At 36.6% G+C, this 72,089-nt stretch overlaps 2 pseudogenes; one reads left to right on the forward strand and one right to left on the reverse strand.

Moving 5' to 3' along the window:
- Positions 1-15,281: 15,281 nt before the first annotated feature.
- LOC140523780 (fructose-1,6-bisphosphatase 1 pseudogene) lies at positions 15,282-16,677 on the forward strand (annotated as a pseudogene).
- A 570-nt stretch (positions 16,678-17,247) lies between these two features.
- LOC140522905 (small ribosomal subunit protein eS17-like) lies at positions 17,248-37,849 on the reverse strand (annotated as a pseudogene).
- Between the last annotated feature and the right edge of the window lie 34,240 nt (positions 37,850-72,089).

A 72,089-nucleotide genomic window follows, 5' to 3' on the forward strand; every position in this document is an offset into this window, starting at 1 on the left:
GCATATATATGTATATATCTCAGATATACATAATAGACAGATATACAAAAAAGATAGCACTTTACTTGAAGTTTGCTTATGGGAGTGGACTTTGGAAAGATTACCACTTGTGAATTACTGTGAAGTAGTGAATGAAGGGTTATTTGGAACCAGAGGGAAATTTTTAACATCAGATGTGGTTAGTATAGCTCCTTGTCCCTCCCAGAAATGACTCATTAATAAAATGAAAATTTAAATTATGCCCAAATTATTCCTTAATATATCAATCAAATTGGAACAAATTTGCATTTTCAAAACAAGTGCTGTAACAGAATTGACAGGAGTAGGAGCCTAAATTTTTGTTGATTGGCTGATTGCAATTATCTATATTTCCCAACATCTGTGTCATGGTATGTCTGTGTCTACCATATTTAAGAGCAAATGCCAAACATTCCATTCCCCTAAAATTTTAATCTAATTATCAGTTCAGAATCAATTCTTTAGGTCAATTAATTTTGTTTTGACTATCCTCCTTGGGTCTATTTTATTGCTAATCAATAACATTGTGTAGGGAAAGGGAGCTAATTAAATAAGAATTTATTAAATATCAACTCCTGTGTGCCAGCCCCTGTGCTAGGTGCCAGAGATACAATGATTAAAAAAAAACACATCCTGTTTTCAAGGAGCTTACCTTCTCCTGAAGTCAGAATTCCAGACAATATCTCTAATAAAAGGCCAGTAGTTTGGCTACAGATTTTAGTTATCCAATCTAACCCTGTTCCACAGGGATAAGTGAGATTATAGTTTTTTTATGTTTGCTAATAGCCCTGCTTTTCATTAAGAGAAGGTGGAAGGGAAGTTATACAACATTTAGTGGAAGAGAATTAGTGATCTGTCAACTTGGCCAACGTCGTATTAAAAACAAGCTGACATTCATTCATCCAACACCCCTACCCTCTAATTTCTTCTCAATACCATGTGTGGAATGCAGCTTTTCATTCAAAACAGACTGTTAACAGGCAATCTTTGCTCTAATAGCTACCCTACTCCCTGTTAATTAAATGCCAATTTGGATTACATAATGTAAAGTACTGCAATTACCTGTGCTGCTACATCACACTGAGAGTATTTTTATGCTCGGAACAGCCTGGGTGGTGATTAAATGATAAGATGCATCACATTAATTTTCAATCAAAGCTTCTCCCCCTTCCACTTTTTTTTTTCAACTTTTCACTTAGCACCAATTCATAAAATAACAGCCTAGGCTGGTAGAAAGAGAACTGGACAAGATTCAGATCATGGATATGCAATTTAAGACCATAGGATTTAGATCTAGAAAGGGCTTTAGGGTTCACTTAGCTAAACAATCAAGTTTTACAGCTGAAGACAGTGAGGCCCAAAGAAAAGTGCTAAAAGATAACAATAGACACTAGTGTTTCCAAAGAACCTTGCATATATTATTTCATTCAATCCTCATCATTTCCTGTGAGAGAGTACTTCTATAGAAGTTAAAAAAAATCAATAGGCATTTCTGAATGACTACTGTGTACCAGGTACTGTAGCTACAAATCAGCATTTTACAGAAAAGGAAGCTAAAGTCCAAGGGTTAAGTAGTTCTATGGTAATACAAATAGTAAGTGTCTAAAGCAGGATTTGAACCCACATCTTCCTGGCTCAAGGCCATACTGCCTTTTGCAACAGAATCCAAATCTCCTAACTCCAAATCCTGTGATCTGTTACACACACACACACACAAAAAAAAAAAAAAAATTTGTGTCCTTATATAATTATTTCCTCCTTTGGAAACGATGATTTAATGCTTCTGCAAATTTATCAGTTTTAAGTTGCCCTTAATTATACAAATTAGGGGCAGTTAAGTGTTTCAGTTCACAGAGTACCAGGTCTGGAGTCAGGAACACTCATCTTCTTGAGTTCAAATCTAGCCTCAGACACTTACTAGCTGTGTGTCCCTGGGCAAGTCACTTAACTTTGTTTGTCTCAGTTTCCTCACCTGTAAAATGAGCTGGAGAAGGAAATGACAAGCCGCTATAATATCTTTGCCAAGAAAACCCCAAATGGGGTCATAAACAGTCAGACATGACTGAGAACAGCTGAACAAAACACAATTATAGAAATCAATCACCAAACATTTTTGAAGTATCTACTGTGTAGCAAGCACTGTATTAGACACTGTAGCTACAAAGACAAAAACAAAACAACCTTTTGCTTCAATTAACTTGCATTCCATCCATTGAGACGTGTAAATAAATAACAGTATACAAAATGAAAACAGTTTTTTCTTTATGAGGAATAGGGCACTAGCAGCTATGTGGGGGGGTCATGAAAGGATTTTTGTAGAAGTCAGGATTTAGGCAACATTTTGAAGCACAGAAGATATTTTAACAGGGATTGAGAATAGATTGCATTCCCAATATGATGGAAAGCCACTGAAAAGGCACTTAGATAAGAAATGGAATGTTCTGTGTGAGGCAGCAAGGTCAGTTTTACTGGAATGTAGAGCCTAAGGAGAAGAGAAAAGTATAATAAGCTTGGAAAGTTAGACTGATACCAAATTGGTACTTTCAAAAAGAGTGGAACTCATCTGTTATCCTAGAAGAAGCAGGCTGGTATTAGTTTATTGAATAGGTTAGTGGGATAATCAGACATGTATCTTAGGAAAATCTCTTTGTTAGCTTTATGGAACATAGGTTGGAGAAGAGAGAGAGACTGGTGGCAAAGAGATCAATTAGAAGGTTGTTGTCGTAATCCATAAGAAATATGAGGATTGCTTAATTCATGAAGAAGGGGTTATATAAGTAAAAATGACAAGATTTGGGATGGGAGTGTATAGAAGGAAGGGAATAAGGAACTGGTGGTGGGGTTAGGAAGTGGGATTTGGAAGATGACTTACAGGAGGTCAGAGTTACTGGGCTGAGGGAAATGACTGAGTGTGGGAATATTTGACATTGAGTGAAGGATACCACACTTCCCAGATGGGCTTAGAGATTAGGCAGGAGGTGAGTGCAATATAAAGTAGGAAGCATATGATTAGATAGGAGACCTGCCCAAGTCCTTTTCCCTTCAAAGGGTGGAAATTATGCAGGAAAATGGCACAGTTGGAGGTGGAACTCAAGCCTGAACATCAGGGGACCAGAATCACGTTGTCTTCTTTCTTCTTTCACTTCCCTCAAAGGACAGCTGCAGTAAGATGCAGTAGATGATAGAAGGCCTGAAGTCAGTGGGTAGGTTGTTCCTCTTTGCAATGGAAGTTTTTCACATCCCATTTGGGAGATTGGATTGTCAATAGGAGGTGGAAGTTGCCCTGTCCTGGCACAGATGGAAATTGTTGCTTTGGAAGACACCCAACCTGACCCCTTAGAGTCTTCTTTCTCAGAGGACATACTGAACTCAACAGGAAATGGGAGGCATAAGACCCTTGTGCAGTCTGGGGTCTTCTTGCCCAAGGAAGCTAGTTATAGGCAGCAGCAGGAAGTGGTAGACTGTTCAGGAAGTACTCCTTTCAGACAGATTGAAGATGCCTAGCCTGTCCCCTTACAGTCTTCCCTCAAAGGACAAAGCACCCAGCAAGAGGCAGAAGGCACAATGTGTACCTTAGTCATCTCCATCTCTTCTTCATCTCATCAGCTTCCATGGATTTAATTGCCATCTCTTTTTTCTGATGATTCTCAAATCTACCTATACTGCTCTAACCCCTCAGCTGACCTTCAGTCTCACATATCCAACTGCCTTTCAGACATCTCAAATGGAATATCAGGTTGACATCTTAAACTGAACATGTCCAAAACTTTACCCATCTTTCTCCTTAAACTTCATCCTCACTCCTTACTATCTCTCACTGCCCCTCTTCCTAAATCCAGTCTGTTGCCCAGGCCTAAGGAATTCACCTTTGTGACATCTCTATAATACACTCCTTTCTTTCCTTTGACACTGCCAGTCCTCTAATACAGAACCTTATCATCTCACATCTGGAAAATTGTAATACACCATTGGTGGGTCTGCATGATTCGTCTTTCCTCACTCCAATCCAGGCTTCATTCAACCACTAACATGATTTTCTTAAATCACAGGTCAAACCATGTTGTTCTTCCCCCTCAATAAACTCCAATGGCTTCCTACCTTAAGGAACAAATACAAAATGCTCTGTTTGGTGTTCGAGCCTTTCATAAGCTAGTTTTTTATCTTTTCCAGTCATCTTAAACCTTGATCTCTGCCATCTTCTCTGCATTCCTAACTGTAACATGAACAAAACATTCCATCTCCCAGCTCCCAGCATTCTCTTTAGCTATTCCCCATGACTAGAATTCTGTCTCTCCTCCTGACACAGGTTGACCTCCCTAAATTTCCTTTATGTCTCATCAAGAGTGATATAACATAGAGATGATGCTATTAATTTTTCATTTTTATTCTTATCTGCTCACTGTCTAATTTCTTTTGAATGTTTGTTGAAATGCCAGAAGTGGTGGTACAAAGTTGTAATCCCTGCTGTCAGGGAGGCTGGGGCTAGTGAATTACCCGAACTCAGAAATTATGAAATAAACAAGAGTTAAACCCAGCATCAATATGCTGAGTTCCCAGGCCTGGAAGACAACCAGGCTGCCCTTTAGGCTGTTCTCCAGGGGCCCAGGTTAGAAAAAGAGAATAAGTAGAAAAGTCCAAGCAGATAAGTATTGGGATCAGACTTATAAATAACTATTCAGCTTCCAACCTGGATTCAACAGTTAAAAAACAATAAAAAAGCAAAAAACACACCAAATGTCTATTGACTTGAATTGAATTGCAGTCTTTGCTAGGAGTTTGAATTTTAAAGGAAGGAAAAGAGAATAAGCGGATAGTAGCATATAATGCAAAGTTTATGCATCTACCCTTCCCCTAATAGAAGAGACTTGAATGTTTTGGAATTCAGATGGGAAGGAAATGGAGGGCTCAAGGCCCTTGTGCAGTCTGAAGTCTCCTCACTTTAGCAAAGATTGAAGATTGTAAGGGGTGGGATGGAGAAGAAAACAAAAGACAGAGCCGAGGGTTTGGCCATGCAACATGTCCACATCATCCCAACACTTGTGCTAAGTGATTATCAAAGATTGAGAATCCTGAAACATTAGAGAGAGGAAGAACCTTACAAATCAGTATGCCCAGCCCCCCCTCACTTTTTAAATATATCCTGGAGCTTAGGATGAAGAGTTTTGCTCAAGGTCCATTAATTAGATTTCCTCTTTCCATTCACATCCTAGTGCTTTTTGTATCATCCCGCACTGACTCTGTCTGATTTGTTATACAGATCTTTGTTAAAATTCACTGTTTAGTTATATGGATGACTGTATTAAAATAGACAACTATTAGCTAAAGAAAAAATTGCTATCAAAATAGTGTATCATGAAGAATACACTTTATTTCATCTCTTTATATCTTCTTTCTTCCCATGAAAAGAATCATACTTTTCCAGTGATATATCAGAAACATATTTTTTCATATTTGCATTTTTACGTGGGTGTATACATAGTGTAGTTTTCAGCACTATTGTTTTTATGCATATATCTAGAAGAGCAGCAATTTTGCCCTAGTACAGAAAATTTAAAAGCACTGACAGCACTTTCCTGGGGCATGTTTCCTTGCTCACTTTGACCCTGGTGGTAACAACCTCAATCTAGGACATGCTCCATTTCCTGACAACTATACCTCTTTCCTTTCCTTTCTCCTCAATCACTTTGTCCCAGGGGCAAAATATGTAATAATCATTTTTTTGAAAATTCATCTTTATGGATGGAAGCAGGAATATAATTATTTCAAATTAGATAAACTCTTCAGAATTTCAGTGTTACAAAGTATTGGGCCATATTAAGAAACATGGACTACCTAATTATTGTATGAGTACCTGTATAAACAGATGACTGGATAGTGAGGTTCAGTCCTTAGAACATGCTTGCATTTGTCCTTTCTGATGGGTTGTACAGAACATACACACTATTCTTTCTGTAGGTATAATGTAATAGATAAAAATTTGGTGAACCTACACATTTAGTGAATGACTAAGGGAGTGGGAGATGGTCAATGTTGGGTGAAAAGCTCGAAAAAGTGATATCTTAGGAAGTACTGAGCAGGAACTGAGTTTACATTCCAAAAGATCAACATACCAATTCCTTGCCATTTTTTTCTTCAATTTCTTCCTGGAAAATCCAATTCACATGCAAGTCAAGCTACTACCCATGGTGTAACTGGTCATCTTCAAAAGGGAAGAAAGAACAACAATAATTCCTAGATTGAAACAAGGTAAGAACTTGGATTTTTTTTTTTTATTAATGATATTAGGGACCACAATTCCATAAGATTATCCCTAAAAATCTGAGGAGTAAAGTTGTATTGTGTCCTATGTGAACTGAACTGTCAGTACAACGCAAGTTGGGAGAGTGAATCCAGAAGAAGGCTATGTCAGCTTAATAACAGGAGCCACTAAAGATATTTGAATATGCTTTGTGAATTTATCGGTTTCCTGCCAAATACTTATGGCACTTGTTCATTTGAATTATATCTAATCCAAATTAGCTCTTTTGATTTGTTGACTTTGACATTCTCATCTACTTATTTACTGTTTTGTCTAGTTTACATAATTATATCATGGCACTTTTTGTGTGTTGGTGAATTTATTCCTTTCAGGTTGTTACTATTATTTTTAATACTAATTGCAGCCCATATTTATATGTTTTGCAATGTTTTCCTTACATTCATTCATTCTTACTTCATTCTAGCAAGGTAGTGAAGATACAGAAGCAAAAATGAAACTCTCTTTGGACTCAAGAAACGTATACGCTATTAGAAAGGTAAGATGGTACATTTATAAGTAGATGCGAAACAAATAAAAGATGATTTGGGGTCAAAATTAGCAGCTTAGTGGGGTACTGAGTGAGGGAGTTTGTCAGGAAAACTTTCATGACGAAGCTTTCACTTAAGCATAGTTTTGAAGGAATGAGGAATTCTAATAGGGAAAGCCAAAGTGAGGTTGGAACATGTTCCAGGAATGTTGGACAACCACTGCAAAGATACAGGCATGCAGGATAATGAAGCCTGTGACCCAGAAAAATAAATAAGTAGCAGAAGAATCATAGTTTCACAGATTTAGAGTTATGAATTATAAATTTACATACGGTCAAATCCCTTCATTTTACAATGGAGAAAAGTGAGGCCATAGAAGTTGGATGATACATGCTTAGCGGTGGACTTGATTCTCCTAACTCAAGAATCAGTGCTCCTTTGAATATATTAGCATTATTTTTTTTTTCTGGTTTAAAGATGAGGAAACTGAGACTTAGGAGAGAATACATGACTTGCATTATCACACAGCTACCAATTAGCAGAGCAAGATTATCTAAGCAGATTTCCTTTTTTCATTCTATTCTCTAGGGTTCTTTCTCCTACAACCAGCTGCTTCAATAGGAAGTGATGTATACAAAGCACTTTTAAATCAAGAAGTACTACACAAATAGAAGCCGCTATTTTTGTTGTTGAAAGTAACCAAGCTAGTCATGTCCTTTCTGTCACATTTAATATTTTTATGAATATAATATTCACATTGACTATGCTAAACAGATAACTTTAGGTCAGAAATTGAAATCAACAGCATCCACTCAAACATCAGATCCCCCAGATTGGATGTGGCATAAGATCCTAAGAGGATATTCTTTCTGGGCTTGTCAATAGCCTTCGATAGCCTTCAAGGGGACAAAACAAACGATGTGGACCCAAACTAAGGAAATCAGAACTTGATTAGTCACAGTTGAGAAAATAAAACACGCTGATGATGAAAAAGAGCTTTCTCTTTCCTCTTCAAATTACCTTTTTGCCCTAAGGCTATATCTAGCCCAGCTACAGGCACTCGATCTCATTGTAAGTAATGCCCTCAAAAACTAGATAGAAGCTACTTTCCCTCTGAGGACTTCAACCTGCCTTTAAATCTGAATGAACAGATCAAAAGTGGATGATTTGACTCAGATAGTGTGAAAATGCACTTGTCATTAGCCCACCATGGTTGTCTTGTTTTTATTCCTAGTCAATGGACTGAGAAGGCAATCTGTACCTTAATGGTAACTGAATATAATGACTGCTGATTCTTTGATACTAGAGTAAAGTGGAATTATGGCTCTGAACAATAGGCCATCAGGTATTTTATTGCATGGTCACAAGTGTCACTTTCTATGAAGAGTAGAAGGATCATTCAATTCCTTAAATAGTCTCTTCTACAACACACCCCTGGCATGCTCTAGAAGAGCATTAAGAGAGATTGAGTGCATTTCCACCAAGTATGTGCATGCTCTGCCTTATTCATGCTTGGATTTGACTGAAACATGACTCAGTGATAGTTCAAGTGTAGGAAATGTAATTACAATTTGGGATGAATATAACATTTTTTAAAATGTCAGGATGTTTATTTCTATATCCAAGAAGTAAAATGGCAAATTTAAAGAGCCTATGATAAAGGAATCTCAGATTGTATCATAATTTTCATATTTCACAACTGGAAAGGTGAGTCAACCTAGGCAAAGTATATGCCTGGTGATTTTTTGTGCCCTTTTCCTCCCGATATAGAATAGACAAAAATAAAAATCTACAAATTTATTTCTGCAGGAAACTGAATATTGCAAAAAATGTAAAATAGAACATTGGTTTTGGAGAAAGGTTGTTGTTTGTCCTTCGTCCCCAAAGAGGACCAATGACATAAGGGAGATAATGTCTTGACTTGCAAGTGAATTGATTTAAGTGAGGCAGGGTTGTGCAAAGTTACCAGCCTCACTTTCTCCTAAGGAGTCATCTGGGTCCAGTGGTAAGATATAGATCTAGAAGACTGGACTGTGCATGGATGCAGTGTGGGACTCTGGCCTTTTAAAGCTAAGGTCTTTAACAGGTCTTAGTTTGTCTAATACCACAGCCCCTTCAGTGATTAAGATTAGGTAAGAAATGAAGCAAAAAATGATTTCTTTTACCTAGTCAAAAAAAAATCAGTCTTGGAAGGGAAGACCCTTGGGATTTCTGGACAAAAGAGAAACATTGCTATTATGCTTACTCTGAGCCATCAAACCCAAACAATAGCCAAGTGAGGTTCTCCCTTTGGCAGAAAGAATCTCTGCATCCCGAGGTTTTTCATAACACATTGGCCAGATATCTCTAGTCCAGTTCAGTCTATACCAACCCAATCAAACAAACAACTGTTACATAGCAATCACTTTGCTAGATTTTAGAAATACAAAAACTAAGCAAAGTAGCAAAATAATTTCTGACCTGGAAGAACTAACATTTCTGGGCTGTGGTGGGGTGAGATGCAATATACAAATAAATGAGTATATTCATAATAATTCTAATAACTAAAGTGTTAACGCAGGCCTGCACAATTTGAGACCCTCAGGCCACTTGCAGCATGCTGAAAGATTTCCTCAGCCTGATGACCATAAGTAGCCCACAGGTTGCAAGTTGTACCGGCCTGTGGTAAAGCGATCTTGTAGGAGATGATGGCATTTGAGCTTAACCTCAAAAGGAACTGGTGATTCTAAGAGGTGCAGGTGATGAGGGAGTGAATTTTAAACATCAAGAACAGCCTTCACAAAAAGGTATGGAAACAGGAGATGGAATTCGGAGCTCCAGAAACAGCTGGGATGCCAAAATTCAGTTAAGATGTAGAAGGCAGGAAACAGAATAGCATCCACTGAGTGGTTAAAGGTAGGTAAGACGCATGGTAGGAAAGACATCTCATTCTCCTTTGTAAACATTTTATTTGGGTCTATGTTTCTATAGTCATCAGACGGTAGGATCCCAGAGAGGACTGTACATATTTACACATACACGCAAACACACACACATATGCATAAATATATAGTTTATATATAAAACATACATATGTTTATATATACATATGTATGAGTATGGATATATAGACATATGTACATACACAGTTTTATGTATATGTGCAAATATGTATGCATCTGAGTATATAGATATGCACCTACATCTGTATCCCCAGTACCTTCTACAATGTGTTGTATATAATAGGTGCCTTATAAATGTTCTGTATAAACATTGCAAGTGTGAGCACTTCATAGATTGGAGGTTTCAGTGATGAATTATGTACAATATAGTGCCTGCCAAGGGCTCACTTAAGACATCTAGTATTTGAGAATGATTTAACAATTCAATTCACCAAACACTAATTAAACATCTACTATGTGCAAGGCATCTTGTTAGGTGCTTCAGGAGATAAAAAAGATTTTTTAAAAAAAGATTCAGCCTCTGTTCTCTAGGAGTTTGAGGTGTAATAGATGATAATATAATGGATACATTAACTACTCATTCTTCTGCATCTCTCTGGATCATTTCTGGTGCTAACTTAGATTAGCAGAAAGTAAAAAACTTGGACCTCACTCCCCTCAGGAATGCTTTCATAGAATTATAAATGAATAAAGTGCCTTTATGAGAAGGTGATTGTAAAAAGTCAAACACTTAATGGCTAGGCTGTCTATTGTAAAAACATACTTGAAGATGCTGTTCACTCTGCTTTCCAGTGAAATTGTACTGGTATGATTAATGTTTAAAGCAAATGAATTTTATGACAATTTCCTCCTTGAGTATAATTCTAGGCCAAAGGTTTGTTTCAACAGATGATTTCATTTGATAAGAACATGAATATCATTTAACTGGACTTGCTTCCCTTTCTGCAATAACTGTCAAGAAACTGGAATGAATTTCAGTATCTGACTTTAGTAATTACTTCTTCTCATGTATGGAATACCATCTCTGCCCTTTATTCCCTTCATATAGTCTTTATCTTTATCCCAAATTTCCTCTTTTCATAATACATTTGATCCAGTAAGGAATTTTAAATCTTTTAGGAAATAGGTAAATGGAGATCAAGGGTCATGACTAATCCACAAATATTCATTGATCACCTATTAGGTGCTTAATATTATTCAATGGGAGACTGAGAAGTTTATTTGGTTCATAAAAAAATACAAGGTAAGAATTTAACTGGAAAAAATATTAGTGAAATTTGAATAAACAACATAAAGCTTTATAAACTATGGTACTAAACTGTGATATACATCTGTGTGAGAGAGTTCTCACATAATAGCAATAGATGGCAATAAGATCACTTGATCTGCAAGAAATGCAACAATAGATTTTCAAGATATTCTTTCACTAATTCTTCCAAGCCATAAAAAAAATTGAACACGTAATTATATTTACCTCATATTGGCCAACTAAGCCTCATTTGTGAAAATGCTAGAAATTTCACTTTTCTTGTCTTGTTTGTCCTTCATTCTTGAAGGATATTGACATGAGGGAGGTGATGGCTTTCATGATTTAGACATAAAAGATGACACCATAAGCAAATAAAGAGAGCAAAGAATATATTTTTAATGTTTATTTATTTATTTTTAGTTTCAACATTCATTTCCATAAAATTTTGAGTTCCAAATTTTCTCCCCATCTCTCCCCTTCACCCACTCCAAAATACTGTGCATTCTGAATGCCCCTTCCCTCAATCTGCCCTCCTTTCTATCACACCCCTCCCTTCCCTTATTCCTGTCTTCTCTCTTTTCTTGTACGGCAAGATAGATTTCTATACCCCATTACCTGTATTTCTTATTTCCTAGTTGTGTACAAAAACAATTTTCAACATTCATTTCTAAAACTTTGAGTTCTAAATTCTCTCCCTTCCTCCCTCCTCATCCTCCCCACTGAGAAGGCAAGCAATTCAGTATAGGCTATATATGTGTAGTTTTGCAAAAGGCTTCCATAATAGTCATGTTGTGTAAGAGTAACTATATTTCCCTCCATCTTATCCTACCCCCATTTATTCTATTCTCTCTTTGGAACCTGTGCCTCCCCTAAAGTGTTTACTTCTAATTAGTCCCTCCTGCCATTTGCTTTCCTGCCATCATCCCCCCCACCCCACTTATCCCTTTCTTCCCTACTTTCCTGTAGTGCAAGACCGATTTTCATACCAAATTGAGTGAGCATGTTATTTCCTTCTTAAGCCAAATGTGATGAGAGTAAGCTTCATTTTTCCCTCTCACTTCCCCCCTTTTCCCTTCCTTGAAAAAGCTTTTTCTTACCTCTTTTATGAGGGATAATTGAGCAAGAATAGTTTACCTACCAAATCTGTAAAGGAAAGATTTTATGACCAAACAAGAGATAGAGAACATTAAAGAATGCAAGATGGATAATTTTAATTACATTAAATTAAAAAGGTTTTGTACAAGCAAAATCAAAGCAACAAAGATTAGAAGGAAAGCAGAAAGCTGAGGAACATTTTTATAGGCAGTGTTTCTGATAAGGGCCTCATTTATCAAAAATATAGAGAACCAAGTCAAATTTAGAAGAACACAAGTCATTCCCCAATTGGTAAATGACCAAAGGATATGAACAGGCAATTTTCAGAGGAAGAAATTAAAGCTATCTATAGTCATATGAAAAAAAAAAATTCTCTAAGTCACAACTGGTTAGAGAAATACAAATTAAAACAACTCTGAGGTACCACATCACATCTATCAGATTGACTAACACAACAAAACAGGGAAATGAAAATGTTGGAGAAGATAGGACAAAATTGGAACACTAATGCATGTTGAAGTTGTGAACTGATCCAACCATTTTAGAGAGCAATTTGGAACTATGCTCAAAGGGCTATAAAACTGTGCATACCCTTTGATCCAACAATACCACTATTAAGTCTGTATCCCAAAGAGATCTTAAAGAAGGGAAAAGAATGCACATGTACAAAAATATTTATTGTGGAGCTTTTTGTGGTGGCAAAGATTTGGAGATTGAGGGAATACACACTAATTAGGGAATGGTTAAACAAGTTGTGGTACAAAGGAATACTATTGTTCCATAAGACATGATGAGCAGGCAGATTCCAGAAAAATTTGAAAAGATTTACATGTACTAATGCTGAATGAAGTGAACAGAACCAGTAGAACATTGTACACAGTAATAGCAACTTTGTGCAATGATCAACCATGATAAACCAAGCTCTTCTCAGCAATACAATGATTCAAGACAATTCCAAAAAACTCATGATGGAAAATGCTATTCATATACAGAGAAAGAACTATGGACTCTGAATGCAGATCCAAGCATACTATTTTCATTTTTTTCTGTTGTTTATTTTTTTTATTTCTTGTGATTTTTCCCTTTTGTTCTAATTCTTCTTTCTCAACACGAATAATGTGGAAATATGTTTAGCATGATTGCACATGTACAATCTATATTAGATTGCATCCTGTCTTGGGAAGGGGGAGGGAAGGAGAACAATTTGGAACTCAAAATCTTATTTCAAATGAATGTTGAAAACTATCTTTACATGTAATTGGAAAAATAATGCTATTTACCAAAAAAAGAAAAGAAATTCATGATGAAATAATTATTTAATAAATGTAGTTGGGAAAACTGATTAGAAATATTAGAAACTGAATAGAAATTTACGGCAACCTCGCATTCCATGTGCCACACATAATTTAAACATGAATTATGAAACCATGTAAGATATAAAATAAAGATAATATATTTGTGTTAATTTCATCATATTGCTATCTGATGAGGAATGCTTTAGCCCATGTCATCTATGAAAGAAAATTACAAAATGTATCCTAGTTCTGTGTGCTTTTACTTCTGTATCTACAGTGGTGCTAAAGTGATGGGGTAAGGGGGCGCAAGAGAGGAAAGGTCAATGGATGTTTTGAACCAATCAGTATTTAGATAACCTATAAACTTTAACTTAGTTGCTGTCATCTTAAATTTGAAATGCTTGTCCAATGATATTCTACTGTAGCTACTGAATAGTACCCATCTTGAAATGACTGGTATGATAGAAGACTGAAGGAAACTACAGTTAAATGAAAGGATAGTTCATGGTGTCTTTCTAGAACTCCAAATAGAGTGATTGGTCTGTGCAATCTATCCAATGGCTAGTTATTCCAGAGTAATCTTTGTAATAATTAGTTTGACCACTGATTTAGTAAATAAAATTAATACAAAATTAGTAGGTAAAATAAAAGCAAGAACAAATTTCATGGCAGTATAGCAACTCTAATCTGACCTATTTAAAGAAATTATTATTATATTTATTATTATATCCTTATATAAATATATGTATATATACAACATATTCATATTACAGAAGTATGTATATATACATATATGTGTAGTATATATGTATACATTTCTGTAACATAAAAGCCAAAAAAGCTTAAAAAAGAACCTTAATCAGGAAACACTTGGTTTCTTTGATAAATGGAGAGAAATGGTATCAAAGGACAATACCAGTGTATACTGTAAACTTATTTTTAAAATATTATGCAGGACAGAATATTATGAACTGTATTTCTTCTTAAAACAGAGACATGAAGATAAATCTGGTTTAAAGAGAAATTACTGAGACCAATTAAGCAGTCAACACAAGTGCATTCACAAATAAAGCTGGCAAGAGGGCAACAAACAGATTAAAGATAGAAAAGATGTACAAAGACTTTTAATAACGAAGTATTTTTATCATGGAGGATAGAGTAACCATATTTGAACTATAACATCACAATCCCAGATATATCCATACGTTTCCTGTAACGGGACGAGTTAGAGCCGACCCCTGTCCATCGCAGGACGCCACACTGAGAGCCTGCCCAGATAACCTGGGGGCTTGTCAGTAGGGGTGGAACTAGATGGATTTCAGGAGGAAGGGTCTCATCTTTGTTGGCAACGTGGCAGTTCTTTTTCCAGTTCTGGATGTCCAGTGAAAAAGCTATCCATATAAGGAAATCAGTTATGTGTTAGGCTTGCAATGTATGCTTACGTATCCGAGGCTATAAAAGTGTGTGAACTAGCTGGAATAAACGGAGTTCTTACCACCTTGTCTCCTGCCTCATTTCATTACTCACTAGATCAAGGCCTCTTGCTGGACAAGAGCCTTGGGCCGGGGTTTAGGGATCTCCGAAATGGTCTAGGGAACCCCAACAATTGCCTTCAAAGTGAATGAAGACAGGTAAACCCTTGAATTAGACCACATGTACTCAAAAGAGGTCTGCACTGAGTTCATTACTACTATGAGGACACAGACATATTGATTCCTACGGTGTTTAAAGAAGAGAAAGATAAAGGTGTGGGTAAAAATATCTTGTTACTACAAAAAAAGGATGCTAGAGTATCGATAACTATGGACCTATATGCCCAATCCCTAGGAACATAAAATTTCATGAGAATAATTTACAGTTGACAAATATTTTAGAAGGGAATAGGCAGGAGGTAGAGACTGGAGGCTCTCGCGCATACACGCGCACCGAGGCCAGCTCCGACTCCCTTCTCCAGCCCCTCCGGCTGCCTGCTGCACTCAGGACTTTTCTTGCCCTAAAGACATCCACCCTTCTGACCCAATCATGACTGACAAGTCTTTCTTCGACACCGATGTCAACACCCTGACCCGATTCGTCATGGAGGAGGGGAGGAAAGCCAAAGGCACTGGAGAGATGACCCAGTTGCTTAACAGCCTCTGCACCGCTGTCAAAGCCATCTCCTCTGCGGTGTGGAAAGCAGGCATAGCCAATCTGTATGGAATTGCTGGCTCTACCAATGTCACTGGTGACCAAGTCAAGAAGCTGGATGTTCTCTCCAATGACTTGGTTGTTAACATGCTAAAGTCATCCTTTGCTACATGTGTTCTTGTATCAGAAGAAAACAAGAATGCCATAATAATAGAGCCGGAAAAAAGGGGTAAATATGTGGTCTGTTTTGATCCTCTAGATGGTTCTTCGAACATTGACTGCCTTGCATCCATTGGAACTATTTTTGGCATTTACAGAAGGAATTCAACTGGTGAGCCTTCTGAGAAGGATGCTTTGCAGCCTGGCAGGAATCTAGTGGCTGCTGGGTATTCTCTCTATGGCAGTGCCACAATGTTAGTGCTGGCTATGGAATGTGGAGTCAACTGCTTTATGCTGGACCCGGCTATTGGGGAGTTCATTTTGGTTGAAAAGGATGTGAAGATAAAAAAGAGAGGCAATATCTACAGTCTTAATGAGGGCTATGCCAGGGACTTTGATCCTGCAATCGCTGAATATATCCAGAAGAAGAAATTTCCCCAGGATAACACAGCTCCTTACGGTGCAAAATATGTGGGCTCCATGGTGGCAGATGTGCATAGAACACTGGTGTATGGAGGAATCTTTTTGTATCCAGCCAACAAAAAGAGCCCTAAAGGCAACCTGAGACTCCTGTACGAGTGTAACCCAATGGCCTTTGTCATGGAAAAAGCTGGAGGACTGGCTACCACAGGAGATAAAGCTGTGCTGGACGTCATTCCCACTGACATCCATGAGAGAGCACCCGTGATTCTGGGGTCCCTGGATGATGTGAATGAAGTCCTAGAGATTTACAAGAAGCATTCTTACAAGTGAAGATCTCATCTTCCCACATGGGCTGAGACATGAAAAAGAACAGGACCAAAGATCATAGTGAACTCTAACTTCCATGGCAGACCAACATCAAAGCAATTTTTTATTTCCCACAATCCTTTTGATATACCAAATACTGTATGGTGCTTTGGGCACCCTAACCAAAAGATAGTTTCCATAGGGTTACAAATGGTAAAGATATTTTGAGAGGTAGGGAAGCAAAAGATGAAATAAAATTGTTCTTCCTTAAAAAAAAAACCAAAAAAAAAAAAAAAGAAGGGAATAGGCAAAATTTCAAAGAAGTATTCCACAAGAGACCCCATTTTAACCGACACAATTGACTAGAAAATGTTAAGATATAGAATCTTGTTGTACTTATTGTATTGTGATTGACTTATTGTATTGTAATTGACTATTAGAAAACAAAGAGCAAGCACTGAGTAAGTACAACAAAACTTTACCTAAAAACCTTCCTGTAAGTAACTATTGTGGATTCATCAGACTTATGTTTGAATTTTTGGAAGATGATGCAAAAATTCAGGGAGGCATATGCTCATTGAAGATGGTCATTTACAAACTATGTGACTTTGGGCAAATCACTTAACCCTGATTGCCTTAAAAAACAAGGAAATAAAAAAAAAACATAGTCAGGAGATGGAATATCTTATTTGAGGGACAGTAAGGATCCTTGTCACTGCTGAATAAAAGAGAGTAAGTATAAAAAGATAAAAAAGTTAGGAGGGGTTCAGATAGTAAAGGGAAGAATTCTTTTTTCTTGTTGGTGAAGGCATTTCCACGTTTATTGGAAAGAAGGCAAAAATAAACGTTAAACAGCTCCTCTTGGTGTTTTGAAGTTCATCCCAACTGTGGGCTAGGTAACTTGCAGGTTGGACAAACTGCCAAAGTCCAGGAGTTTCAACATTTCCTTGGTATCAGGGTCCACTTCCTGATACAAAGCAGAGACCTCAGGGACATAGTTATCCCTCCTTTCTCTTTCTTCTTCCTGCAGTTTGATGGAGATACCTCTCACAGGGCCTCTCTGGATCTGCTTCATCAGATGAGTAACTTATCCTGCGATCTAGTTGTGGAGTTTCTTGCTAGGGATGATGGCAATCTCCTTGCACATGCCCTTGTTGGTGTGGAAGTCATTGCCCAGGCACGTGTAGTACTTTTCGATGATGACTCCTGCCGACTTCTTCATGGTCTTGGTGCCAACATGACCTATGTTGACTTCCAGAGGGTGAAGGGACCCATGGAGGAATTCTAAAAGAGTTCTGGCCAAAGAGGAATTTCTTAGAAGTGGTAAGGTCCTGAAGATGCTTCTGCTTATGGCTGATACAGTATTATATTTATCAAGTCCCCAGACAAGTCAGAATCTTCTAGATGATAGCCAAAGCCATTAAAAAGAGCTTGAACTAAATACATGGCAGAATGGATATTGTTCTAAGCATAGTCAGGAAGATCTGAGTTCAAGTCTGGTCTTAGACATTTACTTTTTTTATAACTCTGTGGAATACACTTAACCTCTTTTTGCCTCACTGTCTTCATCTGACAATGAAATGAAAAATAGTGCCTACCTCAAAAAGTTGTTGTGAGGATTAAATGAAATAATATTTGTAAAGTGCTTAGCATAGTACCTGATGCTACATAATGTTATTTACTATTACTATTGTTGTTATTATCCACAGGGTAAAGCAAATGGAAGAAGGTCTATCTTTCAGATTTATACAATGGGAGAATGACCTATTAATCTGCTAACATAGAAATTAATACGCCTATGTGTGGATGTATATATCAATCTATTCATATACATGTATGATTGCATAATTATATATAATTATATACAATGTATAATTATATACAATTATCTATATCTACCTACCTATTAAATGAAATAATATATGAATAACTTTCCAAATCATAAAATTCTACATATATGCTCATCATCATGATTTTCATCATTACATTATCTATATCTGATCTTTGGGATGTTAACAAGTTCTATCACTACTAGTATAAACTTATTCCCTACTCATTGACATTCTAGTCCTAGGTAGAGTTCTACTCCTCTGTAGCCCAGATCATTGTGATAGCTGCCTAGGTAGCTGGTCTTGCTGTTTCAAATTTTTCCTCTCCAAACTCTCCTATAAACTTCACTAAAATAAAATTTTGATAATTCATTTGTGTACTTATTGAATCCAAGTTCATTGGCAGATATATCTCAATAAATTCTTCATTTACTGAGAGGAAACTGATTAAAATAAAATCAAAACACTCTGGCTTTCTGTTTATTTTATATCTGTCCTTCCCACCAGTGTTTCCCCCATACACACTTCTGCTCAGAGTATAAACCAGGGAATATATTCCCCAAGGGAGATAAATCTACATCTGAAACATGACCTTTCTCTCTTCTAGCTTCCGCATGATATTCATTCTTCCCAGAATGCCCCATTCTTTCATCACAATGTGATGCATTTTATTTTCTGTTTCTACTATCTCCCCATTGGAGCATCAACTTCTAGCAAATAAGAACACAACTTCTACATCTCTCACAATGACCCTGTGGTAGAACTATTCAGAATATTCAATGACTCTTTCCTATTCTTTAACTTCAAATATGCTAGAAATTCAGGGGAAAAAAGTGATTTACATTTTAAAAAGTTGTCAGTAAAATAACATAGGAAGAGAAGTTTTGTTTCATTTTATTCAGTAAGTAAACATTTATTGAGTGCTTACTGTGTGTATAAAATATATATGAAAGGTAACTGGTACAAGGTTAAAAATAAGCTATATATAGGATAAATTAGAAATTATACAGTTGGGAAGGTTTTCTGGCCTCAAACAGAAATAGCCACTATTCTATAGATAAGGATCCATGTAAGCATGTGTTGATTTAGAAAAACCATATATTAACCTTATTTTCAATTGTATTTTATTTTGTTAAATATTTCCCAAGCATATTTTAATTTGGTGCTATCCACATTTCAGTTTTTGACACCATTGCTACAAAAGGTGAAATTTCAGCTGGGACTTGAAGAAATTCAGGGAGCCAGGAAGCAGAGATGAGGAAAGAGATCATATGAGGTTAGTTGTAAAATGAAAATCCAATAGTCAATTAGCACAGGTCTTAAACATTTTTCCACTCTCAATCCCTTTTTCTCGTTCAGCAGCAGTGTTTGTTTATAAGGCCTGAGGGCATGTACAGTGCAAAGTGTGCATGCTTTGTGTTCAGAACCAAAGTTGCAGTGAAATTGCACAATGGAACACAGACAAGCCCTGCTAGAAACACCTCACAGTCATTACACCTTTGACTTTTAATTAATTTTTGGTCAATTTCAGGTTCAGAAACCTTTTACGGTTGCCAAATTTTTCAGAACCTCATATGGGGTTGCAATCCACAGTTTAAGATGCACTGATTAGTCTAGCACACATGTATTAAGCATTATGTGCTAAGGCTTGTGCAATCTGCTGGGGACAAAAGAAAAGCAAAAAAACACTTTTCCTTCCTTTAAGAAGCTCATGTTCTGATGGGGTATGTCTCCTCCACTGAATAATTATGTACACAAAAAGGGTAGAAGAAAGGCAGTGGGGGTAGGGAAGGAGTAAGGCTAGAAAGGCCTCCTACAGAAAGTAGGATTTTGGAGGTTATGTAGTATAGTAATAATGCAGGATAAATTTGGGGCCTTTTTTTATTTGTTTGGTTTGTGTCAGTCATTGTACTAAGTGCTGGGGATTTAAGAGGCACAAGGCATTCCCTTCCCTGAAAGAGTTTACAGTCTAGTGATTTGAACAATATTGCTACAAGAACCAGATTAGGGTGTATTCAACCTTTTACATCACTTACTGACCTATTGACATTGAAAGAATGCAACTACTCCAACCTGCAGTGGTAGAGATGAAGGGCAACATTCCATGGCTAGTGAGACTTCTTGAGGGGAGCAACATATTCAGGTGAATTCAGATGATGTTTCCATTGTTATGCAATTAAGAAAGCCTACTGATACTGATTCTTGTAGAGGCAAGAAACCAATCAGTTTTGCTTAAGTAGTACTGCCCCTCATTGCAAAAACCAAACAAAAACAAGAAGGAAAATAAAACAAAACCTGATCCTTGTTAGCGACCTTAATGTTACCTAATTTATGGGATAATGATGTATCTAAGAGTCCCATATTTTGAACTAGCCATAGCTTGTAGTAATTACACGCCAGTTAATGGGAGTATTGGCCTGAAAACAATTTTATCCCCAATTGTCTAGAAATGTCCTTGTTACTTTCCCTTCTCTAATCTTTCCCCTGACCCTTTAGAGATGTGATCTGTTGCCTGAGTTCTGGGGGTTATATGTTATCTTAGTGCCCTTCCTTTGCACCCCATGACTCCTTTGTCATGCTTCTTTTAGTGTCTCCAATTAAACCACCAGTGGCTTAATTAAGAAGCCTTTTTTCAAATACACCAAATTAAAGGGAACATACATACTTAGCAAAGTCTAACATTTCAGTAGTGATCTGCCTCACTAGGGTAAGAAAAGGCATGACTCCCAAAATGGCAAGGTCTACTGGGCAGGTCATTATTTCCAAGTTTTTAAGGAAGACCTTTGATAGCAACAAACTCTGTGAAGTCTTTTGCCTTTTGTCTTTTGCTCCAGATCCATAAAATGGAGGCAGATGGCAGAATGGATTAAAAACCATAATCCAACAATATATTGTTTATAAGAAACATATTTGAAACAGGGGCATACACATAGGGTTAAGGTAAAAGGTTGGAGCAGAATATATAGTGCTTCAGCTGATGTAAGAGAAGCAGGAGTAGCAATCCTAATCTCAGACAAAGCAAAAGCAGAAATAGATCTAATTAAAAGACATAAGGAAGGAAACTATATCCTGCTAGAAGGCAACATAGACAATGAAGAAATATCATTACTAAACATATATGCTCCAAGTGGTATAGCATCCAAATTCTTAGAGGAGAAGTTAAGGAAGTTAAAGAAGAAATACTCAACAAAACTATACTGTGGGGGACCTCAACCTCTCCCTCTCTGAATTTCATAAATCTAACCTCAAAATAAACAAAAAAAGAAAGTAAGGAGGTGAATAAAACTGTGGATAAGGTGGATATGATAGAAATCTGGAGCAAACTGAATGGGGATAGGAAAGAATATCCCTTTTTCTCAGTGGTACTTGGTACATATACAAAAACTGACCATGTACTAGGTCATACAAACCTGACAATCCAGTGCAGAAAGACAGAGATAACTAATGCATCCTACTCACATCATAATGCAATAAAAATTATCTGTAATAATTGGAGAGATAAAATAAAAATTAATCGGAAACTAAATAGTCTAATCCTAAAGAATGAGTGGGTTAAACAACAAATCATAGAAGCAATCAACAACTTCATTCAAGAGAGTGACAATAATGAGACAACCTCCCAAATGTTATGGGATACTGAGAAAGCAGTTCTTAGGGGAAGTTTTATATCATTTATTGCCTATATGAATAAAATAGAGAAAGAGGAAATCAATGACTTGGGCATGTAGTCATAAAAGCTAGAAAAAAAAACACATGGAAAATCCTCAAGTAAATACCAAATTAGAAATACTGAAAACCAAAGGAGGATTAATAATATTGAAATTAAGAAAACTATTGAACTAATAGATAAAACTAAGCATTGGTTTTATGAAAAAGCAATAAAATTGGTAAATTGTTGGTTAATTTGATTAAAAAAAGAAAGAAGAAAGCAAATTACCAATATCAATAATGAAAAAGGTGAACTCATCTCCAAACAGGAGGAAATTAAAACAATAATTAGAAATTACTTTGTCCAACTATATGACCATAAATTTGACAATCTAAATGAGATGGATGAATATTTTAAAAAAGTATAATTTGACACATTAACAGAAGAAGATGTTGAATACTTAAATGACCCCATCTCAGGAAAAAAAATTGAACAAGTCATCAGTGAATTCCCTGGAAGAAATCTCCAGGGCCAGATAGATTTACAAGTGAATTGTATCAAACATTTAAAAAACAGTTAGTTCCAATACTATGTAGACTATTTGGGAAAATTGGTGAAGAAGGACTACTACCAAATTCTTTTTATGGTACAAATATGATTCTGACACCTAAACCAGGAAGAGCCAAAACAAAGAAAGAAAATTATAGACCAAATGAATATAGATGCAAAAAATTTAAATAAGATTTTAGCAAATAAAAAAAAATACAGCAACTTATCACAAGATAATACATTATGATCAAGTAGGATGTATACCAGGAATGCAGGGCTGATTCAATATTAGGAATACTGTCAGCACTATTGATCATATAAACAACAAAACTAACACAAACCATATGATTATATCTCAATAAATGCAGAAAAAGCTTTTGACAAAATACAACATCCTTTCCTATTGAAACAAATGGAGACCATAGGAATAAATGGAACTTTCCATAAAATAATAAGCAGTATCTAACTAAAACCATCAGCATGAATTAAATGTAATGGGGATAAGCTTTATGAATTTCCAATAAGATCAGGGGTGAAACAAGTATGTCTATTATAACCACTGTTATTCAATATGGTGCTAGAAATGTTAGCTTTAGCAATAAGAGAAGAAAAAGAAATTGAAAGAATAAGAATAGGAAAAGAAGAAACTAAGTTATCATTCTTTGCAGATAATATGATGAAAAGCTTAGAGAATCCCAGAAAATCAAGTAAAAACTACTTGAAATAATAAGCAACTTTGGCAAAGTTGCAGGTTACAAAATAAACCCATGTAAATCATCTGCATTTCTGTATATTACTAACAAAGCCCAACAGCAAGAGATAGAAAGAGAAATCCCGCTTAAAGCTATGGTAGACACTATACAATATATGGGAATCTACCTGCCAAAAAAAACCTAATGACCATGTGAACACAATTACAAAACACTTTTTACACAAATAAAGACAGGTCTAAGTAAATGGAAAAACATCAGTTGTTCATGGATAGGTTGAGCTAATATAATAAAAATGACAATCCTACCTAAATTAATTTACCTATTCAGTGCCATACCAATCAAACTACGAAAAAATTAATATCAAAATTCATCTGGAAGAACAAATGGTCCAGAATATCAAGGGAACTAAGGAAAAGAAATGGTAAGGAAGGCAGACTAGCCCTACCAGATCTCAAATTGTATTATAAAGCAGCAATCATCAAAACCACTCGGTACTGGCTAAGAAATAGAAGAGTAGACCAGTGGAATAGGTTAGATACTCAAGACACAGTAGTCAATGAATATAGCAATCTACTGTTTGATAAACACAAGGACCCCAGCTTCTGGGATAAGAACTCACTGTTTGTCAAAAATTGCTGGGACAACTGGATAACAGTGTAGTGGAAAGTGGCCATAGACCAATGTACACAAGAATAAAGTAAAAATGGATACATGATCTAGATATAAAGACTGATACTATAAACAAATTAGGGGAGCAAGGAATAGTGTATTTGTTGGACTTATGGAAAATGGACATATTTTTGACCTAACAAAAGATAGAGAACATTATGAAGTGCAAAATGGGTAATTCTGATTACATTAAATTGAAAAATTTTTGCACAAACCCAATGCAACCAAGATTAGGAGGGAAGCAGAAAACTGGGAAAGAATTTTTGCAACTACTGTCTGTGACAAAGACCTAATTTCTAAATATATAGAGAACTGAGTCAAACGTTTAAGAACACAAGTCATTCCCCAGTTGATAAATGGTCAAAGGATATGAACAGGGAGCTTTCAGAAGAAGAAATTAAAGCTACCCATAGTCATATGAAAAAAATGCTCTAAATCATTATTGATTTATGGAGAATGGCCTTCTTACTGAGAAGAATTTTAAAGTCTTTCAAAATTGTTCATTTTTATAAAATTGATATTAGAGTAAAAATGGTTCTATTATTTCTGCTTATCTTACTGCACATCAGTTTTTACAAGTCTTTCCAAGATTTTCTGAAACTGTGTCTTCATTTTGACAACACAATAGTACTCCAATAAATTCTTAAGTTATAATTTGCCCAGCCATTTCCCAACTGATGGGAACTTCACTGCACCTCTGATAATTAAGTTTTGAAAAGAAGGTGTCTTCCAAAGTACTCCAAGTTATTGATTGGAGTTAGAATTGTAAACTACTTGGAGACAGGTGTTGTTTTACTTTTTTCTTCACATTCCTAGTATTTAGCACAGCAGGCATTAATGAATGTTTATTGATTAATTGATTGATTGATTATAGATGAAGGGAGACCTGGCTTGAAACTAGGAAATCTGAATTGTAATCATGGAGTCGCAGAACTATAGGAAGTTGCGTGAACTTTCTTGGATTTGTCACTGTTCCTGCCTCTGTGAGTTGGGCAGCTCATGCTACTCTGCTTCTGCATCAACAAAGTCACAAAATCGTTGTAATATCTACCTTGTTTACCTTCTAAGGTTTACCACTTCTGTAAAAATCAGTTCTATGAAATCATTTGGGAAAATATCAAGTGCAATATCTTTATAAGATACTATGTATTGAGAATATCCAGAAGATCTTGGCTGGATAATCTCTTAAGATTTACTTGGGTCTTGTGTTTTTGAACGTCCTGTGCATCCTGGGTGATCTCCAGTCATCCTCATGAATATCTGGTCACTGGATTCAGATGGCTCTGGAGGAGAAGTGAGTTTGGTGACCTGCACAGCCCTCCCTCCCTCAAAACAAAGTCAAGTGCGAGTCATGTCACCATTTCTCTCATGGCATGGTCTTCTTTGGCAACAAAGGATGATCATGATAATAACAACAGCAACATCAAAATGCAAAGAGAAGTAATAGCTTTATCTCCGCAGATAGTGCTGCTTCTAGGTGTTCATATTGGCTACTGTAAAACCCACCCTACCTCTCGGTGCCTAACTCCACTAATTCCCTCCAGGCAGACCTGCTGGCTCTCAGAAGGGTTCATCATCAGCATGGGAGTTGGCACTATTATTAACTTAAGGTGTGCTTTTTGGTTCCAGACGTGCTGATGATGATTGGTTTCCAGCACTCCAGTTCTGTGCAAGACTATTGATATTATGATACTCCCAGAACTGGGTGCTAGTCTCCATCATTTCAATGGAAGGGAGGTAACTGTGATAGGTTGTTTTTCTCTCTGTCACTAATGCATCTTTCTGGGTCTTTACTGAGCCCTGGGGTGCCTTGTATATATGTATGGTTGCTTGTGCTAATCGTTTTACATAAAAACTTTGTAGAATGAACTAAATTACATTGTTGTTAATTTAATGTGAGTTTGTACCCTTTTGTCCCCTAATTTTCCACTGCACGTATGTTAGGGGAAATGTCTAATAAAATCATACACATACACACAAATCAAAATAAAAAGTTGTGGGGTCATAGGCACACAGAATTACTGTAGAACTAGAAAGGCCCTCAGAGGTCATTCACCCAATCCTCTCCCTTATAAGAAAAGTGAAGCCCAAATAAATAAAATTCTTTCACACAGAAAACAATGGTTGATTCCAGGTACCCTTACTCCAGGGTCACTATATTTTAAAATGCCATATTCCTGTAACAGTCTTTGGTGTAAACTAAGGTATTAATATGAAGTTACAAATGAGCAATACCACAAGGATAATAAATTGTTCAATATCCTTAGCATACCAATAAGCTACATAGGAAAAGCTAGTAACCTAAAGCAATATTTGCCTATGTAGGAAACAGGTATTTACATAATTTTTAGATAGAAATATTGTGATTAAAAAAGACATGTAGAAGTTTGGGAAGGAAGCATAATTTTTAAAATCTATAATTTTCTGATTATCAAAACATGTTATAATAAGGTGTTTAAAAAAGATAACATTGTCTCTGCACATGAAAGTTTTCCTTCTTGCAATTTTTAAAAAAAGTCACCTACCTGACACATTGAGTTTCAGGTGGTCATCAATTGATTCTACTTTAGTGATTTGTAAATCTATCAGGAAGTCCTTTTTAAAGCTTACTTCAACAATCCAGGCACAAAGTGATAAAGGTATGGATGAGTTTTGGCATAGTTACAGTGTAATTGGCAAGGCTGAATTATGGTCTTAATGTGATTGTATAAAGAGCTCTTAGCAAGGTTATAGACCACGGGCAGACTCTTCCTTTCCTCTTGCAAAAAATCTTCTTGTGAATACTAACCATGGATTAATCCTGTTGAATAATGATTCATCATTTTGTCTGCGGTTAAGCACATCATTATTGATCTGATAATCACCCAATAGGTATACTTTCGTTTAGTGTTCCCATTCTAGAGTTGAAGACTTTAGCATAGACCTTCAGTGAATAACTTGTAAAGACAATGTTCAGAGTCTTAATTAGTGTTAAGGAGAGTTGTTAATCACTGGTGGATAACCCAAGTACAAAGATAATAGTCACATTTAAAATGCCCACTAATTAGAAACTTAAAGTACACATATTTCAAATTTGCAATAGGCTATTACTTTTTAAAAAGATGCCTTCATATGTCCCCAAGAAGAGAAAAGAATAGTTCCTATGCATAATGAAATATTCATAGAAACATGTTTGGTACAAGAAAAAACAGGGTTCAAATTGATTGGAGAATGGCTGAAATGAATATGGTTTATGAATTTCATGGCTTTCTACTTAAATTATAGAAACTAAGAAATATGAGTAACTCAGAGAAATGACAAGGCCTATATGAATTGATACAAACCAAGGGTTGAAAAGAAAAGAATTATAAGAGTGGGTAAAAGATTAGCTATATGAGCCAAGTAAAAGAAAGGAGTCAAGGATGACATCATAGTTATGAACCTGTGTAATTGGAAGAATAGTAGTACCGTTAAATTATAATTTAAGAGAGAGGTGGATTTTGGATAAAATATACAGTCAATCCTCAGCATTCATGGCTTTTAACTTCTGAGACTTCAGGCATTCCCATGATTTTATTAGTAACCGCATTTTTACTTTCATGTTGGCAACCAGTACATTTGTGGCTATGCACAGTAGAGAAAAAAAGTGAGAAGTGAGATGTGGCAAATATATGTCTGCAAAAAAAAAAGAGAGATCCAAAAATGCTAATGTAATCTCTCAAGGACACAAGGGAATTTATTTTGTTTTTAATAATATTTTATTTTTCCCCAATTACATACAAAAGCAATTTTTAACATTCACTGGTTTTTCAAGGTTTTTTTTTTTTAGTTTTTAGTTTCAGATTCTATCCCTCCCTGCCTGCCTGCCCTCTCCCCTCCCTGAGGTGGTAAGCAATCTGATACAGGTTATATAATGTGCAATCATGTAAAACATTTGCATATTAGTCACTTTGTGAAAGAAAACAAAAAATAGAGAGAAAGAAAGTGAAAAAAATAGTAAGCTTCAGATATCATCAGTTTTTTCTCTGGGGGTAGATGGCATTTTTTTCATCATAAATCCATTAGGGTTGTCTTAGATCATTATATTGGTGGGAGGAGCTACGTCATTCACAGTTGTTCATAGGCAGTATTACTGTTACTGTGACCATTGTTCTAGCTCTGCTTACTTTACTCTGTAGAATTTCATTTAAGTTTTTGTGGGTTTTTCTGAAATCATCCTGCACTATAAGAGAATTTTAAAGATGGAAAAATGACTAAGTATGTGGGTACATGAGATGGTGGCTATCCTTGCTCTCTCACCTGAGCAAGAACCCTGCCTCTCACATATCAATGCCCTAGTGAACGTTTTTAAGGATGAGGGAGTGCTAAGAATGTCTGTGGCCAATAAAGGGTTATGACAATAATGAGCTTACTGGGAGATGATGGAGAAGTACCAAAGGAGTGTAGCCTTGCTGGGAAATGAGGATGACAATAAGCACACACATATATACAAAAAAAGGTTTAAGAATCTCTGGTCCAGGGAGTACTTTAGTCTTTGAACATATTCAAAATCAATGAATAACTTGGATTTCAGGTGGTCAGATGAGTAGAGTTTCAAACTATAGTTAGCTATTGCACCTGAAGTCCTACAAGAAGGGGCCAAGTGTCTCCATATCTATTCAGGATGGTGATGTCTACATTGAGATCAAGCATCCCAAGGTCAAGGTATTACTTTATAGAAATAGAAAAATAGTAAAATTAATTTTTGGCACAAACATAAAAAATCTCATAGGAAATAATGAAAAAATGGGAAGAAATGGGATCTAACATTATTATGTTTCAAATTGTAATACAAAGAAATTGTCAAACAATATTATATATGTATATATATGCATATATATGTGTGTATTATATATATGTCAGTATATATGTGTGTGTGTGCATATAATATGCTGAGAGACTGAGCCAAGATGGCAAATTATAGGCAGGAATTCACCTGAGCTGTCCCTGAAACCCCTCAAAATACCTTTAAAAATAATTCTATACAAATTCTAGAGCAGCAGAACCCACAAAAAGATAGAGTGAAACAAATTTTTCAGCCTAAAACAACTTGGAAAGTTGGCAGGAAAGGTTGTTGCACCAGGGTGAGAGAGGAATGCAGTACAGTGCAGGCTGTGCCAACATAGACTCAGCCTCTACAAACCTGGAGCAAGCATCAAGGCCACTGAATCAGTGGCAGCAGTGTGGTTTCCAGACCTCTCAGTCTGCAGACACCAAAGACAACTTAGAAGGTCAGGAGGAAAGATTTGTCTGACTCACAGGCTAAGCTGACACAACCACAGCAACAACAACAACAAAAAAAAAACCAAAAACAAGAATAGGCCTTGGAAGTGACTAAATCAGTAGCAGCTGTGGCAGTGGATGTGGCAGAGGCTGCTTCAGGGAACTGTCAGTCCACAGATGGTAAGGGGGTCAAACAACTGAACTGAAGAAGATTACAGGGGTCTTTTTGTTAGCACTGAGGCATGATTCTGTTGCTTTGCCCATACTTGAATCTGGGTCACAGTCCTGGCTAGCAGCCCCAGGGGGAGGAGGGGTACTAGCACACCAGAGCTTCTGGACACAGTGGATGGGGGATGGTCCTCACAGGTCCAGGGTAAAAAAAAGTACTTGTGGTCACTTAAGAGGCCAAGAGAGGGGAACACCTCTCTGTAGATCATACCACCTTGGAAGAACTAAAAATTTACAGATCCCTAGAAATATCTCTGACAACAGCTGCACAAAAGCCTTGAAGATTAGGACAGTGCACCCTCCACCCTGGAAGCAAAGGCCTACTTTGACAAAGAGTTAAAAGTCAACTAATAAGCTGGGAAAATTAGGAAACAATTAGGAAAAAAACCCTTTGACAGTAGAATGATACTATATTGACAAGGAAGGCCAAAATACACACTCAGAAGACAACAAAGTCAAAATTCCTACACCCAAAGCCTCCAAAAAAAATATGAATTTGTCTCAGGCCATGGAAGAGCTCAAAAAGAACTTTGAAAATCATGTAAGAAAAGTAGAGGAAAAAAAGGGAAGAAAAATGAAAGTGATGCAAGAAAATAATGAAAACCGAGTCAACAGTTTGGTAAAGGAGATACCAAATTCTAAAGAAAAATTCTAAAGAAAATAACACCTTACAAACAGACTAGGCCAAATGGAAAAGAAGGTTCAAAAGCTCACTAAAGAAAATAATTCTTTAAAAGTTAGAATGGAGCAAATGAAAGCTAATGATTTTATGAAAAATAAAGAAACAATAAAACAAAAGCAAAAGAATGGAAAAAATAGATCACAATGTGAAATCTCATTGGAAAAACAACTAACCTGGAAGATAGATCAAGGGAAGACAATTTAAAAATTATTGGAAAATCTGAAAGCCATGATTTTCAAAAGAGCCTAGACATCATTTTCCAAAAATTGATCAGGGAAAACTGCCATGATATTATGGAATCAGAGGGTACAATAGAAACTGAAAGAATTCACCCATTGCCTCCTGAATGAGATCCCAAAATGAAAACTGTCAGGAATATTATAGCCAAATTCCAGAGTTCCCAGGCGAAGAAGAAACTATTGCAAGTAGGCAGAAAGAAACAATTGGAGTATTGTAGAGCCACAGTAAAGACAATGCAAAATTTAGCAGCTCCAATATTACAGAATCAGAGGACTTGGAATATGATATTCTGGGGGGTCAAAGAAGCTAGGATTACAACCAAGAATCATCTACCCTGTAAAACTTAATATAATACTTCAGAGGAAGAAATGAACATTCCATTAGATCGAATATATTCAGGCATTCTTGATGAAAAGACTAGAGCTGAATAGAAAATTTAACTTTCAAACAAAATCTCAAGAGAAGCACAAAAAAGATACAGGAAAGAGAAATCATAGGAGACTTAATAAAGTCAAACTGTTTATGGTCCTACATATTAAGATGACATTTGAAACTTACACAACCTTTCTAATAATTAGGGTAGTTAGAAAGAGTATATGTAGATTGAGGGCACAGATGTGAATTGAATATGAAGGGTTGATATCTAAAAAATAAAACTAAAGGTGAGAGAAGAATGTACTGGGAGAAAGAGAAAGTGAGAGAAAGAGGCAAGAAAATGATTTTACAGTAAAAGGGAAAGGGGGGTAGTTGAGGGGGAGTGAGTGAACCTTACTCTTATCAGAATTAGCTGAAAGAGGGTAAAACATATATAGGCAACTGGGCATAGAAATCCACCTTACCCTACAGGAAAATAGGAAGGGAAGGTAATAAATGAGGGGTGGGGTGATAGTACAGAGGACAGTCTGGCGGAAAGAGTAGTCAGAAGCAAAACACTTTTGAGGAGGGGCAGAGTGAAAAGAGAGAATAAAATAAATGGGAGTAGGGGGAATAGGAGGGAAATGCAGTTAGCAATAGTAACTGTGAAAAAAATGAAGCAAGTTTCTCTGATACAGGTCTCATTTCTCTAATATAGAAAGAAGCACGTCAAATTTATCAAAAAAAAAAGAGAGAAAGAGAGAGAGAGAGCCATTCCCCAACTGATAAATGACCAAAAGATATAATTAGTTTTCAGATGAAGTAATTAAAGGTATCTATAGCCATATGAAAAAAGTTCTAATTCACTATTGACTTGAGAAATCAAGGTTAAAACAGATCTGAGGTACTACCACATATCTAATAATAGGACAGCAAAGGTAAATGACAAATGTTGGAGGGGACATAGGGAAAATGAGACATTATTGTACTGTTGTCAGAGTTGTGAGTTAATTAAACCATTCTATAGAGCAATTTGAAACCATACCCAAAGGGGTAAAATACCATGCATACCCTTTGACCTAAAAATAACCCTGCTAGGTCTGTATTCCAAAAGGGATTAAAAAGAACTTATACATGTAAAAATATTTCTGGTAGGTTTTTTTTTTTGTGGGGGCAAAGAATTAGAAATTGAGGGGATGCCCACCATTTGGAGAATGGCTAAACAAGTTGCAATATGTTATTATGATGTAATACTATTGAAGTATAAGAAATGATGAGCAAGATGCTCTTCAGAAAACCTGGAAACACTTGCATGAGCTAATGCAAAATGAAATATAATGTGCACAAAGTAACAGCAATATTGTAAGATGATCAGCTGTGAATAACTTAGGTATTCTAAGCAATTCAATGATCCAAAACAACTCTGAAGGACTTATGATGAAAAATGCTATCCATCCCCAGACAAAGAACTGACAGTACCTGAATACAGATCAAAGCATACCTTTTATTTTAAATTATTTTTCTCAGGTATTTTTTTGTCTATGTTTTCTTTCATGTGATTATTATGGACATTGTTTTGCATGACTATACATGCATATTCATATTGAATTACTTGCCTTCTCTATTGGAGGGGGGCATGTTAGGAGGAAGGAAGAATGAGAGAATTTGGAAATCAAAGTTTTAAAAAGTCAAAGTTTTAAAAAATATTTTTAAATTAAAAAATTTACCTGTAACTGGGGAAAATAAAATACTAAATATAAATAAATTTTAAAAAACTGTTTAAATTAAAAAATAGATATGTCATTCAGTGGAAGAGAAGTGCACACTATAACAAAGCAAATGAACCTAGCAATCTAGTGTTGGATATCTTCAAATACTGCACCTACTAGGTTGAGAATTTGCTATTTAAAAAATTAAACCTACTGGGTAAATTTTACATCATTTTGGCAGAAATTGGATTTAGTTCAACAGCTTCCACCATATACTAAGATAATTTCCAAGTGGACAAATAACTCACGCGCAACAGGTGACATTATAATTAAATTAGCAGGACAAGGAAGAAATTTCATTTTAGATCTAAGAATAGGGGAAGTGTTCATGATCAAATAAGGGATTGAAAGAATAATAGAAAATAAAGTTGATGCTTTCTATTACAAAACTTTTTTTAAAAAGTTTCCACACAAGTAAAGCTAATTCAGCTAAGTTTAGGAGAAAATAATTAATTGGGTAAAAAAATCTTTGTAGTAAGGTTCTCTGACAAAACTCTTTTCTCCAAAGTTTGTAAGAGATTGATTTGAATTGATAAGAATAAGAGTCATTGGCCAATTAATTTTCAAGGAAAATCCAAGACATATAAAAATGCTTCAAATCCCTGATAATTTGAGATATACAAATCAAAGCAACTCTGATTTTGCATCTCAGGGTTATAGGATTGCAAAGTTGACCAAAAAAAGAGAAAATGATAAATATTGGAGAGGGTGTGGCAAAATAGACATATTTATGAACTCTTGGTAAAGCTTTAAGTCAGTTCAACAGTTTTTTAAAGCAACTTGGAACTATACTCCCATACTCACTAAATTTTACACACCCTTTAATCTAGCAAGATCATGATTAGGGTTGTACACAATAGAGATCAAAGAAAGAGGAAAAGGTCCCATATGTAGGCATGTATTTTTGGTAGGTCTTTTGATAGTGGCAAATAAATGGGAATTAGGTGTCCATCAATTGTAGTATGTCTGAACAGATGGTATATTATTGTATATAAGGATCATAAAAATGATATATGAATCTACATGAAAAGAAGAAAATGATCTTTGTAAAGAAACTTGAGAAGATTTATATGAACTAAGACTGAAGTGAGCAGAGTCAAGGGAGTAATTTATATCATACCAACGCTGTTGAATTGAACAATTTTGAAAGTATTATGGACTATGATGCTCTCAATCTTAAAAATAATAATAATCTAAAGGACTAATGAAGAAGTAAGCTACTTAAACTTTTCATTCTATGCTAAATGAGACATATATTTGTGTGTAGCCAACAATGGAATTTGTTTTGTTTGACTATACATATTGTTACTATGATTTTATTTTGCTTTGATTTTCTTTTTTTCCCCTTTCTCTTCCACTGAAAAACAACTTAAAAAAGAGGATGGGTCAATTTAATGGTTCCAAGTTCCAAATCTACTGGTGAATTCCTACTATTCCAATGGAAGACTAGAGTACAATACACCAGAGATGAATAATTAACACTATTTGAGGGTGATCTGGGTTCTTTTTCTCAACATCTGTTCTCCATTGCCAAGAGGATTGTTTGGAGATCCAAGGAGACTCATTTTTAGACAACGTGCTTGAGAATACAATAAAGAATTTGTTAAACATTTAAATTTTGGTTCTCTGAAAAACCTACTCCATAAGGTTACAAATGCATTCAAAAATTTGTACAGGTACTGAATTAAGAATTGGCTTATGGTAAACTACCAAGCACCAATATTCATTTTTTTTTTAAATATGTGGAACACAAACATTAATGAAAAGAATTTTGGATGGATAGTCAGGAGCCCTGAGTTCAAGTCCTAACTCTGCTACTTATGTGAAGGTTGAAAGAGTCAAAATAAAGAACATAAACAATTAATATTTCTGTAGTGCTAAGAAAATTTTATTCAATGTTGAAGAAAATGAATGCATCTAATTGTGCAGGATGTGAAACTACATGCTATAAAGAAAGATGAAGACAGTCACATCTGTTTCTCACCTCAAAGAAATATTGCCCAGTTTACCATAATGGCATGTATCAGGTAGCATTTTAAAAACGTTGGACCTAATAATTAAAGAGGAACACTGGAAAAAAGAATATATCCAAAGAAGGAAAATCAAGATTCGTAAGTGCTTGAAAGTTGCTCTAGTGATTATTTAAAAAACGCATGTCATGTAGAGGAAAGAGCACTTAAGGGAAGGCAAGACAACTGCCTACAACCACCGCCAAAGTTGCCTAAGAGCTATTACAACTTATTTTATGCTGTAGAAAGTAAACTCCCAGATGCTGGAAATTATGAATCATATTTCAGCTTAAATGAGGAAAAAAATCTTTAACAATGACACCTATCCAACATGGATCTGGTTGTCTTAGGAAGTAATGAGTTCTGTTTATTGAAATATTCCAGGTGCGACTGGATGGCCACTTGTCGAGCATGTTGTAGAAGAGATTCCTGCACTGTTTGGTATCTATGAGATCTCTTCCAGCAGAAAATTCTTTGATTCTAGATTTTTTATGTACCTCTGTTGGGAAAAGTTGCATAAAGAGCAGTTGCTTTTAATATTTTCTCTACAGAAGGAAAGCATTGGAATATGAAGTCCTAATTCTTCATAAATTAATGTAAGAAAATTTCAAGTCAATGTGAATATTAAATAGTAAGAAATAATGAAATAAACTTATGATGTGAGACTCAGCTGCTTCTATGCACCCAAAGATAGAAATTCACTCTGGGACTCTTTGAGAACAATATTTCACAAAATTATAGTTTTGCAGTAAAAATTGATTATGTAGTTTTGTAGGTGCTATCAAAATAGTCACTGCCCATTACTAGCCAGACGTACATGTGTCAAAATATATATTCTACTTGCAGGCAAAGAGAGAAAAAAAAAGTATTCTAGCTATATCCCATCACTGATATAATTAACATTTTCAAGCTCTAAATATCTTGTGATACAAGTTGATTGCAAGATAAATGTATTTTAACATAATATACAATTTATTTCATGGTTAATACTTTACTAGGAAGAAACTCTCTAGTCTCTGTTGCACAAAAGAATAGACCTTTTCATGTCTCTGACTTAGTCCTTTTATATCTGAAATAGATAAAATTGATTTTAGACTCTTATCAACAGTGAGGATCCTTCATCAAGAACTCTTCCAAACAATAGTAGGTATCATCTTTAAACCCATTATCAGTTATCAGTGAGTCTTGTGTTGATACATGATGCAACTATTAAGGTCTTGAATTATTACTTATAGTGTACTATTCAAAAGAATTCTTCACTGATGACATTTCTACCCCTTCTTTAAAATTACAATATTTTTCAGCAACCACTTTTCTAATCAATTGTTGAAACAATTAGAAAATTTTTGTCCTGGTTCTTTGTCTAGCCAACTGAACTAAAACTGCTTATATAGATTGCAGCAACAGTTTAATTGAAAGATAGGGACTATGTACCATCTATAAGAAAGAAAAATGCCGTGTGTTCCCAAAAGAGCTTGTCTGCTGAAAGGAGACTCACTGACGTGTGGATCTCACTCCAGGTGTAAGCATATAATTTTTTTTTAGGTTTGTCCTTGTCTACCAAAGGCCTTGAAATTTCGTTTGTGTGACAACCTCATTTCAGAGGCTGCAAATGGATGTTCAGATTTAACATACTTATTGTCAAGCATTAATATTGCTAGCTTCGAAAAATTGTGGAGGCAGCAAAATGAATTTAAAATGTTCTGTAAAGAAAGATTAAGACGTTCACTGTGATGACTATCCAGGGCATGAAATAACTGAACTCTGGTGACTATAAATTTTGTTAAGAAACAAAGAGCAACTGAGTAAAGTAAATTACATTGAAGCAAACTAATGCAAGAAGCAAATGGGACAATTTGTCCAATAGACTTTTGCAGAACATTTATGAAAATTCTCTCCTGCCTAGCTCACATTATTACAACTGTATTGAATATCGATTATTCTAGAAAGGAATTTCTAGCTAAGACTTATGTGAGTAATATTGTGTGATGGAAATAAGGCTACATCTTATTAAGAAGTCTGTTTATATTGCTGATTCAATGACCTCTGTAATGCTGAGTTTTCTCTTAAGTATTGTGCCTTCTTGAATAGAATCTTGGATTTTATCTTAGTGGCCAATGTACTTTGCTTATTAAAAAGAAATGTATAAAACAAATTCTACTTTTGGGAGACCAACTGGAAAGAGATAGGGACATCCTTCTCTCTCTCCTCTTTTTTCTTTTCCTCATGCTCTCTTTTGTCCTAATTATCAGTCTGCATTGCTGGTGACCTAAAAACTGATTATGACACTATCCAATATGAAAACTTATGAAAACTTTCATGTTGTGGTGTGTTAGCCTATAGTAAATAAGTTTTCACTTAGTGGGACCCTACATTAAATTGGCATTGGAATGACTGGGATCTTTTAAATCATATTACTATATGGTAAACACTGCCTGAATTCTTTTGGAAGAAATTAAATCATCAATGTGATGTTCATGTAGTACGAAGAACCATGTAAACGTTTATTGTTTTATAATTCAGATGATGTCATCTTATTTGAAACAAAGACCTAATTCAGACCCATAATAGAAAGTCTAATGGAAGTTATGCACAGAATATGGATTGCTTTACAAAACGCATAAATAACTTATCAAAAGTGTCAGTAGAATTCCTATTATGGGTCCAGTATTTTGGAAGATAAAATAAAATGTATATTATACAGTCCTTATATCTAGAAGCTTATAATCAATGAGGGGCCCAAATGTGTATACAATAAAAGATTTAACATAACTAATTATTGTGGTAACTTTCACACCTATGTCTAGGGAGGGAATTATTAACTAAAAGAAGTGATAGAAATGATTTTATACAGACAAAATAGACATTTTTATTATATAAAATTTTAAAAGTACAAGTATCAGAAGTATAAATCTAAGAAGAAAAACTGTCAAGGGGGAAATATTTTCCAAAATCCTCAAAATACTTAAATAGATCCTGAGGTCATTTTATCAGAAGTTTCCTTCAATGAAGGAACATGATGCAGACCACTACCTATTCATGCCTTCCCATTCCATGCAATTCATTCCATGTCCTCCCAAAAGTTAAACACATGGATTTCATTTGTTTTCTTCTAACATTACAAGGACACCAATGGGGCACTTGGACTGTCTCTCTCTTATCCCTTCCTCTTGCCACATGCCAGCCTTATGTCTATTGACCATCTACATACAAACACACACATACACACACACACACACATACACCTTGTTTGCACATAATTGTTGCATGTTTTCTTCCCCGTTAGCCTGTGAACTCCTTAAGAACAGGGATGTTGTTGTTTGGTCTTTCTTTGGAAGTTTCTTCAGGTCTTAGAACAATGCCTGATATATAGTAAGAGCTGCTGAATAACTGACTGAGCAACCAATCATCTTTCCAATTTAATTAAATTTCCTTCATACTTCATTCCAGTTATTCTTCCAAGTTCCTTATCTGTTATATGGGGTAGGCTCCTCATATCTACCATGTTCCTCGGCATGGCCCTATTTGTGATATTCCTTTTTAATTCCTCAGAGACTGTTGTGCTTCATTCCTTGGAGTCATATCAAAAAATAGTAGAATATTGGTTTTTAATTAATATGAACCTTTGTTTGTGGAAGAGGTTAGGGGTTTTTAAATTTACTAATATTAAATTAATATTGTTTATTATTAATAGTATTTATTACATTAATTAACAGCATGCCGTTGGAGCAACTTAATCTTAACTCAGTTAAATAAGGTATTAATAACAGAAATGGTAATGGCCAGAAGAAAGTACATAAATATAAATTATAATTTCATATAAAAGTTTAATAAATGTAAATCAAACTGCCATTTAAAAAAAGAGCCCTATTAAAATTAAGTTAATTAATTATTATATATTATATTAATTGATGATATTAAATTAATTTCCTTGAAGTAATCCAGCCTTCTTTCCTCTTAGTTTCCAGGAGAGAAATTTGGTGTCTAACTTATCTATTTATAATGTGTATCATTTGTATATCTTTATCAAGTCTTCATAACTTGGGGCAAATAAATTTATTTATTTTTAAGTAACTATTCAATTAATTTGCTTCATTTGTAATCTTTTACATCTTATTTTAAGCATTAAAATTATTGTGAGAAAGGAACTGTAGGTTTCACCAGACTTCCAGTAGGATCCATGACACAAAACAGGTAAAGGACTTCTGATCTATATCTTTATCTAAAATATCTATGTCTATAACATATAGAAACATACTATAGGAAGTCTGCTACTTTCACGTTCTAATCTAGGATGTTCTTCATCAGCTTTTCCTGTGTGGATGATAAGGTCAAATCCTTTTGAGTGGTTATGAAAATCTTCTAGGTGATTCCACAATATTTCATAACTTGTTGCAACTATGAATGTTGCAGCAATATCATTCATAAACAGAAAATCTGAAGGATCTCACCATCATAGGAAATTCATCTCCAGCTTATTTTTCCTCTATCAGTGTGGCAAACAACTTTGTATAATCTCATGGCTTTACGCCTCCCCTGATAGTTTTCATTAAATTGTCATCAAAAATGGTACTATTTCAGCTTTTCAAGAATTTATGTATATTTGATATGTATATGAGAGATATTTTTGAGATAAATATAAGAAAGAAAAGAGCCCTTAAGGCAACATCATCAAATCAAATACCTTTTCTTCCTAAAATCCACAAACAATAAGCACATAATGGAATCTTGTATTTTCTATTTCTTTCAATTAATTATTTGATAAAAAGCTATGGTCTGCTATGGCATGTTACTTGCAAAAATCTACTCATACTCAACTATTATTCTTATTCAGGATACCCTTCATGCACAAGTAAGGACGATTCTCATAAAGTTTTTATATAGATAAGAAAATAAATATGTTGGCCAGATGTTGTTGAAGGTTTCTCTGTCCCTTTCTGCTTATATTAATAAGGTCTGAGATGTTTTTTCATGGCTTTAGTAACTTTCCCAGCTTTAGACATATTGTGATATAATACCTTTGTGCCCTCACAATATTGTTGCCTCTAGCACATCTACTCTACATGCACTTGTTGTTATCCAAGTGTTTTTCCCATCTGTGTGCTCTTTGAATCCCATTTCCTTTATAAGAATAACTGCAACTGTAATGTTCATTTTAAGTGTAATTGTTTTGCTTTCTTTGATGGTGAAAAGATACTGTTTTTTGCAGATCTTTTTTTGGTCTTCTATTTGTTATTCCTCATAATTTTTATCCTTTAAAAGCTTAAAGGATAACTGTTTTGTTGAATATTTAATAAAATTTTATTTACATCAACATTAACCTCTACATTTTCTTACTCTTTTTTTTTTTTTGATAATAGGACTTTTAAAATATCTTCCAACATTCCTTCCCATAAGATTATGTGATTACATTTTTATTCCGGAAGAGGTATTGTCTATAGGCTGACATTTCTCTCTGTTTGGAAAGGAAGACAAGTATTTGTTGACTAAGGTATTTTTTAAGGCACTTTTGGCTTTTTCTTATGGCAATTGATTTACATTAATTAAACTTCTATATGAAATTACAATTTATATCTATGTACTTTCTTCTGGACATTACCCATTTTTGTTCTCAACACCTTATTTAACTTAATTAAGATTGAGTTGTTCCAACTGCATGCTGTTATTTCTCTCATTTTTTCCCCAAATGTGTACAATTTTGTTATTAGCCAACTTGATGATCTGATCATTTAGCTAATGTAAAAATGAATCTTATGCCAAAAATAAGTTTTCCCTGTTAAAATATAATCTAATTCACTTTTGTGATATATGTGGTGTTTGTTATGTCCAATACTTAACAATTCTTTCTTGCCCAAGAAAATATTTATGATATTTTCATGACTTCTTTTGTAGTTTATCAGTCTTGTATATCTCTTATTCCTTTTCCATAATCATTTCTTCCAACATATTTCTTGCTATCATTATCTATGCCAACCTCTGCTCAGAAATCACCAGTTATAAAATTATATTTTAATTTTCCTTGAAAAGTTTTTTTTTTTTTTCAGGTTCTTTCTAAAAGTTCTCTAACTTGTCATTCTTTGCTTCGGGTATTTAATCTTAAACTATGGTTATTTTCATGGTCACCTTGCAAATCCTTATTATCAATACTAAGAGTATTATAAAGGCATACCTTATTTTATTACACTTTGTTTTATTGTGAGTTACAGATTTTATGTGTTTGTTTACAAATTGAAGATTTGTGGCAATGCTGTGCGGGGCAAATCTATAGGCTCACTTTTTTTTCCAACAGCATTTGCTCATATTGTGTCTCTGTGTTACATTTTGTTAATTCCCTAAATATTTCAAATGGTTTAATTCTTTTTATGCCAGTTATCATGATTTGTGACCAGTGATCTTGATGTTATTATTGTAATCATTTTGGAGAATGATGAACGGAAGCCATATAGGATGGTGAACTTAATTGAAACTGTTGTACACTTTCTGACTGTTCCACCAACCCAACATTTTTTCATCTTCCTCCTTATCCTTTTGTCTCAGACACAACAACACTGAAGAATATTACTTATTAGACTTAGTTAGTTAGACTTAATTAGTTAGACTTGGTTAGACTTACTTGATGAAACAGTGGCAGGGACTGAGAGGATTGACTTCATTTTGAAAGAAGTTCTCCTGTGGGCAAAACGCTGTCAAACAGGGGCAGGAGCCAAGATGGCAGAGTAGAAAGACACACATATGCTAGCTCCGAACCCACAGCCCATAAAATATCTATAAAGAAGAACTCCCAACAAATTCTGGAGCAGCAGAAGCCACAGAACAATGGAGCAGACGAGATTTCTGTGCCAGAGAGACCTGAAATCCTGACACAAAAGGTCTGTCACTCTCTGGACCTGGAGCAGAGCCCAGCCCTGCCTTGGCCATGCAGCTCTGAGAGGAGTGGATCCGAGCAGGATTCAGGGACAGAATCTCCGGTGTCCACGCAGATTCCTCCACCCACAGATGACAAGGGTCGGTGAGAGGGTCTCTTTGGCTGGTTGAGAGCAGAGTGGGGTATCCCTGTGGCTTGGGCCCCCTCGGGAGGCAGCAGCAGGGCTGTGGCAGACAAGGGCTCTCAGAGCAGACAGGAGCTCGGATCCATTGTTGAAGGTCTCAGCATAAACTACCTGAGCCCCAAATGGAGGCCCTGCCCCAACCTGAGCACCTGAACTTAATCTCACACTGAAGAGCAGCCCTGCCCCCACCCAAAACCCTGAGGCTGGGAGGATCTGGAGGCAAGGTGGGTGTGGAAAGTAAACTCAGAAGTCAAGTCACTGGCTGGGAAAATGCCTAGAAAAGGAAAAAAAAATAAGACTATAGAAGGTTACTTTCTTGGGGAACAGATAATTCCTCCCTTCCTTTCAGATGAGGAAGAACAATGCTTACCATCAGGGAAAGACATGGAAGTCAAGGCTTCTGTATCCCACACATCCAAAATAAATATACCATGGGCTCAGGCCATGGAAGAACTCAAAAAGGATTTTGAAAATCAAATAAGAGAGGTGGAGGAAAAACTGGGAAGAGAAATGAGAGAGATGCAAGAAAAGCATGAAAAACAGGTCAACACCTTGCTGAAGGAGACCCAAAAAATGCTGAAGAAAATAGCACCTTGAAAAATAGGCTAACTCAATTGGCAAAAGAGGTTCAAAAAGCCAATGAGGAGGAGAATGCTTTCAAAAGCAGAATTGACCAAATGGAAAAGGAGGTTCAAAAGCTCACTGAGGAAAATAGTTCTTTCAAAATTAGAATGGAACAGATGGAGGCTAATGACTTTATGAAAAACCAAGAAATCACAAAACAAAACCAAAATAATGAAAAAATGGAAGATAATGTGAAATACCTCCTTGGAAAAACAACTGACCTGGAAAATAGATCAACGAGAGACAATTTAAGAATTATGGGACTACCTGAAAGCCATGATCCAAAAAAGAGCCTAGACATCATCTTTCATGAAATTATCAAGGAAAACTGCCCTGAGATTCTAGAACCAGAGGGAAAAATAAGTATTCAAGCAATCCACTGATCACTGACTGAAAGAGATCCAAAAAGAGAAACTCCTAGGAACATTGTGGCCAAATTCCAGCGTTCTCTGGTCAAGGAGAAAATATTTCAAGCAGCTAGAAAGAAACAATTCAAGTATTGTGGAAATACAATCAGGATAACACAAGATCTAGCAGCTTCTACATTAAGGGATTGAAGGGCATGGAATAGGATATTCCAAAAGTCAAAGGAACTAGGACTAAAACCAAGAATCACCTACCCAGCAAAACTGAGTATAATACTTCAGGAGAAAAAATGGTCTTTCAGTGAAATTGGGGACTTTTAAGCATTCTTGATGAAAAGACCAGAGCTGAAAAGAAAATTTGACTTTCAAACACAAGAATGAAGAGAACCATGAAAAGGTAGACAGCAAAGAGAAGTCATAAGGGACTTACTAAAGTTGAACTGTTTACATTCCTACATGGAAAGAAAATATTTGTAACTCTTGAAACTTTTCAGTATCTGGGTACTGGGTGGGATTACACACACACACACACACACACACACACACACACACACACACACACACAGAGAGACAGAGAGCGCAGAGTGAATTGAATAAGATGGGATCATATCTTAAAAAAATGAAATTAAGTGGTGAGAGAGAAATACATTGGGAGGAGTAAGGGAGAAATTGAATGGGGCAAATTATCTCTCATAAAACAGGCAAGCAAAAGACTTTTTAGTGGAGGGAAAAAGAAGGCAGGTGAGAGAAAAACATGAAGTTTGCTCTCATCACATTCCACTAAAGGAAGGAATAAAATGCACACTCATTTTGGTAGGAAAACCTATCTTACAATACAGGAAAGTGGGGGAGAAAGGGATAAGCAGGGTGGGGGGGATGATGGAAGGGAGGGCAGTGGGAGGAGGGAGCAATTTGAAGTCAACACTCTTGGGGAGGGACAGTATCAAAAGAGAGAGTAGAAACAATGGGGGGCAGGATAGGATGGAGGGAAATAAAGTTAGTCCTACACAACACAACTATTATGGAAGTCATTTGCAAAACTACACATATATGGCCTATATTGAATTGCTTGCCTTCCAAAGGGAATGGGTGGGGAGGGAGTGATGGGGAGAAGGTGGAACTCAAAGTTTTAGGAACAACTGTCAAGTACTGTTCTTGCCACTAGGAAATAAGAAATACAGTAAAGGGGTATAGAAAGTTATCTTGCCCTACAGGACAAAAGAGAAGATGGGGACAAGGGAAGGGAGGGATGATAGAAGAGAGGGCAGATTGGTGGTAAGGGCAATTAGAATGCTTGGCGTTTTGGGGTGGGAGAAGGGACAAATAGGGAGAAAATTTGGAACCCAAAATTTTGTGAAAATGAATGTTAAAAGTTAAATAAATTAATTAAGATGTTGTATTTGGCAAAAAAAATGGTGTCAAACAGCTTTGCATGCTATAGAAAAAACTTTCATGAAATTAAGAATCAATCGATGTGTCAAACTTCATTGTCTTATTTTATTTTTAAATTTAAATAATGTTATACATTTTTCCAAATTACATATCAAGAAAATTTTTAGCCTTCATATTTACAAGATTTTGAGTTCCAAATTTTCTCCCTCCTTCCTTTTGCCTCTTCCAAAAATATTAGGCAATTTGATATAGTTTATACATGTGCTATCATGTAAAATATATTTCCATGTTTGTCACAGTTATAGAAGAAGAAGCAGATCAAAAGGAAATAAAATCATGAGAAAGAATTAAGCAAGTGAAAAAAATATGCTTTTATCTTCATCCTGAGTCCATCAATAGGTGTGAATAGCATTTTCCTTCATGAGTAATTTGTTCTAGTCTTGTACCATTGTGTTACTGAGAAGAACTGAGTCTAGTTGATCATCACAGGATGTTGCTGATATTGTGTACAATGTTTTCCTAGGTCTGCTCCTTTCACTCTACATAAGTTAATGTGTCTTTCTATATTATTTCTAAAATCTGCCTATTCACCATTTCTTATTGCGCAATAGTATTCCATTAGATTCATATAGCACAGCTTATTCAACCTTTCCCCAATTGATGGATACCCCCTCAATTTCCCATACTTTGCCACCATGAAAAGGGCTGCTATAAATATTTTTGCCCATGTATGTCCTATCCACCAACCCACTAAAAATTTTAAAAAGTAAATTATTTGGAATACAGACCTAGTAGTGGTATTACTAGATCAAAATTTGATTACCCTTTGGGCATAGTTCCAAATTGCTCTTAAGAGTGGTTGTATCCCCATCTCAGAAAAAGAAATTGAACAAGCAATCAATGAACTCCCTAGGAAAAAATCTCCAGGGCCAGATGGATTCACAAGTGAATTCTATCAAACATTTAAAGAACAGTTAATTCCAATACTACATACACTATTTTTGAAAATTGGGGAAGAAGGAGTCCTCCCAAATTCTTTCTATGATACAAATATGGTTTTGATACCCAAACCAGGAAGAGACAAAACAGAGAAAGAAAATTATAGACCAATTTCCCTAATGAATATAGATGCAAAAATTTTAAATAAGATTTTAGCAAAACGAATACAGCATCTTATCACGAGATTAATACATTATGATCAGGTAGGATTCATACCAGGACTACAGGGCTAGTTCAATATTAGGAAAACTATTAGCATTATCTATCACATCAACAACAAAGCTAACAAAAACCACATGATTATCTCAATAGATGCAGAAAAAGCTTTTGACAAAATACAACATCCATTCCTACTAAAAACATTGGAGAACGTAGGAATAAAGGGAACTTTCCATAAAATAATAAGCAGTATCTACCTAAAACCTTCAGCAAGCATTATATGCAATGGGGATAAGCTAGATGCATTCCCAATAAGATCAGGGGTGAAACAAGGTTGTCCATTATCACCACTATTATTCAATATGGTACTAGAAATGTTAGCTGTAGCAATTAGACAAGATAAAGATATTCAAGGAATAAGAATAGCCAGAGAAGAAACTAAGTTATCACTCTTTGCAGACGATATGATGATTTACCTAGAGAATCCCAGAGATTCAAGTAAAAAATTACTTGAAATAATAAACAACTTTGGCAAAGTTGCAGATTACAAAATAAACCCACACAAATCTTCTGCATTCCTATATATTAGCAACAAAGTCCAACAGCAAGAGATAGAAAGAGAAATCCCATTTAAAGCTAGGGTAGACAGTATAAAATACTTAGGAGTCTACCTGCCAAAACAAACCCAGGGATTATATGAACACAATTACAAGACACTTTTTGCACAAATAAAGTCAGATTTAAGTAAGTGGAAAAACATTAGTTGCTCATGGGTAGGCCGTGCTAATATAATAAAAATGACAATTCTACCTAAATTAATTTACTTATTTAGTGCCATACCAATTAAACTATCAGACAATTACTTTCTAGAGCTGGACAAAATAATATCAAAATTCATTTGGAAAAACAAAAGGTCCAGAATATCAAAGGGACTAATGAAAAGAAATGCTTGGGAAGGTGGCCTAGCGCTACCAGACCTCAAACTGTACTATAAAGCAGCAATTATCAAAACCACTTGGTATTGGCTAAGAAACAGAGAGGTAGACAAGTGGAATAGACTTGGCACTCAAGATGCAGTAGGCAAGGAATATAGCAACCTTCTGTTTGATAAACCCAAGGACCCCAGCTTCTGGGATAAGAACTCACTGTTTAACAAAAATTGCTGGGAAAACTGGATAACAGTGTAGAGGAAATTAGGCATAGACCCATACCTGACACCGTACACAAGAATAAAGTCCAAATGGGTACATGATTTAGGTATAAAGATTGATACCATGAATAAACTGGAGAAGCAAGGAATAGTGTATTTATCAGATCTATGGAGAAGGGAAGAATTCTTTACTAAAGGAGAGATAGAAAGCATTATGAAATGCAAAATGGATAACTTTGATTACATTAAACTGAGAAGTTTTTGCACAACCAAACCCAATGCAACCAAAATCCGGAGGGATGTAGTAAATTGGGAAAGAATTTTTACAGCTAAGCTTGGGCATAAAGGCCTCATTTCTAGAATATATAGAGAACTGACCCAAATGTATAATCATACCAGTCATTCCCCAATTGATAAATGGTCAAAGGATATGAACAGGTAATTTTCAGAAGAAGAAATTAAAGCTATCTATAATCATATGAAAAAATGCTCTAAATCACTGTTGGTTAGAGAGATGCAAATCAAAACAACTCTGAGGTACCACATCACACCTATAAGATTGGCAAACATGACAGAACAAGAAAATGATAAATGCTGGAGAGGATGTGGGAGAGTTGGAACACTAATTCATTGTTGGTGGAGCTGCGAGCGCATCCAACCATTCGGGAGAGCAATTTGGAACTATGCCCAAAGGGCTACAAAAATGTGCATACCCTTTTACCCAGCAATATCGCTACTAGGACTATATCCCCAAGAGATCATAAAAATGGGAAAGGGTCCTACATGTACAAAAATATTTATAGCAGCACTCTATGTAGTTGCCAAAAACTGGAAGTCAAGGGGATGTCCATCAATTGGGGAATGGCTGAATAAATTATGGTATATGAATGTAATGGAGTACTATTGTGCCATAAGAAATGATGAACAAGAAGACTTCAGAGAGGCCTGGAAGGATTTATATGACCTGATGCTGAGTGAAAGGAGCAGAACCAGGAGAACTTTATGCACAGCAACGACCACAGTGTGTGAGAGTTTTTTCTGGTAGACTTAGATTTTTGTAATAACACAAGAACTTCTTACAAAAAAAAAAAAAATCCCAATGGTGGATCTCAAGGCAAAATGCGTTCCACACTCAGAGAGAGAAATATGGAAGTCACTCACATATTGTAGCAGATCATGTTTGTGTATGTGTATGTGTTTGTGTATCATGTTCTGATTTGTTATACGATTTCTTTCATTTATCTTAGTCTGACTACATAGCATGACTACAGTGAAAATATACTCAATAGGAAAGTATATGTAGAATCTATACAGAATTGTATGCAGTCGTGGGGAGGGAGGGGGGGAGTGTGGGATAGGTGGGGGGGATAAAATCACAATTTTTCGGCAGTGATTGTTAAATATTAAGAAATAAATAAATAAATAAATAAATAAATAAAAGATAAAATAAAAGATAAAAAAAAAAGAGTGGTTGTATTAGTTTACACCTCCACAAACAGTACATTATTAGTGTCCTAATTTTCTCACATACTCTCCAACAATTATAATTTTCCTTTCTTTGGCTTACTAGCTAATGTGATTGGTGTGAGGTGGCATTTCAGAGCTGTTTTAATTTGTATTTCTCTTATTAAAAGTGATTTAGAACAGTTCTTTTATTATATATAGATAACTATATCTATATCATTGATTTCTTCATCTGAAAACTGCCTATTCATGTCTTTTGATCATTTATAAATTGGAGAGTGGCTTGTATTCTCATAGTTTTGACTCAGTTCTCTGTATATCTGAGAAAGGAAGCCTGAATCGGTCACTTGCTGTAAAGATTGTTTCCTAGATTTATGCTTTTGTTCTAATCTTGGTTGCATTGGTTTTGTTTGTACAAAAAGTTTTCAATTTAATATGTTTTTTTTTTAATTTTTTTTTTATTTTTTTTTTTATTATTAAATTTATTTATTTAACTTTTAACATTCATTTTCACAAAATTTTGGGTTACAAATTTTCTCCCCTTTTATCCCCTCCCCCCCCAAACACCAAGCATTCTAATTGCCCCTATGACCAATCTGCTCTCTCTTCTATCATCCCTCTCTGCCCTTGTCTCCATCTTCTCTTTTGTCCTGTAGGGCCAGATAGCTTTCTATACCCCTTTACCTGTTTTTCTTATTTCCTAGTGGCAAGAACATTACTCGACAGTTGATCCTAACACTTTGAGTTCCAACTTCTCTTCCTCCCTCCCTCCCCACCCCTTCCCTTTGGAAGGCAAGCAATTCAATATAGGCCATATCTGTGTAGTTTTGCAAATGACTTCCATAATAGTTGTGTTGTATAGGACTAACTATATTTCCCTCCATCCTATCCTGTCCCCCATTACTTCTATTCTCTTTTGATCCTATCCCTCCCCATGAGTGTCGACCTCGAATTGCACTCTCCTCCTCATGCCTGCCTTCTATCATCCCCCCCACCCTGCTTGTCCCCTTATCCCCCACTTTCCTGTATTGTGAGATAGGTTTTCCTACCAAAATGAGTGTGCACTTTATTCTTTTCTTTAGTGGAATGTGATGAGAGTAGACTTCATGTTTTTCTCTCACCTCCCCTCTTTATCCCTCCACTAATGAGTCTTTTGATTGCCTCTTTTATGAGAGATAATTTGCCCCATTCAATTTCTCCCTTTCTCTTCCCAATATATTTCTCTCTCACTGCTTGATTTCATTTTGTTTTAAAGATATGATCCCATCCTATTCAATTCACTCTGTGCACTCTGTCTCTATGTATGTGAGCGTGTGTGCATGTGTAATCCCACCCAGTAGCCAGATACTGAAATGTTTCAAGAGTTACAAATATTGTCTTTCCATGTAGGAATGTAAACAGTTCAGCTTTAGTAAGTCCCTTATGACTTCTCTTTGCTGTTCACCTTTTCATGGTTCTCTTCATTCTTGTGTTTGAAAGTCAAATTTTCTTTTCAGCTCTGGTCTTTTCATCAAGAATACTTGAAAATCCTCTATTTCATTGAAAGACCATTTTTTCCCCTGAAGTATTATAGTCAGTTTTGCTGGGTAGGTGATTCTTGGTTTTAGTCCTAGTTCCTTTGACTTCTGGAATATACTGTTCCATGCCCTTCGATCCCTTAATGTAGAGGCTGCTAGATCTTGTGTTATCCTGATTGTATTTCCACAATACTTGAATTGTTTCTTTCTAGCTGCCTGCAGTATTTTCTCCTTGACCTGGGAACTCTGGAATTTGGCCACAATGTTCCTAGGAGTTTCTCTTTTTGGATCTCTTTCAGGCGGTGTTCTGTGGATTCCTTGAATATTTATTTTGCCCTCTGGTTCTAGAATCTCAGGGCAGTTTTCCTTGATAATTTCATGGAAGATGATGTCTAGGCTCTTCTTTTGATCATGGCTTTCAGGTAGTCCCATAATTTTTAAATTGTCTCTCCTGGATCTATTTTCCAGGTCTGTTGTTTTTCCAATGAGATATTTCACATTATCTTCCATTTTTCCATTCTTCTCTCTTTGTTCTGTGATTTCTTGGTTTTGCATAAAGTCATTAGCCTCCATCTGTGCCATTCTAATTTTGAAAGAACTATTTTCTTCAGTGAGCTTTTGAATCTCCTTTTCCATTTGGCTAATTCTGCTTTTGAAAGCATTCTTCTCCTCATTGGCTTTTTGAACCTCTTTTGCCAGTTGAGTTAGGCTAGTTTTTAAGGTGTTAATTTCTTCAACATTTTTTTGGGTCTCCCTTAGCAGGGAGCTGATCTGCTGTTCATGCTTTGACTTCATGTCTCTCATTTCTCTTCCCAGCTTTTCCTCCACCTCTCTAACTTGATTTTCAAAATTCTTTTTGAGCTCTTCCATGGCCTGAGCCCATTGGGTGGGCTGGGACACAGAAGCCTTGATTTCTGTGTCTTTGCCTGATGGTAAGCATTGTTCTTCCTCATCAGAAAGGAAGGGAGGAAATGCCTGTTCACCAAGAAAGTAACCTTCTATAGTCTTATTTCTTTTCCCTTTTCTGGGCATTTTCCCAGCCAGTGACTTGACCTCTGAATATTTTCCTCACACCCACCTCACCTCCTGATCCTCCCAGCCCGTGTTTGTGGTCTGAGATTCAAATGCTGCTTCCAGCCTCAGGGCTTTTGGCGGGGGCAGGGCTGCTATTCAGTATGAAATTATGATCTGGTGCTGAGATCCGGGCAGGGCCACCTCTCAGGCTCAGTTCCCTCAGGGGGTTTATGCGCAGACCTTCCGCAATGGATTCAGGCTCCCGCCCGCTTGGGGAGCCCCTGTCTGCAGTCGCCTCTCAGCTTCTACCTCCCGGGGGGGGCCTGAATTATGGGGGCACCCCACTCCCCTCTCGACCCGCCAAAGAGACTCTCTCACCCACCCCTGTCACCTGTGGGTGGAGGGACTTGTGCGGCCGCTGGAGATCCCGTCCCTGAAGCCTGCTCGGATCTTTTTCTCTCGGTGCCGCAGCCGTGGCCGCAGCAGGTCTGGGCTGGGCTTTGTGTCTGCAGCGCGACGGACCTTTTGCGAGAGGTTTGCAGATCCCTCTGTGGGTGGAGGGACCCGCGTGGCCGCTGGAGATCCTGTCTGTGAAGCCTGCTTGGATCTTTTCCTCTCGGTGCCGCGGCCGCGGCAGGGCTGCACTCAGCTCCCAGTCCCGGCGCCCAGTCCGCAGCCCGAAGGACCCCCCCGCGAGAGGTTTGCAGGTCTCTCTGGAACAGAAATCTCCCTCGCTCCAATGTTCCGGGGCCTCTGGGTGCAGAATTCGCCGTGAGTTACTTCCCTGTAGCCATTCTATGGGTTGTGGGTTCAGAGCTATGTGTATGTGCGTCTTTCTACTCCGCCATCTTGGCTCCGCCCCCCCCGTTTTCAATTTAATATGATCAAAATTATTTATTCTACATTTTGTAATGCTTTTTACCTTTTGTTTGGTCATTAATTCTTCCCCACTCCCATAGATCTGGCCAATGGAATATTCCTTCTACAATCACTTCCATCTATCTCAGATTTATTCCCCTTCCTTCACCTCATTCCTCCCTCCCTCCCCACTCCTTCCCTGAGATGACATATAATCTAATATAGGTTCTACACATACATTCCTATTAAATATATGTTGCATAGAATAATTAAAATGAATGGGAGAAACCATAAAACAAAACACAGCATAATACAAAAGAAAATGTTCTGTTTCTATCTGTAATCCAATTCCGTAGTTCTTTCTCTGAATGTGGAAGGTGTTTTGCTTCAAGAGTTCATCGGAAAGTTTTTAAGTCCATGCATTGCAACAAAGTACTAAATCTACCAGAAAAATTCCTCACACATTGTGGTTGTTACTGTGTACAGAGTCTTCCTGGTTCTGCTGCTTTCACTCAGCATCAGTTCATATAAGCTTTTCTTGGCTTCTCTGAAGTCTTCCTGTTTATTGTTTCTAATAGCCCAATAGTATTCCATTATATTGATGTTCCACAACTTGTTTAGCCATTCCCCAGTTGTTGGACATCCACTTGATTTCTAGTTTTTGGCCACCAAAAAGAGAGCTGCTATAAATATTTTGGTACATGTTGGACCGTTTCCTATTTCTATGATCTCTGACATGGAGTCCCAGAAGTGATATTGCTGGGTCAAAGGGTATGCACGCTTTTGTAGCCCTTTGGGCATAGTCCCAAATTGCTCTCCAGAATGATTGGATCAGTTCACAGCTCCACTAACAATGAATTTGTTTTCCCATTTTCTCACACCTTCTCCAATATTTATCATCTTCCTGTTTTGTCACATTAGCAAATCTGACAGGTGTGATGTGGCACCTCAGAGTTGTTTTGATTTGCATCTCTTTAAACAGTAGTGATTTAGAGCATTTTTTTCATACGATTATAGATAGCTTTGATTTCTTCCTATGAAAACTGCCTGTTGATATGCTTTGGCCATTTTTCAATTGGGGAATGACTTGTATTCTTGTGCATTTGACTCATTTCCCTGTATATTTTAGAAATGAGGCCTTCATCACAGGCAATAATTGCAAAAATTCTTTCCCAGCTTTCTGCTTCCCTCCTAATCTTGGTTACATTGGGTTTATTTGTGTAAAAATTTTTCAATTTAATGTAATCAAAATTATCCATTTTGTACTTCATAACATTCTCTATCTCTTCTTTGGTCATAAATTTCTCGATTCTCCATAAATCTGACAAATACACTATTCCTTTCTCCCCTAATTTGTTTATAGTATTGATCTTTACACCTAGATCATGTATCCATTTGGATTTTATTCTTGTGTACGGTATCAGGCATTGATCTATGCCTAGTTTCCACCACACTGTTATCTAGTTTTCCCAGCAATTTTTGTCAGACAGTGAGTTCTTATCCCAGAAGCTGGAGTCCTTGGGTTTATCGAACAATGGATTCATTGACTACTGTGTCTTGAGTTCCTAAACTATTCCACTTTTCTATCCCTCTGTTTCTTAGTCAGTATCAAGTGGTTTTGATGATTGCTGCTTTATAATAAAATTTGAGATCTAGTAGGGCTAGGCCACCTTCCCTACCCTTTCTTTTCATTAGTCCCCATGATATTCTGGACCTTTTGTTCTTCCAGATGAATTTTGATATTACTTTTTTCTGGCTCTAGAAAATAATTATCTGGTAGTTTAAATGGTATGGCACTGAGTAAGTCAATTAATTTAGGTAGAATTATCATTTTTATTATACTAGCTTGGCTTACCGAAGAACAACTGATGTTTCTTCCACTTACTTAGATCTAATTTTATTTGTGTAAAAAGTGTTTTGTAATTGTGTTCATATAGTCCCTGGGTTTGTTTTGGCAAGTAGACTCCCAGATATTTTATAGTGTCTACCTAAGCTTTAAATGGGATTTCTCTTTCTATCTCTTGCTGTTGAATTTTGTTAGTAATATATAGAAAAACAGATGATTTATCTGGATTTATTTCATAACCTGCAACTTTGCCAAAGTTGTTTATTATTTTAATTAGCTTTTTACTTTATTCTTTGGGATTCTCTGAGTATATCATCATACCATCTACGAAGAGTGACAACTTAGTTTCTTCTTTGCCTCTTCAATTCCTTCAATTTCTTTTTCTTCTCTTACTGGTTCAGCTAGCATTTCTAATACCATATTGAATAACGGTGGTAATAATGGACAAACTTCTTTCACCCCTGATCTTATTGGAAATGCATCTAGCTTGTCCCCATTGCATATAATGCTTGCTGATAGGTTAGGTAGATACTACTTATTATTTTATGGAAAGTTCCATTTATTCTATGCTTTCCAGTGTTTTCAATAGGAATAGGTGGTGTACTTTGTCAAAAGCTTTTTCTGCATCTATTGAGATAATCATGAGGTTTCTGTTAGTTTTGTTGTTGATATGATCAATAATGCTAAAAGTTTTCTTAATGTTGAACCAGCCCTGCATTCCTTGTATTGATCCTACCTGATCATAATGTGTTATTCTCATGACAAGCTGCTGTGTTCTTTTGCTAATATCTTATTTAAAATTTTTGCATCTATATTCATTAGAGAAATCAATCTATAATTTTCTTTTCCTTTTTTGGCTCTTCCTTGTTTAGGTATCAAAACCATATTTGTATCATAAAAAAGAATTTGGTAGTAGTCCTTCTTCAGCAATTTTCCCCAATATTCTATATAGTATTTAGTTTCCAATTAATTTTTGATTTATATTTCCATGGCCTTTGATTACATATAATTTTTATTGCATTATGATCTGGGAAGGATACCTTGACTATCTATGGCTTTCCGCACTGGATTGTGAGTTTTCTTATGGCCTAGTACATGGTCAATTTTTGTATATGTGTCATGTACCCCTGAAAAGAAGGTATATTCCTTTCTATAACCATTCAACTTTCTCCAGAGTTCTATCATATCTACCTTATCCAGAGTTTTATTCACCTCCTTAACCACTTTCTTGTTTATTTTGAGGTTAGATTAATCAATTTTAGAGAGAGGGAGGTTGAGGTCCCCCAGTAGTATAGTTTTGCTCTCTATTTCTTCCTCTAACTCCCTTAACTTGTCTTCTAAGAATTTGGATGCTATACCACTTGGAGTACATATGTTTAGTAATGAAATGAAATTGTCTTGTTGTCTATGATGTCTTTTATCAGGATATAGTTTCCTTCATTATCTCTTTTGATTAGATCTATTTCTGCTTTTGCTTTGTCTGAGATTACGATTGCTACCCCTGCATTTTTTACATCAGAGGAAGCATAATATATTCTGCTCCAAACATTTACCTTTTACTTTTACCCTGTGTGTATGCCCCTCTTTCAAATGTGTTTCTTGTAAACAACATATTGTTTGATTATGGTTTTAATGCATTCTGCTACCTGCCTCCATTTTATGGGAAAGTTTATCCCATTTACATTCACAGTTATGATTACTACCTGTATCTTTCCCTCCATCCTCTTCCCCCACCCCTGTTTATCCTTTTAATTCTCCCTTCTCCCTTCCCATCCACAACAGAGTTTTAATTTTTGACCGCTGCCCCCCTCAGTCTTCCCTCTCATCTTTCTGCCCTTCTCCCTTTTAATCCCTTTTTTCTTTACTACTTCTTCCCTCCCTTTTAGCCTCCCCTCCATTTTCTTTCCCCTTTCCCTTCCTACTGCCTATAGAGCTAGTTGTATTTCTATACTTAACTGAGTTTGTTGTTCTCTCCTTGAACCCAATCAGATGAGAGTAACTTTCAAACAATGTTCATCTCTGTCCCCTCTTTCCTTCTACTTTAATAGATTTTGTTTCTATTACTGTGAGGGAATTTATCTTTTTTTGACTCCTTTTCACATCTCCCATTCCAATCCCTTTGCACTCATATCACTCATATCACATTTTTATCATGACATCATTTACTTTATACCATTCCCTCTATCTATGTATATCCTTCTTATTTATCATAATAAATATTCACTTTTCAAGATTAACAAGTATCATTTTCCCTTATAGAGATGGAAACAGTTTGCCCATATTGAATAACAAGTTTTTTTCCCCCTGTTTACCTTTATATGCCTCTCTTGAGCCCTGTGTTTGAAGATCAGATTTTCTATTAAGCTCTGGCCTTTTCATCAGGAAGGTTTGGAAATCCCTTATTTCATTGCATGTCCCTCTCCTTGCCTGAAATATTATTCTCAACTTTGCTGGGTAATTGATCTATGGTTTTAGTCCCAGCACCTTTGCCTTATGAAATATCATATTTCAATTCCTTCGATCTTTTGATCTAGAAGCGGCAAAGTCCTAAGTGATCCTGACTGTAGCTCCTCGATATTTGAATTGCTTCTTTCTGGTGCCTGCAATATTTTCCTCTTCACTTGATAGTTCTGGAATTTGGCAATGACATTTCTTGGTGTTTTTAGTTTGGGATCCCTTTCAGGAGTGAATGGTGGATTCTTTTGATGACTATTTTGCCCTCTGGAACTAAGACTTCTGGGCAATTTTTCTTGATGATTTCTTGGAAGATATTGCCCAGGCTCATTTTTTCATCAGGACTTTCTTCTAGACCAATAATCCTTAGATATTCTCTCCTGGAAGTATTTTCTAGGTCAGTTCTTTTTCCAGTTATTTAAATTTTCTTCTATCTTTTCATTCTTTAGATTCTGGTTGACTGATCTTTGATGTCTCGTAGAGTCATTAGCTTCTATTTGCTCATTTCTAATTTTTATGAAATTGTTTTCATCAGTTAATTTTTTTTATTTAACTTTTAACATTCATTTTCACAAAATTTTGGGTTACAAATTTTCTCCCCTTTTATCCCCACCCCCCCCAAACACCAAGCATTCTAATTGCCCCTGTGACCAATCTACTCTCTCTTCTATCATCCCTCTCTGCCCTTGTCTCCGTCTTCTCTTTTGTTCTGTAGGGCCAGATAGCTTTCTATACCCCTTTACCTGTATTTCTTATTTCCTAGTGGTAAGAACATTACAGTTGATCCTAACACTTTGAGTTCCAACTTCTTTACCACCCTCCCTCTCCACTCCTTCCCTTTGGAAGGCAAGCAATTCAATATAGGCCAAATCTGTGTAGTTTTGCAAATGACTTCCATAATAGTTGTGTTGTATAGGACTAACTATATTTCCCTCCATCCTATCCTGTCCCCCATTACTTCTATTCTCTTTTGATCCTATCCCTCCCCATGAGTGTGGACCTTGAATTGCATTCTCCTCCCCATGCCCTCCCTTCTGTCATTCCCCCCACCCTGCTTGTCCCCTTGTCCCCCACTTTCCTGTATTGTGAGACAGGTTTTCCTACCAAAATGAGTGTGCATTTTATTCTTTCCTTTAGTGGAATGTGATGAGAGTAGATTTCATGTTTTTCTCTCACCTCCCCTCTTTATCCCTCCACTAATGAGTCTTTTGTTTGCCTCTTTTATGAGAGATAATTTGCCCCATTCCATTTCTCCCTTTCTCCTCCCAATATATTTCTCTCTCCCTGCTTGATTTCATTTTTTTTAAGATATGATGCCATCCTCTTCAATTCACTCTGGACACTCTGTCTTTATGTATGTGTGCGTGTGTGCATGTGTGTGTGTGTACTCCCACCCAGTACCCAGATACTGAAATGTTTCAAGAGTTACAAATATTGTCTTTCCATGTAGGAATGTAAACAGTTCAACTTTAGTAAGTCCCTTCTGACTTCTCTTTGCTGTCTACCTTTTCATGCTTCTCTTCATTCTTGTGTTTGAAAGTCAAATTTTCTTTTCAGCTCTGGTCTTTTCATCAAGAATGCTTGAAAATCCTCTATTTCATTGAAAGACCATTTTTTCCCCTAAAGTATTATACTCAGTTTTGCTGGGTAGGTAATTCTTGGTTTTAGTCCTGGTTCCTTTGACTTCTGAAATATCCTATTCCATCCCTTTTGATCCCTTAATGTAGAGGCTGCTAGATCTTGTGTTATCCTGATTGTATTTCCACAATACTTGAATTGTTTCTTTCTAGCTGCTTTCAATATTTTCTCCTTGACCTGGGAACTTTGGAATTTGACCACAATGTTCCTAGGAGTTTCTCTTTTTGGATCTCTTTCATGCGGTGTTCTGTGGATTCCTTGAATATTTATTTTGCCCTCTGGTTCTAGAATCTCAGGGCAGTTTTCCTTGATAATTTCATGGAAGATGATGTCTAGGCTCTTCTTTTGATCATGGCTTTCAGGTAGTCCCATAATTTTTAAATTGTCTCTCCTGAATCTATTTTCCAGGTCAGTTGTTTTTCCAATGAGATATTTCACATTATCTTCCATTTTTCCATTCTTCTCTCTTTGTTCTGTGATATCATGCTTTCTCGCAAAGTCCTTAGCGTCCATCTGTGCCATTCTAGTTTTGAAAGAACTAATTTCTTCAGTGAGCTTTTGAATCTCCTTTTCCATTTGGCTAATTCTGCTTTTGAAAGCATTCTTCTCCTCACTGGCTTTTTGAGCCTCTTTTGCCAATTGAGTTAGGCTAGTTTTCAAGGTGTTAATTTCTTCAACATTTTTTGGGGTCTCCTTTAGCAGGGAGCTGATCTGCTTTTCATGCTTTTCTTTCATCTCTCTCATTTCTCTTCCCAGTTTTTCCTCCACCTCTCTAACTTGATTTTCAAAATTCTTTTTGAGCTCTTCCATGGCCTGAGCCCATTGGGTGGGCTGGGACACAGAAGCCTTGATTTCTGTGTCTTTGCCTGATGGTAAGCATTGTTCTTCCTCTTCAGAAAGGAAGGGAGGAAATGTCTGTTCTCCGAGAAAGTAGCCTGCAATAGTCTTATATCTTTTCCCTTTTCTGGGCATTTTCCCAGCCAGTGACTTGACCTCTGAATATTCTCCTCACACCCACCTTGCCTCCTGGTCCTCCCAGCCAGTGTTTGGGGTCTGAGATTCAAATGCTGCTCCCAGCCTTAGGGCTTTTGGTGGGGGCAGGGCTGCTATTCAGTGTGAGAATTAAGTTCAGGTGGTCAGGTCAGGGCAGGGCCGCCTCTCAGGCTCAGTTCCCTCAGGGGGTTTATGCACAGACCTTCCACAATGGATTCAGGCTCTCACCCGCTTGGGGAGCCCCAGTCTGCAGCCGCCTCTCAGCTTCTACCTCCCGGGGGGACCTGAATTATGGGGGCACCTCACTCCCCTCTCGACCCGCCAAAGAGACTCTCTCACCAACCCCTGTCACCTGTGGGCAGAGGGACTTGTGCGGTAGCTGGAGATCCCATCCCTGAAGCCTGCTAGGGTCTGTTTCTCTTGGTGCCGTGGCCGCAGCAAGTCTGGGCTGGGCTGGGCTCCGCATCTGCAGAGCGATGGACCTTTTCTGAGAGGTTTGCAGGTCCCTCTGTGGGTGGAGGGACCCGTGTGGCCACTGGAGATCCTGTCCCCGAAGCCCTCTCGGATCTTTTCCTCTTGGTGCCGCGGCTGCAGCAGGGCTGCCCTCAGCTCCCAGTCCTGGCGCCCAGTCCGCAGCACGAAGGACCCCCCGCGAGAGGTTTGCAGGTCCCTCCGGAACAGAAATCTCCCTCGCTCCAATATTCCGTGGCCTCTGGGTGCAGAATTCGCCCTGAGTTACTCCCCTGTAGCGGTTCTGTGGCTTGTGGGTTCAGAGCTATGTGTATGTGCGTCTTTCTACTCCGCCATCTTGGCTCTGCCCCCCCATCAGTTAACTTTTGCATCTCCTTTTCCATCTGTCCAATTGTTCCTTTTAAGGAGTCATTTTCTCCAGTTTGGTTTTGTACTTCCTCTTCCATTTGTCCAATTTTCCTTTTAAATTCTTCTGTGATTTCTTTTTTCATATTTTTAAAATAATTGTTCAGTTTTTCTTCTGTTTCTCTGATCTGACTTTTAAAATCCTTCCTGAGCTCTTCAATGAATGCCATTTGGGCTTCAGATCAGTTTATACTCTGTTCTGAAGTATCAGATGGGAATATAGTCCCATTGCTAACCTCTTTGGTATTCATGCTTTGGTCTTTGTCCCCATAGAAAGATTCTATGGTCTTTTTTGCTTTGCTTCTTACTTGTGATGATCACCCTTTTCCTGGCTTTTAAAGTAGATCTCTGTGTCTGGGGCACAGGAGGTTCTGTGCCATGGTTCTTGTGCCTAAAATTTGAGGCTTTGTTTGTTGTGGCCTCTGGTTCTTTCATTTAGAAGCTAAAATGCTGCAGCTTACCTGATGCTGAGCTGACTGGTGTTGGAGAGCAGAGGCCAGTCGAAATTTTTTTACGTTTCCCCAGAGTTACCCTGGAGCTCACTGTGATAGGTGTGGGGGAGGGATGATCTGGCCACAGGAGATCTCCTCTGATGAACTAGAGCACAGGCAAGTTCAGTGGTTGGTTATACTGTCTGTGCTAGTGTCTTCCTTATTCCATTGGGGTGCTGAGGCATACCTGGGGTCCTGGTGTTGGTGGTTGCAGGCTTCACACCCCTGGGGCTCAGGATCTTCTCCCAGTTTGCTGAGGTGGGGCTGTCTGGGACAGCTGTGGTCCTGCACTGGTTCCCTTCAGCACAGCAAGAGGGACCCTCCTTAGTGATTTTCCTAGGCTCATGGGCTAAGAGACTGTTTATCCCTTCTGATGTTCTCACTGTTCCAGGATTTTTCCTGGGGAGATATTCTCTGGGCTATTCAAAGTCAACAAGAAGAGGGAGACAGCTATTACTGATCACTTCGCCATCTTGCCTCCTAGATCTGGAAATCATGCATAACATTTTTAAAAGCAATTTTAAATTAAGGTATATAAATTTTTAAGACACAATACTATTACACAGTTGAAAGGCTACATTTCAGTGTAAATGTAATTTTCACATGATCTGCAAAACCAAAAAAATCATGCAGCTCACCTTATGTGCTTTATTGCAGTGGTTTGGAATGAAACCAGAGGTCTTCCTGTACAAAATGACTAAAAGTTTCATGAAATAGTATCTCTTGTCACCCTTGGGCACCTAATAAAAGCAACTCTGCTAAATTCTTTAGTTGCCATTCCCAAAAGAGAAATCCTTCCATCTTTGATCTAGTTTTGGTTATTAAGACTTTCAAGATGAATGTAATTCAGTTTTCCATGAGGATGTCCAATTCTTGGCCATTAAACAAAGATATCAAATTGAACACCAATGGTTGAGTTAAAATTGATAGTCTAAATATTTAATAGTTCTTAACTTATTTTCACTTTCTCACCACTCTGCCTTTGACTTCCATGTTTCATAAAACAGGCTATTTTTGCATTTTTCTTTATTGAGTGGGCTGCCATGACTAAACATTTCATCATTAAGTGGCCTCTTTGTGCTTTACTGGGTTAGTGGACAAAATCTGTTGCCATAGCCATCCTTGAAGCCTTTCCTACACAGTAGGTCCTACCAGACCTTGCCCTCTTTTTGCACAGTCTTTGAAAATCCAGTGTCACCTCTTTGCCAAAATGATGCACTTAAATAGAACTTTGAAGAGTTGTAGGAATATCACTGATCAATCTGACCCAAGATGTATAAGGGATTAAAACAGTTATTCAAAACTAAATGCATTTACCTAATACAGATGCAGTGAAAAGATATAAACTGTTTCAAAAGAAGAATTGCAAACTGTCAATGGTCATATGAAAACATGCCCGACATTGCTAAGAGTAAGAGAAATGCAAATTCAATAAAATCTTAGTGTTCATCTCACACCAAGAAAATTGGAAAGATGATGAAAAATGGAAGCAGTAAATCTTAGAGGGCCTCTGGGAACACAGGAACACTACTAAAATATTGAAGGAAGGGTAAATTGGTCAATCTATTCTGGGAAAAATGGAATTGTTCAAGAAAAATGTCCAAGCATACCCTTTGACTATCCCCAAGAGATCAAAGACAGAATAAAAGGCCTGATATAAGTTGAAAGATAACTTTTTTTAATAATAGCAAAAACAAAACAGCAATAATATATCCAAAACAGCAACAAAGAAAAAATTTGAACCAGTGAGAACTCACAGATTGTAAAATGGCTGAATAATGTGTTATATGAATATAATGGAATATTATTGTACGGGGAGAAATGAGGAAGATTAAAAATTAAGAAATTGGAAAGACCCAAATGAGCTGATGAAAAGTGAAACAAGCATAACCAGAACAACACATACGGCAATTCCAATATTGTAAGTAAAAAGAACACTGGCAAGAATTAATTGTTTAAGAAAATTTCTGGGGACTGGATAATAATGTCTACCTTGTCTCAAGAAATAATGTGGGCACAATGTTATTGGCATTGCCATCTAGTAACTGTATTGATTATTCTGGCTTAAATATTTTTCTTTGTCACAAAGAATAATTGAAATTTAGGATGGAGGGAGAGCAAAGATGATGACATCCAGGAAGGCCTGTGGTGTAAAACCAAAGCCCCAATACAACTAATTTTAGATAAATATACTCACTAACTGAATGAATAAATAGTGGATGTTCCTTTTCTTGCCCTTAAGAGATTGTCAATCTAATAAGATAAGGTAAAATTAAACTATAGCCTTTTCCTGCATTTTTTTATGAAAAGGTAAAAGATAATCTGACAGTTTGTCAAAATTAGTCTCCTGGACTGAATTGGTCTCTGTCAGTATAATGATACTTACAACTTTAAGTCCATATTGCTGTGGTAATCAGCATCCACAGTGAATTGGCAAACATAAGCCCATAGTTTTAAGAAATTTTACAACACTAATTCCATCAAACAATATCTAAGGAAGATATTGAAGACAAATGAAGGGGTTTTTAATATGAAATGATAAAATATTTCACAGTTATGAGGTATAACCCATAGATTAGAAATCAGTCATAGTTCAGTGATGCCTGAGAGAAGGGGCATTTAACTACAGGAAAGAAGAAAAAAGGGCAGCATTTTAAGAGAAAATGAAAGATGAGAGGAAATCTTCGTAGGACCATTGTGATGCAGAAGACTGAAAGCAAGGTTAGAGTTGAAAGCACATATATGCATAACATAGTAGAAGAAAGGCAATATTACTCCCTTGACCATTGTACAACTTTTCTTTTAAAGAGATCAAATTCTTCAAACTATTGCTTCATCTGGAAGACTAAACTGTTGAAACTGGGATTTGTTGGAATGAGGATACCGAGAAAAATCCAATTGTCTAGTGTGTAGAAGGAGAAGAATTGGGGTGACGATGAAGAAAGTTAGATAATTGGCAGTGAAGATACCTTGATAAGGCCAGGAAGCAGAGTTTCAAATATAGGGATAGAGAGCTAAAGAAAAACTTTGTTATCTTTGGAGATGATGCTGTGAAAAAAAAAAAAGAGGAAGAATTTGAATTGTTAATTTGCACCCTAAATTCTAAGTCTCTAAGCATTCAAGCTTGTCCAGCACAAATGTGGGACCTCTTAGCCCAAAGATAATGTTATCTTTCTTCCCTTCTGTTTGCTCTCACCTCCTTCTAGTTGCACTGACAAACCACTGATTGGTCCATCACACCCTCATTTCATTCTCCTCTATGCTTAAATGTGCTTATCTCAACTGTTTAGTAAGTTCCTTGCCTTTGTTTTTTTTTCTTGTATTTCTCTTCTCAAGTCATTATTTATGCTTCAACATTATCCTTTCCCCAATCTCTCACCCTCCTGTAATAGAATTTCCTCCTTGCCAGTCCTCTCATGCTTCCCAAGTCCCTGTGCTGATTTTTTCTCATCTCTTGTCCCCGTCATCTGTTTCGTCTCTGTGTGTCCTGTTCTTCTGACAAAACCCCAGCATGTGGCACTGAAGCAGCTCCACTGGACACAGCACCTCCTGCAGTGAGAGAAATCAATGCATCTGGACACTATGTCGCACTTCTGTAGACCACAGATTTCAATATAGTTAGGACGCAGCTTGTTGCCGAAGGAAAGAGCTTACATTTTCCTTTTTTCAAGATGAATAAATGTTCAAGATAAGAAAAGTTCACACAAGGGGAAAAAAATTTTTTGAAAGATAGTTCCCTTTTCTCTTCTACATCACAGTGCCTACAACATAGTCTTAAAGCAGGACCTAAGTCCCTGGGCTAACTATTCACTATTCATTTTATTTTTTACAGGCTTCGTAGAGGAATGCATGGTTTCTCTCTCCTATAGATTAGCCCAGATTCTGTTCTGCTATACTGATCCAACCTATAAGAAATGCCAGGTCCTTGGTAAGTGTAAGAATCCATGCCAATCATATGCCATAGTATATACTTAGATATAATGTGCTCCTGAGGCAGTGTGATACTGTGGAGCTGGGGTGGTCAGTGTCTGGTCAATGAGATTAATGAAAAATGTAGAATTAAAGAAGGCAAAGTGGCATTCTCCCTTAAGGAGATTTTTGTATAAGAATCAAATATTGCCCAGACCACATAGAGCACTATGAAGAAAATTTCTACCTATCTAAAAGCAGTGTTTTGAAAAGTCAAAGTATATATCCTATCCTAGAAGCAAAGAGAATAAAAAGTATCATTCATAAGACATAAGAATCAGAATCTTCAAAGTCATTGATTTCAAAGTACTCATTTTATAAGGGTGACCAATAAGGGCTGTGATTTGCCCAAGGTCATGTAAGCTAGTATGTTTCAGAGCTAGGACTAGAAGACACTTCTCTCATTCTTTTCCTCCTTCTAATACACTGATAATTTTTCTATCATGCTTGACCTTTGAGAAAAACCACAATTCCTGTCTTTATGGGCCCCAACACTTATTGATACCTCATTCAATCCAACTATTATCTTTTACCTTCTCCTTTTAAATGCCACTTGGCATGTTCTGCTGCACAAATGAAAAGTTGGTACAAAGAGTCATGAAAAGGAGTTGAAGGGGGTAAGTCATTCTTCTACAATCAAAGATTCATAGGCTGAAAAGAGATGCTGTTCTTCTGCCTAAAAGAGATGGTAACATCACTTTCTAAATTCTAGCTTAACAGCAACAATGACCTGCTTTTTTTTTCTTTTAAAGGAAGCAAGTCTTCAATAGGAAGAAAACAAAGGTGAAGTTTCAGAAGAGACACAGCCCTTTTAAGAAGTTGGAGAGTGAGTGCATAATGTTCCCAGAAGAGGAAGGAAGCAAATAGACTACTGGAGCTAAAAGAACATTTAATCTTTCCTAAGAAGGGGCTGTGCTGCATGTTTCAATGAGGAAGCAATTATTTGTCCTCTAAAGAATGATAAAGTACAGAAACTATTAGGGGGAGATCATCTAATTAGAGCCAGAAGAAGAGAAATGAATAGTAAATTTGATGACAGTTTTCAGTCAGTCAATCAATAAGCATTTTTTAAGTGCTTACAATGTGTTAGGCACCACGATGACTCCTCATATCTTTTATAGAATTTAGCTTATGCTTCTCCCTTGTAATGGCCACATCATATGCCATATAATATTTTTGTCTATGTCCCCTATTTCTGATGATTTTGTAAATTCCTTGAAGACAAGAGCTTTCACAGCCTCAAATGAGGCACAAATGTGTGTTATCCATTTTATATCTCACTCAGCACATTTGTTTACCATAATAATGGGTGTTTCAATATATCCTGAATGTTACTCTTAAATCTTATATTTCCTTGGTGATTCAAATAAAAATGGACTTTGCTAGCACCATGAAGTGTCTGATTCTATGATTTGAGAAATTAAAGATGTACCTCATATGCAGAATTTTTAAGTAAAAAGAAAAAGAAGTTCTATAGAAAAATATATGCATTTTTTACGTAGTGTGGCATTCCTGTCTTGAAATTAGAATTGTGTTTGAATATATTAATAAAAGCATTGACTACCGATGTGCATTTCTAACTATACTAAATCATTGTCTGCCCTGTATTTTGTACAATTCATGCCATGACAACGCATTCAGCTCTCTGAGACTGGAGATCTCAGGAGAGCACCCACAGAAAGTTCCAAATATAATTTTTTCGAGACATTTTGCTGCTGCGGTTGCTATATTGTCTAGCAACCTATGACAGATTTCCAAGTGCAATTGCAAATTGTTATGACACACAAAATATTTAGTGTTCACTGAATAAAATGAAACAATGCCTTCATTAGTATAGTCTTAAAAATAAGAAGCATTTATCAACACTGAGAATCCTGTTAATATTTATCACCACAGTACAATATCATGGAAACAGAGTCAAAAACTTCAGTTCAATTTCCAGTTCCAACAACTTCCTAGTTATGGAACTTTAAAAGAAAATAATTTAAGTTATCTAAGCCTCAGTTTCCTAATTTGTAAAATGGGGATAAAAATACCTGTATTCCACTGAAGTTCAACTCTGCTACCTCATTGAGATATGATATTAAGACACTATAATCTATGCAAAGCTGAAAAGACAAATTAAGAATTCTTTTTTATCTTTTTTAAAGAATATTTTCCTTTTGTTCAAGGATCAAAATTAGCTCTGTTTAGAGAATGCCATCATCTCTCTATGCTCACGATTGACCATGGAGTGAGGACGTTTCCTGCCATGACAATTAATGAAAAAGTAAGGCATAGACAGATTATGTACAATTTATGTTAGCAGAATACCCACACATAGAAAATTGCTAATCCTTGGAAAAACAACTTACCTTATTTCATTGGAATGTTTGCTGTGAGGACAAAATAAAATAAGATGATTATAAAGCACTATTGAAAGACAATTTGATACTGCAATGATGGTGTTGTTATTATTGTTGTAATCAGTAGTATTATAGTTATAATCAGTATTGTTATAATCAGTAACCAGTGTGATGGTGATAGAACTGAAACACTACTCTGATTATTCTTTGTAATATTGTACCTCTGGGTTCATGAAGGCTAGGCCAGCATCTTCTATACTCTGACAATTTCTACCCATCTATAACAACTTCTAGAATAGGCCCTGCCATGGACTATGTATCAATAATTGTCTGAGCTGAGATTGGAAAAATTCATTTCCAGTAGTTGGCCAAGAGGTATTTAATTAAAAATCTGTTTATTTTCTTTCTTTCCTTCTTTATTCTTTCTTTTTTCTTTCTTTTCTCCTTTTCTTCCTTCCTTCCTTCTTTCTTTTCCTTTCTTTCTCTTTCTTTCTTTCTCTCTTTCTTTCATTCTTTCCACCACAGAAAATCATGAAGTATTATGTATAAAGGAATTTAGGGAATACTCACTCTAAAGACATCCCTGAGCATCAAAGTAGAATGACTACTGATCTGTAGCTTATATTCTTGGATAGGTGTTTAGGTAGGGGGACTGAAAGGTTGTGCTTTCACTCATGGTCATATAGCCAATATTGATCAGAAGTTAATTTTCCTTGGCTTCAAAACTATCCACCATACCAACCTTCCTCTTGTATTGACATATTATTATTCCTATCACTCCTCTTAATCAAATGTTTTCAGTATTATTCTGCTTTTATTTTATTGATGTATATATAAGTTTCAGAAGATCTGAAAAACTTGAGAAAACCCAGGCATAAATATATTCACAAAAAATGATGTCTCGACCTAAATATTTTGAAAGATTTTTTAAGAAACTGAATCTACTAAAATGTTTATAATTGAGGCCAATTTGTGATGAGAACAAGAAAAAATATATCTGATTATATATGTATATGTATATATATGCCCTTACAGTCTATCTCTCATGAATACATCTATTAATCCTGATCAACATTAAATTTATTTATCATGTACTCTATGCGAGAGCCTGGGAGCCTGAAAGAGTTAATGAATCTCTCTAAATGTAAGTTATTAGGGAGGAATGGAATGAACCTTTAGGAAAATTGTGCTCCTTTAAAGTGTTCCAATGTCAGAAAAAAATTAAGACCTTAGTAAACAGTATACTGGAGAGAAAAATCTCAGATCTATCACATTGTGACCACTTAAAGCTCTTTGAGGAACGTCTAGTGCAGTACAAAACAATCAGATATTTTTGACCCAGAAAATATATATCATTGTTTTTTCTAAAGGGAGGTCATATTGGTGGCAGATGATTCATAATAGTTTACATTTCTCCAGTAATTTGAGATTTGCAAAATATTTTCTGATTGACAGTCCTATGATGGAGGTAGGACAAGAAATTCCACATTGTACAGAACAGATGTAGAGATATCTTTAGAAGTTGTGACTTTCTCTTAGTGACCCAGGCTATTCTGAGGAACAAAAATGGTAATGCACTTCAGAAAAATATTTAAATCACTATATAAATACCAGTTGGGTGACCATACGCAAATTTTTAAAAACTATTTTGTTTCCAGTGTTTTACAATCTCTTCCATCTATCTTCCCCTCCCTCTCTCTCCTTCCCTCCTCCCTCCCCACTCCTTCCAGGAGACAGCATGCAATCTTATACAGGCTCTGTATATACATTCCTATTAAATACATTTTCACCTTAGTCATGTTGCATAGAAGAATGAAAATGAATGGGAGAAATCATAAACCAAACCAAAACATAACACAAAAGAAAACGGTCTGCTTCATTCTGTAGTACAGTTCCACAGTTCTTTCTCTGGCTGTGGAAGGCTTTTTGCCTTGAGTCCACTGGGAATTTTTTAAGTCCTTGAATTGCAATGAAGTACTAAGTCTACCAGAAAAATTTCTCTCACATTGTGGTTGCTGCTGTGTACAAAGTTCTCCTGTCTCTGCTCCTTTCACTCAGCATCAGTTCATATAGGTCCTTCCAGTTCTCTCTGAAGTCTTCCTGTTCATTATTTCTTATACTACAATAGTATTCCATTACATTCATATACCACAACTGGTTCAGCCATTCCCCAATTGATAAGCATTCCCTTGATTTCCAGTTATTGGCCACCACAAAGAGAGCTGCTGTAAGTATTTTTGTACATGTGGGACCCTTTTCCATTTGTATGATCTCTTTGGGATAGAGCCCCAGAAGCGATATTGCTGGGTCAAAGGGTAAACACATTTTTGTAGCCCTTTGGGCATAGTTCCAAATTGCTCTCCAGAATGGCTGGATCAGCCCAAAACTCCACCAACAATGAATTAGTGTTTCAACTCTGCCACATCTTCTCCACCATTTATCATCTTCCTGTTTTGTCGTGTTAGTCAATCTGATAGGTGTGACGTGGTACCTCAGAGTTGTTTTGATTTGCATCTCTTTAATCAATAGTGATTTAGAGCATTTTTTTTATGTGACTACAGATAGCTTTAATCCCTTCCTCTGAAAATGTCCTGTTCATATCCTTTGACCATTTATCAATTGGGGAATGACTTGTATTCTTGTACATTTGACTCAGTTCTCTATATATTTTAGAAATGAGACCTTTATCACAGACACCATTTGCAAAAATTCTTTCCCAGTTTTCTGCTTCCCTCCTAATCTTGGTTGCATGAGTTTTTTTGTGCAAAAACTTTTCTATTTAATGGAATCAAAATTATCCATTTTGTACTTCATAATGTTCTCTATCTCTTGTTTGGTCAAAAATTTCTCCATTCTCCATAAATCTGATAGATACACTATGCCTTGCTCCCCTCATTTCTTTAGAGCATCAATCTTTTTTTTTTTTTAATTTAGCTTTTAACATTCATTTTCACAAAATTTTGGGTTACAAATTTTCTCCCCTTTTCTCCCCTCCCCCCCCAAACGCCAAGCATTCTAATTGCCCCTATGACCAATCTGCTCTCTCTTCTATCATCCCTCTCTGTCTCTGTCTTCTCTTTTGTCCTGTAGGGCCAGATAGCTTTCTATACCCCTTTACCTGTATTTCTTATTTCCTAGTGGTAAGAACATTACAGTTGATCCTAACACTTTGAGTTCCAACTTCTTTACCACCCTCCCTCTCCACCCCTTCCCTTTGGAAGGCAAGCAATTCAATATAGGCCAAATCTGTGTAGTTTTGCAAATGACTTCCATAATAGTTGTGTTGTATAGGACTAACTATATTTCCCTCCATCCTATCCTGTCCCCCATTACTTCTATTCTCTTTTGATCCTATCCCTCCCCATGAGTGTTGACCTCAAATTGCACTCTCCTCCCCATGCCCTCCCTTCTATCATCCCCCCCCACTCTGCTTATCCCCTTATCCTCCACTTTCCTGTATTGTAAGATAGGTTTTCATACCAAAATGAGTAGGCATTTTATTCTTTCCTTTAGTGGAATGTGATGAGAGTAGACTTCATGTTTTTCTCTCACCTCCCCTCTTTATCCCTCCACTAATGAGTCTTTTGCTTGCCTCTTTTATGAGAGATAATTTGCCCCATTCAATTCTCCCTTTCTCCTCCCAATATATTTCTCTCTCACTGCTTGATTTCATTTTTTTTTAAGATATGATCCCATCCTCTTCAATTCACTCTGTGCACTCTGTCTCTATGTGTGTGTGCGTGTGTGCATGTGTGTGTGTGAAATCCCACCCAGTACCCAGATACTGAAATGTTTCAAGAGTTACAAATATTGTCTTTCCATGTAGGAATGTAAACAGTTCAACTTTAGTAAGTCCCTTCTGACTTCTCTTTGCTGTTCACCTTTTCATGGTTCTCTTCATTCTTGTGTTTGGCAGTCAAATTTTCTTTTCAGCTCTGGTCTTTCCATCAAGAATGCTTGAAAATCCTCTATTTCATTGAAAGACCAATTTTTCCCCTGAAGTATTATACTCAGTTTTGCTGGGTAGGTGATTCTTGGTTTTAGTCCTAGTTCCTTTGACTTCTGGAATATCCTATTCCATGCCCTTCGATCCCTTAATGTAGAAGCTGCTAGATCTTGTGTTATCCTGATTGTATTTCCACAATACTTGAATTGTTTCTTTCTAGCTGCTTGCAATATTTTCTCTTTCACCTGGGAGTTCTGGAATTTGGCCACAATGTTCCTAGGAGTTTCTCTTTTTGGATCTCTTTCATGCGGTGTTCTGTGGATTCCTTGAATGTTTATTTTGCCCTCTGGTTCTAGAATCTCAGGGCAGTTTTCCTTGATAATTTAATGAAAGATGATGTCTAGGCTCTTCTTTTGATCATGGCTTTCAGGTAGTCCCATAATTTTTAAATTGTCTCTCCTGGATCTATTTTCAAGGTCAGTTGTTTTTCCAATGAGATATTTCACATTATCTTCCATTTTTCCATTCCTCTGGCTTTGTTCTGTTATTTCTTGCTTTCTCATAAAGTCCTTAGCCTCCATCTGTGCCATTCTAATTTTGAAAGAACTATTTTCTTCAGTGAGCTTTTGAATCTCCTTTTCCATTTGGCTAATTCTGCTTTTGAAAGCATTCTTCTCCTCATTGGCTTTTTGAACCTCTTTTGCCAATTGAGTTAGGCTAGTTTTCAAGGTGTTATTTTCTTCAACATTTTTTTGGGTCTCCTTTAGCAGGGAGCTGATTTGCTGTTCATGCTTTGACTTCATGTCTCTCATTTCTCTTCCCAGCTTTTCCTCCACCTCTCTAACTTGATTTTCAAAATTCTTTTTGAGTTCTTCCATGGCCTGAGCCCATTGAGTGGGCTGGGACACAGAAGCCTTGATTTCTGTGTCTTTGCCTGATGGTAAGCATTGTTCTTCCTCATCAGAAAGGAAGGGAGGAAATGCCTGTTCACCAAGAAAGTAACCTTCTATAGTCTTATTTCTTTTCCCTTTTCTGGGCATTTTCCCAGCCAGTGACTTGACCTCTGAATATTTTCCTCATACCCACCTCACCTCCTGATCCTCCCAGCCAGTGTTTGGGGTCTGAGATTCAAATGCTGCTTCCAGCCTCAGGGCTTTGGGCGGGGGCAGGGCTGCTATTCAGTGTGAGATTAAATTCAGATGCTCAGGTGAGGGCAGGGCTGCCTCTCAGGCTCAGTTCCCTCAGGGAGTTTATGCACAGACCTTCAACAATGGATCCAGGCTCCTGCCTGCTTGGAGAGCCTTGGTCTGCTGCTGCCCCTCAGCTTCTGTCTCCCGAGGGGGCCCGAGCCATGGGGGCACCCCACTCCCCCCTCGACCGCCAAAGGGACTCTCTCACCGACCCCCGTCACCTGTGGGTGGAGGTACTTGTGCGGCCGCTGGAGATCCCGTCCCTGAAGCCCGCTCGGATCTGTTCCTCTCGGTGCCGTGGCCACGGCAGGGCTGTACTCAGCTCCCAGTCCCGGCGCCCAGTCCGCAGCACGAAGGACCTTTTACGAGAGGTTTGCAGGTCTCTCCGGAACAGAAATCTCCCTCGCTCCAATGTTCTGTGGCCTCTGGGTGCAGAATTCGCCGTGAGTTACTTCTTTGTAGTTGTTCTATGGGTTGTGGGTTCGGAGCTATGTGTATGTGCGTCTTTCTACTACGCCATCTTGGCTCCGCCCCCATATAGCATCAATCTTTATACCTAGATCATGTATCCATTTTGACTTATTTTTACGTATGGTGTTAGCATTGGTCTATGCTTAGTTTTCACTATACTGTTATCTACTTTTCCCAGCAATTTTTGTCAAACAGTGAGTTTTTATCCCAGAAGCTGGGGTCCTTGTGTTTTTCAAGCAGCAGATTGCTATAGTCATTGACTACTGCATCTTGAGTACCTAATCTATCACATTTTTCTACCCCTATGTTTCTTAGCCAGTACCAAATGGTTTTGATGAACTGCTTTATAATACAATTTGAGAACTGGTAGGGCTAGCCCACCTTCTCTAGCATTTTTTCATTAGTTCCCTTGATATTGTGGACATTTTTTTCTTCCAGATAAATTTTGATATTATTTTTTCTAGCTCTAGAAAATAATTATCTGGTAGTTTGATTGGTATGACACTGAATAAGTAAATTAATTTAGGTAGAATTGTCATTTTTATTATATTAGCTTGGCCTACCCATGAGCAACTGATGTTTTTCCACTTACTCAGATCTGACTTTATTTGTACAAAAATTGTTTTGTAATCGTGTTCATATAGTCCCTGGATTTGTTTTGTCAGGGAGACTCCAAAATATTTTATAGTGTCTAATGTAATTTTAAATGGGATTTCTCTTTCTGTCTCTTGCTTTTGGGGTTTTATCAGTAATATATAGAAATGCAGATGATTTATGTAGGTTTATTTTGTAACTTGCAACTTTCCCAAAGTTGTTTATTATTTCAAACAGTTTTTTACTTGATTCTCTGGGATGTGAAAATTTTAAATAAAATATTAGCAAAAAGAATACAGTAACTTATTGTGAGAATAATACATTATTATCAGGTAAGATTTATACAAGGAATG

The sequence above is a fragment of the Notamacropus eugenii genome, chromosome 2, assembly GCF_028372415.1.
Source record: "Notamacropus eugenii isolate mMacEug1 chromosome 2, mMacEug1.pri_v2, whole genome shotgun sequence".
In the NCBI taxonomy this organism is placed as follows: Eukaryota; Metazoa; Chordata; class Mammalia; order Diprotodontia; family Macropodidae; genus Notamacropus; species Notamacropus eugenii.